The sequence below is a fragment of the Agelaius phoeniceus genome, chromosome 3 (genome assembly GCF_051311805.1).
Source record: "Agelaius phoeniceus isolate bAgePho1 chromosome 3, bAgePho1.hap1, whole genome shotgun sequence".
Lineage (NCBI taxonomy): Eukaryota > Metazoa > Chordata > Aves > Passeriformes > Icteridae > Agelaius > Agelaius phoeniceus.
This window is the reverse complement of record NC_135267.1, coordinates 12,168,778-12,240,576: the sequence shown is the minus strand read 5'-3', so window position 1 is coordinate 12,240,576 and position 71,799 is coordinate 12,168,778.

Here is a 71,799-nt window from a genome sequence, read left to right as displayed (position 1 = left end):
CCATATGCCAGTAAGTGAAGGCACGTGCAGCAAAGCTTGCCAAAATTGATCTCCGCTGAAGGCCAAAACAGAAAGGAAGGACTTACAAAGAGGCTGGAATGGAGATATCATCAAAGGAATTGCAATTGGAGGAGAAAAAAAAAAAAAGGGGGAAATTTGGGCAATTTAGTGACTAGAAGAAAATGGACCGGGATTCTATCAGAGCAGTGCAAAAACCCAAAAGATGCCAAAATTAAGCTCACACACCTTGCAAAAGCTAGGGAAAATGTCAAGGAGGACGACACAACCTGTTGGGGAAGGGAGAAAAGACATGGCATGGATGCTTAAAAAAATTAAAAAAAAAAATACAGGAATCTTTCCCATATGCCAGTAAGTGCAGGCACGTGCAGCAAAGCTTGCCAAAATTGATCTCTGCTGAAGGCCAAAACAGAAAGGAAGGACTTACAAAGAGGCTGGAATGGAGATATCATCAAAGGAATTGCAATTGGAGGAGAAAAAAAAAAAAAGAGGGAAATTTGGGCAATTTAGTGACTAGAAGAAAATGGACCGGGATTCTAGCAGAGCAGTGCAAAAACCCAAAAGATGCCAAAACTAAGCTCACAGACCTTGCAAAAGCTGGGGAAAATGTCAAGGAGGACGACACAACCTGTTGGGGAAGATAGAAAAGACGTGGCATGGATGCTGAAAAAAAGGAAAAAAAAAAAGAAAAAAATCTTTCCCAAAGTCAAAGGCATCAAAAGGCATGGCATGTCATCAAGTGCAGGGACATGCACCAAAGATTCCTCTCTTGGTCTCCATTGAAATCGCAAGATTCCGTTTCCCTTCCCGAAAGGAAATTTCATTTCCTTTCGGGAAGGGAAACGGAATCTTGCGACCCTGAAAAGAAAGGCTTAAAAAGACTCGGGAAAGGAGATAGGATCAAATGAAATGCGAGTGAAAAAAACGCCAAAAACCCAGAAAATCGGACTTGTAGTGTCTTCAAGAAGTGGTGTGTGAGGAATGGAGCTGCATTGCAAAGGACCAAAAGAGGCCAAAACTAAGCCCACAGATGTTGCAAAAGCCAGGGAAAAAGTCAAGGAGGAAGACACAACCTGTTGGGGAAGATAGAAAAGACATGGCATGGATGCTTAAACCAATTAAAAAAAAAATACAGGAATCTTTCCCATATGCCAGTAAGTGCAGGCACGTGCAGCAAAGCTTGCCAAAATTGATCTCCGCTGAAGGCCAAAACAGAAAGGAAGGACTTACAAAGAGGCTGGAATGGAGATATCATCAAAGGAATTGCAATTGGAGGAGAAAAAAAAAAAAGAGGGAAATTTGGGCAATTTAGTGACTAGAAGAAAATGGACCGGGATTCTATCAGAGCAGTGCAAAAACCCAAAAGATGCCAAAACTAAGCTCACACACCTTGCAAAAGCTGGGGAAAATGTCAAGGAGGACGACACAACCTGTTGGGGAAGATAGAAAAGACATGGCATGGATGCTTAAAAAAATTAAAAAAAAAAATACAGGAATCTTTCCCATATGCCAGTAAGTGCAGGCACGTGCAGCAAAGCTTGCCAAAATTGATCTCCGCTGAAGGCCAAAACAGAAAGGAAGGACTTACAAAGAGGCTGGAATGGAGATATCATCAAAGGAATTGCAATTGGAGGAGAAAAAAAAAAAAAGAGGGAAATTTGGGCAATTTAGTGACTAGAAGAAAATGGACCGGGATTCTAGCAGAGCAGTGCAAAAACCCAAAAGATGCCAAAACTAAGCTCACAGACCTTGCAAAAGCTGGGGAAAATGTCAAGGAGGACGACACAACCTGTTGGGGAAGATAGAAAAGACATGGCATGGATGCTGAAAAAAAGGAAAAAAAAAAAGAAAAAAATCTTTCCCAAAGTCAAAGGCATCAAAAGGCATGGCATGTCATCAAGTGCAGGGACATGCACCAAAGATTCCTCTCTTGGTCTCCATTGAAATCGCAAGATTCCGTTTCCCTTCCCGAAAGGAAATTTCATTTCCTTTCGGGAAGGGAAACGGAATCTTGCGACCCTGAAAAGAAAGGCTTCCAAAGACTCGGGAAAGGAGATAGGATCAAATGAAATGCGAGTGAAAAAAGCGGCAAAAAACCCAGAAAATCGGGACTTGTAGTGTCTTCAAGAAATGGTCCGTGATGAATGGAGCTGCATTGCAAAGGACCAAAAGAGGCCAAAAGGAAGCTCACAGATGTTGCAAAAGCCAGGGAAAAAGTCAAGGAGGAAGACACAACCTGTTGGGGAAGATAGAAAAGACATGGCATGGATGCTTAAAACAATTTAAAAAAAAAATACAGGAATCTTTCCCATATGCCAGTAAGTGCAGGCACGGGCCGCAAAGCTTGCCAAAATTGATCCCCGCTGAAGGCCAAAACAGAAAGGAAGGACTTACAAAGAGGCTGGAATGGAGATATCATCAAAGGAATTGCAATTGGAGGAGAAAAAAAAAAAAATGGGGAAATTTGGGCAATTTAGTGACTAGAAGAAAATGGACCGGGATTCTATCAGAGCAGTGCAAAAACCCAAAAGATGCCAAAACTAAGCTCACAGATGTTGCAAAAGCACGGGAAAAAGTCAAGGAGGAAAACACAACTTGTTGGGGAAGGTAGAAAAGACATGGCATGGATGCTTAAAACAATTTAAAAAAAAAATACAGGAATCTTTCCCATATGCCAGTAAGTGCAGGCACGGGCCGCAAAGCTTGCCAAAATTGATCCCCGCTGAAGGCCAAAACAGAAAGGAAGGACTTACAAAGAGGCTGGAATGGAGATATCATCAAAGGAATTGCAATTGGAGGAGAAAAAAAAAAAAAGAGGGAAATTTGGGCAATTTAGTGACTAGAAGAAAATGGACCGGGATTCTATCAGAGCAGTGCAAAAAACCAAAAGATGCCACAACTAAGCCCACAGATGTTGCAAAAGCTGGGGAAAATGTCAAGGAAGAAGAGAAATCTGGGCGAGGAAGATATGAGGGACATGGTATGAATACTTGAAAAACACTAAAATCAAAAAAGGAAATAGTCTTTCCCATATGCCAGTAAGTGCAGGCACGTGCAGCAAAGCTTGCCAAAATTGATCTCCGCTGAAGGCCAAAACAGAAAGGAAGGACTTACAAAGAGGCTGGAATGGAGATATCATCAAAGGAATTGCAATTGGAGGAGAAAAAAAAAAAAAAGAGGGAAATTTGGGCAATTTAGTGACTAGAAGAAAATGGACCGGGATTCTATCAGAGCAGTGCCAAAAAACCAAAAGATGCCAAAACTAAGCTCACAGATGTTGCAACAGCTGGGGAAAAAGTCAAGGAGGAAGACACAACTTGCCGGGCAAGATAGAAAAGACATGGCATGGATGCTGAAAAAAAAGGAAAAAAAAAAGAAAAAAATCTTTCCCAAAGTCAAAGGCATCAAAAGGCATGGCATGTCATCAAGTGCAGGGACATGCACCAAAGATTCCTCTCTTGGTCTCCATTGAAATCGCAAGATTCCGTTTCCCTTCCCGAAAGGAAATTTCATTTCCTTTCGGGAAGGGAAACGGAATCTTGCGACCCTGAAAAGAAAGGCTTCCAAAGACTCGGGAAAGGAGATAGGATCAAATGAAATGCGAGTGAAAAAAGCGGCAAAAAACCCAGAAAATCGGGACTTGTAGTGTCTTCAAGAAATGGTCCGTGATGAATGGAGCTGCATTGCAAAGGACCAAAAGAGGCCAAAAGGAAGCTCACAGATGTTGCAAAAGCCAGGGAAAAAGTCAAGGAGGAAGACACAACCTGTTGGGGAAGATAGAAAAGACATGGCATGGATGCTTAAAACAATTTAAAAAAAAAATACAGGAATCTTTCCCATATGCCAGTAAGTGCAGGCACGGGCCGCAAAGCTTGCCAAAATTGATCCCCGCTGAAGGCCAAAACAGAAAGGAAGGACTTACAAAGAGGCTGGAATGGAGATATCATCAAAGGAATTGCAATTGGAGGAGAAAAAAAAAAAAATGGGGAAATTTGGGCAATTTAGTGACTAGAAGAAAATGGACCGGGATTCTATCAGAGCAGTGCAAAAACCCAAAAGATGCCAAAACTAAGCTCACAGATGTTGCAAAAGCACGGGAAAAAGTCAAGGAGGAAAACACAACTTGTTGGGGAAGGTAGAAAAGACATGGCATGGATGCTTAAAACAATTTAAAAAAAAAATACAGGAATCTTTCCCATATGCCAGTAAGTGCAGGCACGGGCCGCAAAGCTTGCCAAAATTGATCCCCGCTGAAGGCCAAAACAGAAAGGAAGGACTTACAAAGAGGCTGGAATGGAGATATCATCAAAGGAATTGCAATTGGAGGAGAAAAAAAAAAAAAGAGGGAAATTTGGGCAATTTAGTGACTAGAAGAAAATGGACCGGGATTCTATCAGAGCAGTGCAAAAAACCAAAAGATGCCACAACTAAGCCCACAGATGTTGCAAAAGCCAGGGAAAATGTCAAGGAAGAAGAGAAATCTGGGCGAGGAAGATATGAGGGACATGGTATGAATACTTGAAAAACACTAAAATCAAAAAAGGAAATAGTCTTTCCCATATGCCAGTAAGTGCAGGCACGTGCAGCAAAGCTTGCCAAAATTGATCTCCGCTGAAGGCCAAAACAGAAAGGAAGGACTTACAAAGAGACTGGAATGGAGATATCATCAAAGCAATTGCAATTGGAGGAGAAAAAAAAAAAAAAGAGGGAAATTTGGGCAATTTAGTGACTAGAAGAAAATGGACCGGGATTCTATCAGAGCAGTGCCAAAAAACCAAAAGATGCCAAAACTAAGCTCACAGATGTTGCAACAGCTGGGGAAAAAGTCAAGGAGGAAGACACAACTTGCCGGGCAAGATAGAAAAGACATGGCATGGATGCTGAAAAAAAAGGAAAAAAAAAAGAAAAAAATCTTTCCCAAAGTCAAAGGCATCAAAAGGCATGGCATGTCATCAAGTGCAGGGACATGCACCAAAGATTCCTCTCTTGGTCTCCATTGAAATCGCAAGATTCCGTTTCCCTTCCCGAAAGGAAATGAAATTTCCTTTCGGGAAGGGAAACGGAATCTTGCGACCCTGAAAAGAAAGGCTTAAAAAGACTCGGGAAAGGAGATAGGATCAAATGAAATGCGAGTGAAAAAAGCGGCAAAAAACCCAGAAAATCGGGACTTGTAGTGTCTTCAAGAAATGGTCCGTGAGGAATGGAGCTGCATTGCAAAGGACCAAAAGAGGCCAAAAGGAAGCTCACAGATGTTGCAAAAGCCAGGGAAAAAGTCAAGGAGGAAGACACAACCTGTTGGGGAAGATAGAAAAGACATGGCATGGATGCTTAAACCAATTAAATAAAAAATACAGGAATCTTTCCCATATGCCAGTAAGTGCAGGCACGTGCAGCAAAGCTTGCCAAAATTGATCCCCGCTGAAGGCCAAAACAGAAAGGAAGGACTTACAAAGAGGCTGGAATGGAGATATCATCAAAGGAATTGCAATTGGAGGAGAAAAAAAAAAAAGAGGGAAATTTGGGCAATTTAGTGACTAGAAGAAAATGGACCGGGATTCTAGCGGAGCAGTGCAAAAACCCAAAAGATGCCAAAACTAAGCTCACAGATGTTGCAAAAGCACGGGAAAAAGTCAAGGAGGAAGACACAACTTGTTGGGGAAGGTAGAAAAGACATGGCATGGATGCTTAAAACAATTAAAAAAAAAAATACAGGAATCTTTCCCATATGCCAGTAAGTGCAGGCATGTGCAGCAAAGCTTGCCAAAATTGATCTCCGCTGAAGGCCAAAACAGAAAGGAAGGACTTACAAAGAGACTGGAATGGAGATATCATCAAAGGAATTGCAATTGGAGGAGAAAAAAAAAAAAAGAGGGAAATTTGGGCAATTTAGGGACTAGAAGAAAATGGACCGGGATTCTATCAGAGCAGTGCAAAAAACCAAAAGATGCCACAACTAAGCCCACAGATGTTGCAAAAGCCAGGGAAAATGTCAAGGAAGAAGAGAAATCTGGGCGAGGAAGATATGAGGGACATGGTATGAATACTTGAAAAACACTAAAATCAAAAAAGGAAATAGTCTTTCCCATATGCCAGTAAGTGCAGGCACGTGCAGCAAAGCTTGCCAAAATTGATCTCCGCTGAAGGCCAAAACAGAAAGGAAGGACTTACAAAGAGGCTGGAATGGAGATATCATCAAAGCAATTGCAATTGGAGGAGAAAAAAAAAAAAAGGGGGAAATTTGGGCAATTTAGTGACTAGAAGAAAATGGACCGGGATTCTAGCGGAGCAGTGCAAAAACCCAAAAGATACCAAAACTAAGCTTACAGACCTTGCAAAAACTGGGGAAAAGGTCAAGGAGGAAGTCACAACTTGCCGGGCAAGATAGAAAAGACATGGCATGGATGCTGAAAAAAAAGGAAAAAAAAAAAGAAAAAAATCTTTCCCAAAGTCAAAGGCATCAAAAGGCATGGCATGTCATCAAGTGCAGGGACATGCACCAAAGATTCCTCTCTTGGTCTCCATTGAAATCGCAAGATTCCGTTTCCCTTCCCGAAAGGAAATGAAATTTCCTTTCGGGAAGGGAAACGGAATCTTGCGACCCTGAAAAGAAAGGCTTAAAAAGACTCGGGAAAGGAGATAGGATCAAATGAAATGCGAGTGAAAAAAGCGGCAAAAAACCCAGAAAATCGGGACTTGTAGTGTCTTCAAGAAATGGTCCGTAAGGAATGGAGCTGCATTGCAAAGGACCAAAAGAGGCCAAAAGGAAGCTCACAGATGTTGCAAAAGCCAGGGAAAAAGTCAAGGAGGAAGACACAACCTGTTGGGGAAGATAGAAAAGACATGGCATGGATGCTTAAAACAATTTAAAAAAAAAATACAGGAATCTTTCCCATATGCCAGTAAGTGCAGGCACGGGCAGCAAAGCTTGCCAAAATGGATCCCCGCTGAAGGCCAAAACAGAAAGGAAGGACTTACAAAGAGGCTGGAATGGAGATATCATCAAAGGAATTGCAATTGGAGGAGAAAAAAAAAAAAAAGGGGAAATTTGGGCAATTTAGTGACTAGAAGAAAATGGACCGGGATTCTATCAGAGCAGTGCAAAAAACCAAAAGATGCCAAAACTAAGCTCACAGACCTTGCAAAAGCTGGGGAAAATGTCAAGGAAGAAGAGAAATCTGGGCGAGGAAGATATGAGGGACATGGTATGAATACTTGAAAAACACGAAAATCAAAAAAGGAAATAGTCTTTCCCATATGCCAGTAAGTGCAGGCACGTGCAGCAAAGCTTGCCAAAATTGATCTCCGCTGAAGGCCAAAACAGAAAGGAAGGACTTACAAAGAGGCTGGAATGGAGATATCATCAAAGGAATTGCAATTGGAGGAGAAAAAAAAAAAAAGAGGGAAATTTGGGCAATTTAGTGACTAGAAGAAAATGGACCGGGATTCTATCAGAGCAGTGCAAAAAACCAAAAGATGCCACAACTAAGCCCACAGATGTTGCAAAAGCCAGGGAAAATGTCAAGGAAGAAGAGAAATCTGGGCGAGGAAGATATGAGGGACATGGTATGAATACTTGAAAAACACTAAAATCAAAAAAGGAAATAGTCTTTCCCATATGCCAGTAAGTGCAGGCACGTGCAGCAAAGCTTGCCAAAATTGATCTCCGCTGAAGGCCAAAACAGAAAGGAAGGACTTACAAAGAGGCTGGAATGGAGATATCATCAAAGGAATTGCAATTGGAGGAGAAAAAAAAAAAAAAGAGGGAAATTTGGGCAATTTAGTGACTAGAAGAAAATGGACCGGGATTCTATCAGAGCAGTGCCAAAAAACCAAAAGATGCCAAAACTAAGCTCACAGATGTTGCAACAGCTGGGGAAAAAGTCAAGGAGGAAGACACAACTTGCCGGGCAAGATAGAAAAGACATGGCATGGATGCTGAAAAAAAAGGAAAAAAAAAAGAAAAAAATCTTTCCCAAAGTCAAAGGCATCAAAAGGCATGGCATGTCATCAAGTGCAGGGACATGCACCAAAGATTCCTCTCTTGGTCTCCATTGAAATCGCAAGATTCCGTTTCCCTTCCCGAAAGGAAATGAAATTTCCTTTCGGGAAGGGAAACGGAATCTTGCGACCCTGAAAAGAAAGGCTTACAAAGACTCGGGAAAGGAGATAGGATCAAATGAAATGCGAGTGAAAAAAGCGGCAAAAAACCCAGAAAATCGGGACTTGTAGTGTCTTCAAGAAATGGTCCGTGAGGAATGGAGCTGCATTGCAAAGGACCAAAAGAGGCCAAAAGGAAGCTCACAGATGTTGCAAAAGCCAGGGAAAAAGTCAAGGAGGAAGACACAACCTGTTGGGGAAGATAGAAAAGACATGGCATGGATGCTTAAAACAATTTAAAAAAAAAATACAGGAATCTTTCCCATATGCCAGTAAGTGCAGGCACGGGCCGCAAAGCTTGCCAAAATTGATCCCCGCTGAAGGCCAAAACAGAAAGGAAGGACTTACAAAGAGGCTGGAATGGAGATATCATCAAAGGAATTGCAATTGGAGGAGAAAAAAAAAAAAATGGGGAAATTTGGGCAATTTAGTGACTAGAAGAAAATGGACCGGGATTCTATCAGAGCAGTGCAAAAACCCAAAAGATGCCAAAACTAAGCTCACAGATGTTGCAAAAGCACGGGAAAAAGTCAAGGAGGAAAACACAACTTGTTGGGGAAGGTAGAAAAGACATGGCATGGATGCTTAAAACAATTTAAAAAAAAAATACAGGAATCTTTCCCATATGCCAGTAAGTGCAGGCACGGGCCGCAAAGCTTGCCAAAATTGATCCCCGCTGAAGGCCAAAACAGAAAGGAAGGACTTACAAAGAGGCTGGAATGGAGATATCATCAAAGGAATTGCAATTGGAGGAGAAAAAAAAAAAAAGAGGGAAATTTGGGCAATTTAGTGACTAGAAGAAAATGGACCGGGATTCTATCAGAGCAGTGCAAAAAACCAAAAGATGCCACAACTAAGCCCACAGATGTTGCAAAAGCCAGGGAAAATGTCAAGGAAGAAGAGAAATCTGGGCGAGGAAGATATGAGGGACATGGTATGAATACTTGAAAAACACTAAAATCAAAAAAGGAAATAGTCTTTCCCATATGCCAGTAAGTGCAGGCACGTGCAGCAAAGCTTGCCAAAATTGATCTCCGCTGAAGGCCAAAACAGAAAGGAAGGACTTACAAAGAGGCTGGAATGGAGATATCATCAAAGGAATTGCAATTGGAGGAGAAAAAAAAAAAAAGAGGGAAATTTGGGCAATTTAGTGACTAGAAGAAAATGGACCGGGATTCTATCAGAGCAGTGCAAAAAACCAAAAGATGCCACAACTAAGCCCACAGATGTTGCAAAAGCCAGGGAAAATGTCAAGGAAGAAGAGAAATCTGGGCGAGGAAGATATGAGGGACATGGTATGAATACTTGAAAAACACTAAAATCAAAAAAGGAAATAGTCTTTCCCATATGCCAGTAAGTGCAGGCACGTGCAGCAAAGCTTGCCAAAATTGATCTCCGCTGAAGGCCAAAACAGAAAGGAAGGACTTACAAAGAGGCTGGAATGGAGATATCATCAAAGGAATTGCAATTGGAGGAGAAAAAAAAAAAAAAGAGGGAAATTTGGGCAATTTAGTGACTAGAAGAAAATGGACCGGGATTCTATCAGAGCAGTGCCAAAAAACCAAAAGATGCCAAAACTAAGCTCACAGATGGTGCAACAGCTGGGGAAAAAGTCAAGGAGGAAGACACAACTTGCCGGGCAAGATAGAAAAGACATGGCATGGATGCTGAAAAAAAAGGAAAAAAAAAAGAAAAAAATCTTTCCCAAAGTCAAAGGCATCAAAAGGCATGGCATGTCATCAAGTGCAGGGACATGCACCAAAGATTCCTCTCTTGGTCTCCATTGAAATCGCAAGATTCCGTTTCCCTTCCCGAAAGGAAATGAAATTTCCTTTCGGGAAGGGAAACGGAATCTTGCGACCCTGAAAAGAAAGGCTTACAAAGACTCGGGAAAGGAGATAGGATCAAATGAAATGCGAGTGAAAAAAGCGGCAAAAAACCCAGAAAATCGGGACTTGTAGTGTCTTCAAGAAATGGTCCGTGAGGAATGGAGCTGCATTGCAAAGGACCAAAAGAGGCCAAAAGGAAGCTCACAGATGTTGCAAAAGCCAGGGAAAAAGTCAAGGAGGAAGACACAACCTGTTGGGGAAGATAGAAAAGACATGGCATGGATGCTTAAAACAATTTAAAAAAAAAATACAGGAATCTTTCCCATATGCCAGTAAGTGCAGGCACGGGCCGCAAAGCTTGCCAAAATTGATCCCCGCTGAAGGCCAAAACAGAAAGGAAGGACTTACAAAGAGGCTGGAATGGAGATATCATCAAAGGAATTGCAATTGGAGGAGAAAAAAAAAAAAATGGGGAAATTTGGGCAATTTAGTGACTAGAAGAAAATGGACCGGGATTCTATCAGAGCAGTGCAAAAACCCAAAAGATGCCAAAACTAAGCTCACAGATGTTGCAAAAGCACGGGAAAAAGTCAAGGAGGAAAACACAACTTGTTGGGGAAGGTAGAAAAGACATGGCATGGATGCTTAAAACAATTTAAAAAAAAAATACAGGAATCTTTCCCATATGCCAGTAAGTGCAGGCACGGGCCGCAAAGCTTGCCAAAATTGATCCCCGCTGAAGGCCAAAACAGAAAGGAAGGACTTACAAAGAGGCTGGAATGGAGATATCATCAAAGGAATTGCAATTGGAGGAGAAAAAAAAAAAAAGAGGGAAATTTGGGCAATTTAGTGACTAGAAGAAAATGGACCGGGATTCTATCAGAGCAGTGCAAAAAACCAAAAGATGCCACAACTAAGCCCACAGATGTTGCAAAAGCCAGGGAAAATGTCAAGGAAGAAGAGAAATCTGGGCGAGGAAGATATGAGGGACATGGTATGAATACTTGAAAAACACTAAAATCAAAAAAGGAAATAGTCTTTCCCATATGCCAGTAAGTGCAGGCACGTGCAGCAAAGCTTGCCAAAATTGATCTCCGCTGAAGGCCAAAACAGAAAGGAAGGACTTACAAAGAGGCTGGAATGGAGATATCATCAAAGGAATTGCAATTGGAGGAGAAAAAAAAAAAAAGAGGGAAATTTGGGCAATTTAGTGACTAGAAGAAAATGGACCGGGATTCTATCAGAGCAGTGCAAAAAACCAAAAGATGCCACAACTAAGCCCACAGATGTTGCAAAAGCCAGGGAAAATGTCAAGGAAGAAGAGAAATCTGGGCGAGGAAGATATGAGGGACATGGTATGAATACTTGAAAAACACTAAAATCAAAAAAGGAAATAGTCTTTCCCATATGCCAGTAAGTGCAGGCACGTGCAGCAAAGCTTGCCAAAATTGATCTCCGCTGAAGGCCAAAACAGAAAGGAAGGACTTACAAAGAGGCTGGAATGGAGATATCATCAAAGGAATTGCAATTGGAGGAGAAAAAAAAAAAAAAGAGGGAAATTTGGGCAATTTAGTGACTAGAAGAAAATGGACCGGGATTCTATCAGAGCAGTGCCAAAAAACCAAAAGATGCCAAAACTAAGCTCACAGATGGTGCAACAGCTGGGGAAAAAGTCAAGGAGGAAGACACAACTTGCCGGGCAAGATAGAAAAGACATGGCATGGATGCTGAAAAAAAAGGAAAAAAAAAAGAAAAAAATCTTTCCCAAAGTCAAAGGCATCAAAAGGCATGGCATGTCATCAAGTGCAGGGACATGCACCAAAGATTCCTCTCTTGGTCTCCATTGAAATCGCAAGATTCCGTTTCCCTTCCCGAAAGGAAATGAAATTTCCTTTCGGGAAGGGAAACGGAATCTTGCGACCCTGAAAAGAAAGGCTTACAAAGACTCGGGAAAGGAGATAGGATCAAATGAAATGCGAGTGAAAAAAGCGGCAAAAAACCCAGAAAATCGGGACTTGTAGTGTCTTCAAGAAATGGTCCGTGAGGAATGGAGCTGCATTGCAAAGGACCAAAAGAGGCCAAAAGGAAGCTCACAGATGTTGCAAAAGCCAGGGAAAAAGTCAAGGAGGAAGACACAACCTGTTGGGGAAGATAGAAAAGACATGGCATGGATGCTTAAAACAATTTAAAAAAAAAATACAGGAATCTTTCCCATATGCCAGTAAGTGCAGGCACGGGCCGCAAAGCTTGCCAAAATTGATCCCCGCTGAAGGCCAAAACAGAAAGGAAGGACTTACAAAGAGGCTGGAATGGAGATATCATCAAAGGAATTGCAATTGGAGGAGAAAAAAAAAAAAAATGGGGAAATTTGGGCAATTTAGTGACTAGAAGAAAATGGACCGGGATTCTATCAGAGCAGTGCAAAAACCCAAAAGATGCCAAAACTAAACTTACAGACCTTGCAAAAGCTGGGGAAAAAGTCAAGGAGGAAGACACAACTTGCAGGGCAAGATAGAAAAGACATGGCATGGATGCTGAAAAAAAAGGAAAAAAAAAAGAAAAAAATCTTTCCCAAAGTCAAAGGCATCAAAAGGCATGGCATGTCATCAAGTGCAGGGACATGCACCAAAGATTCCTCTCTTGGTCTCCATTGAAATCGCAAGATTCCGTTTCCCTTCCCGAAAGGAAATGAAATTTCCTTTCGGGAAGGGAAACGGAATCTTGCGACCCTGAAAAGAAAGGCTTAAAAAGACTCGGGAAAGGAGATAGGATCAAATGAAATGCGAGTGAAAAAAGCGGCAAAAAACCCAGAAAATCGGGACTTGTAGTGTCTTCAAGAAATGGTCCGTGAGGAATGGAGCTGCATTGCAAAGGACCAAAAGAGGCCAAAAGGAAGCTCACAGATGTTGCAAAAGCCAGGGAAAAAGTCAAGGAGGAAGACACAACCTGTTGGGGAAGATAGAAAAGACATGGCATGGATGCTTAAAACAATTTAAAAAAAAAATACAGGAATCTTTCCCATATGCCAGTAAGTGCAGGCACGGGCAGCAAAGCTTGCCAAAATTGATCTCCGCTGAAGGCCAAAACAGAAAGGAAGGACTTACAAAGAGGCTGGAATGGAGATATCATCAAAGGAATTGCAATTGGAGGAGAAAAAAAAAAAATGGGGAAATTTGGGCAATTTAGTGACTAGAAGAAAATGGACCGGGATTCTATCAGAGCAGTGCAAAAAACCAAAAGATGCCAAAACTAAGCTCACAGATGTTGCAAAAGCTGGGGAAAATGTCAAGGACAAAGAGAAATCTGGGAGAGGAAGATATGAGGGACATGGTATGAATACTTGAAAAACACTAAAATCAAAAAAGGAAATAGTCTTTCCCATATGCCAGTAAGTGCAGGCACGTGCAGCAAAGCTTGCCAAAATTGATCCCCGCTGAAGGCCAAAACAGAAAGGAAGGACTTACAAAGAGGCTGGAATGGAGATATCATCAAAGGAATTGCAATTGGAGGAGAAAAAAAAAAAAAGAGGGAAATTTGGGCAATTTAGTGACTAGAAGAAAATGGACCGGGATTCTATCAGAGCAGTGCCAAAAAACCAAAAGATGCCAAAACTAAGCTCACAGATGTTGCAACAGCTGGGGAAAAAGTCAAGGAGGAAGACACAACTTGCCGGGCAAGATAGAAAAGACATGGCATGGATGCTGAAAAAAAAGGAAAAAAAAAAGAAAAAAATCTTTCCCAAAGTCAAAGGCATCAAAAGGCATGGCATGTCATCAAGTGCAGGGACATGCACCAAAGATTCCTCTCTTGGTCTCCATTGAAATCGCAAGATTCCGTTTCCCTTCCCGAAAGGAAATGAAATTTCCTTTCGGGAAGGGAAACGGAATCTTGCGACCCTGAAAAGAAAGGCTTAAAAAGACTCGGGAAAGGAGATAGGATCAAATGAAATGCGAGTGAAAAAAGCGGCAAAAAACCCAGAAAATCGGGACTTGTAGTGTCTTCAAGAAATGGTCCGTGAGGAATGGAGCTGCATTGCAAAGGACCAAAAGAGGCCAAAAGGAAGCTCACAGATGTTGCAAAAGCCAGGGAAAAAGTCAAGGAGGAAGACACAACCTGTTGGGGAAGATAGAAAAGACATGGCATGGATGCTTAAACCAATTAAAAAAAAAATACAGGAATCTTTCCCATATGCCAGTAAGTGCAGGCACGTGCAGCAAAGCTTGCCAAAATTGATCCCCGCTGAAGGCCAAAACAGAAAGGAAGGACTTACAAAGAGGCTGGAATGGAGATATCATCAAAGGAATTGCAATTGGAGGAGAAAAAAAAAAAAGAGGGAAATTTGGGCAATTTAGTGACTAGAAGAAAATGGACCGGGATTCTAGCGGAGCAGTGCAAAAACCCAAAAGATGCCAAAACTAAGCTCACAGATGTTGCAAAAGCCAGGGAAAAAGTCAAGGAGGAAGACACAACTTGTTGGGGAAGGTAGAAAAGACATGGCATGGATGCTTAAAACAATTAAAAAAAAAAATACAGGAATCTTTCCCATATGCCAGTAAGTGCAGGCATGTGCAGCAAAGCTTGCCAAAATTGATCTCCGCTGAAGGCCAAAACAGAAAGGAAGGACTTACAAAGAGACTGGAATGGAGATATCATCAAAGGAATTGCAATTGGAGGAGAAAAAAAAAAAAAGAGGGAAATTTGGGCAATTTAGTGACTAGAAGAAAATGGACCGGGATTCTATCAGAGCAGTGCAAAAAACCAAAAGATGCCACAACTAAGCCCACAGATGTTGCAAAAGCCAGGGAAAATGTCAAGGAAGAAGAGAAATCTGGGCGAGGAAGATATGAGGGACATGGTATGAATACTTGAAAAACACTAAAATCAAAAAAGGAAATAGTCTTTCCCATATGCCAGTAAGTGCAGGCACGTGCAGCAAAGCTTGCCAAAATTGATCTCCGCTGAAGGCCAAAACAGAAAGGAAGGACTTACAAAGAGGCTGGAATGGAGATATCATCAAAGCAATTGCAATTGGAGGAGAAAAAAAAAAAAAGGGGGAAATTTGGGCAATTTAGTGACTAGAAGAAAATGGACCGGGATTCTAGCGGAGCAGTGCAAAAACCCAAAAGATACCAAAACAAAGCTTACAGACCTTGCAAAAACTGGGGAAAAGGTCAAGGAGGAAGTCACAACTTGCCGGGCAAGATAGAAAAGACATGGCATGGATGCTGAAAAAAAAGGAAAAAAAAAAAGAAAAAAATCTTTCCCAAAGTCAAAGGCATCAAAAGGCATGGCATGTCATCAAGTGCAGGGACATGCACCAAAGATTCCTCTCTTGGTCTCCATTGAAATCGCAAGATTCCGTTTCCCTTCCCGAAAGGAAATGAAATTTCCTTTCGGGAAGGGAAACGGAATCTTGCGACCCTGAAAAGAAAGGCTTAAAAAGACTCGGGAAAGGAGATAGGATCAAATGAAATGCGAGTGAAAAAAGCGGCAAAAAACCCAGAAAATCGGGACTTGTAGTGTCTTCAAGAAATGGTCCGTAAGGAATGGAGCTGCATTGCAAAGGACCAAAAGAGGCCAAAAGGAAGCTCACAGATGTTGCAAAAGCCAGGGAAAAAGTCAAGGAGGAAGACACAACCTGTTGGGGAAGATAGAAAAGACATGGCATGGATGCTTAAAACAATTTAAAAAAAAAATACAGGAATCTTTCCCATATGCCAGTAAGTGCAGGCACGGGCAGCAAAGCTTGCCAAAATGGATCCCCGCTGAAGGCCAAAACAGAAAGGAAGGACTTACAAAGAGGCTGGAATGGAGATATCATCAAAGGAATTGCAATTGGAGGAGAAAAAAAAAAAAAAGGGGAAATTTGGGCAAATTAGTGACTAGAAGAAAATGGACCGGGATTCTATCAGAGCAGTGCAAAAACCCAAAAGATGCCAAAACTAAGCTCACAGACCTTGCAAACCTGGGGAAAATGTCAAGGACAAAGAGAAATCTGGGAGAGGAAGATTTGAGGGACATGGTATGAATACTTGAAAAACACGAAAATCAAAAAAGGAAATAGTCTTTCCCATATGCCAGTAAGTGCAGGCACGTGCAGCAAAGCTTGCCAAAATTGATCTCCGCTGAAGGCCAAAACAGAAAGGAAGGACTTACAAAGAGACTGGAATGGAGATATCATCAAAGGAATTGCAATTGGAGGAGAAAAAAAAAAAAAGAGGGAAATTTGGGCAATTTAGTGACTAGAAGAAAATGGACCGGGATTCTATCAGAGCAGTGCAAAAAACCAAAAGATGCCACAACTAAGCCCACAGATGTTGCAAAAGCCAGGGAAAATGTCAAGGAAGAAGAGAAATCTGGGCGAGGAAGATATGAGGGACATGGTATGAATACTTGAAAAACACTAAAATCAAAAAAGGAAATAGTCTTTCCCATATGCCAGTAAGTGCAGGCACGTGCAGCAAAGCTTGCCAAAATTGATCTCCGCTGAAGGCCAAAACAGAAAGGAAGGACTTACAAAGAGGCTGGAATGGAGATATCATCAAAGCAATTGCAATTGGAGGAGAAAAAAAAAAAAAAGAGGGAAATTTGGGCAATTTAGTGACTAGAAGAAAATGGACCGGGATTCTATCAGAGCAGTGCCAAAAAACCAAAAGATGCCAAAACTAAGCTCACAGATGTTGCAACAGCTGGGGAAAAAGTCAAGGAGGAAGACACAACTTGCCGGGCAAGATAGAAAAGACATGGCATGGATGCTGAAAAAAAAGGAAAAAAAAAAGAAAAAAATCTTTCCCAAAGTCAAAGGCATCAAAAGGCATGGCATGTCATCAAGTGCAGGGACATGCACCAAAGATTCCTCTCTTGGTCTCCATTGAAATCGCAAGATTCCGTTTCCCTTCCCGAAAGGAAATTTCATTTCCTTTCGGGAAGGGAAACGGAATCTTGCGACCCTGAAAAGAAAGGCTTAAAAAGACTCGGGAAAGGAGATAGGATCAAATGAAATGCGAGTGAAAAAAGCGGCAAAAAACCCAGAAAATCGGGACTTGTAGTGTCTTCAAGAAATGGTCCGTGAGGAATGGAGCTGCATTGCAAAGGACCAAAAGAGGCCAAAAGGAAGCTCACAGATGTTGCAAAAGCCAGGGAAAAAGTCAAGGAGGAAGACACAACCTGTTGGGGAAGATAGAAAAGACATGGCATGGATGCTTAAACCAATTAAAAAAAAAATACAGGAATCTTTCCCATATGCCAGTAAGTGCAGGCACGTGCAGCAAAGCTTGCCAAAATTGATCCCCGCTGAAGGCCAAAACAGAAAGGAAGGACTTACAAAGAGGCTGGAATGGAGATATCATCAAAGGAATTGCAATTGGAGGAGAAAAAAAAAAAAGAGGGAAATTTGGGCAATTTAGTGACTAGAAGAAAATGGACCGGGATTCTAGCGGAGCAGTGCAAAAACCCAAAAGATGCCAAAACTAAGCTCACAGATGTTGCAAAAGCCAGGGAAAAAGTCAAGGAGGAAGACACAACTTGTTGGGGAAGGTAGAAAAGACATGGCATGGATGCTTAAAAAAATTTAAAAAAAAAATACAGGAATCTTTCCCATATGCCAGTAAGTGCAGGCATGTGCAGCAAAGCTTGCCAAAATTGATCTCCGCTGAAGGCCAAAACAGAAAGGAAGGACTTACAAAGAGACTGGAATGGAGATATCATCAAAGGAATTGCAATTGGAGGAGAAAAAAAAAAAAAGAGGGAAATTTGGGCAATTTAGTGACTAGAAGAAAATGGACCGGGATTCTATCAGAGCAGTGCAAAAAACCAAAAGATGCCACAACTAAGCCCACAGATGTTGCAAAAGCCAGGGAAAATGTCAAGGAAGAAGAGAAATCTGGGCGAGGAAGATATGAGGGACATGGTATGAATACTTGAAAAACACTAAAATCAAAAAAGGAAATAGTCTTTCCCATATGCCAGTAAGTGCAGGCACGTGCAGCAAAGCTTGCCAAAATTGATCTCCGCTGAAGGCCAAAACAGAAAGGAAGGACTTACAAAGAGGCTGGAATGGAGATATCATCAAAGCAATTGCAATTGGAGGAGAAAAAAAAAAAAAGGGGGAAATTTGGGCAATTTAGTGACTAGAAGAAAATGGACCGGGATTCTAGCGGAGCAGTGCAAAAACCCAAAAGATACCAAAACAAAGCTTACAGACCTTGCAAAAACTGGGGAAAAGGTCAAGGAGGAAGTCACAACTTGCCGGGCAAGATAGAAAAGACATGGCATGGATGCTGAAAAAAAAGGAAAAAAAAAAAGAAAAAAATCTTTCCCAAAGTCAAAGGCATCAAAAGGCATGGCATGTCATCAAGTGCAGGGACATGCACCAAAGATTCCTCTCTTGGTCTCCATTGAAATCGCAAGATTCCGTTTCCCTTCCCGAAAGGAAATGAAATTTCCTTTCGGGAAGGGAAACGGAATCTTGCGACCCTGAAAAGAAAGGCTTAAAAAGACTCGGGAAAGGAGATAGGATCAAATGAAATGCGAGTGAAAAAAGCGGCAAAAAACCCAGAAAATCGGGACTTGTAGTGTCTTCAAGAAATGGTCCGTAAGGAATGGAGCTGCATTGCAAAGGACCAAAAGAGGCCAAAAGGAAGCTCACAGATGTTGCAAAAGCCAGGGAAAAAGTCAAGGAGGAAGACACAACCTGTTGGGGAAGATAGAAAAGACATGGCATGGATGCTTAAAACAATTTAAAAAAAAAATACAGGAATCTTTCCCATATGCCAGTAAGTGCAGGCACGGGCAGCAAAGCTTGCCAAAATGGATCCCCGCTGAAGGCCAAAACAGAAAGGAAGGACTTACAAAGAGGCTGGAATGGAGATATCATCAAAGGAATTGCAATTGGAGGAGAAAAAAAAAAAAAAGGGGAAATTTGGGCAAATTAGTGACTAGAAGAAAATGGACCGGGATTCTATCAGAGCAGTGCAAAAACCCAAAAGATGCCAAAACTAAGCTCACAGACCTTGCAAACCTGGGGAAAATGTCAAGGACAAAGAGAAATCTGGGAGAGGAAGATTTGAGGGACATGGTATGAATACTTGAAAAACACGAAAATCAAAAAAGGAAATAGTCTTTCCCATATGCCAGTAAGTGCAGGCACGTGCAGCAAAGCTTGCCAAAATTGATCTCCGCTGAAGGCCAAAACAGAAAGGAAGGACTTACAAAGAGACTGGAATGGAGATATCATCAAAGGAATTGCAATTGGAGGAGAAAAAAAAAAAAAGAGGGAAATTTGGGCAATTTAGTGACTAGAAGAAAATGGACCGGGATTCTATCAGAGCAGTGCAAAAAACCAAAAGATGCCACAACTAAGCCCACAGATGTTGCAAAAGCCAGGGAAAATGTCAAGGAAGAAGAGAAATCTGGGCGAGGAAGATATGAGGGACATGGTATGAATACTTGAAAAACACTAAAATCAAAAAAGGAAATAGTCTTTCCCATATGCCAGTAAGTGCAGGCACGTGCAGCAAAGCTTGCCAAAATTGATCTCCGCTGAAGGCCAAAACAGAAAGGAAGGACTTACAAAGAGGCTGGAATGGAGATATCATCAAAGCAATTGCAATTGGAGGAGAAAAAAAAAAAAAAGAGGGAAATTTGGGCAATTTAGTGACTAGAAGAAAATGGACCGGGATTCTATCAGAGCAGTGCCAAAAAACCAAAAGATGCCAAAACTAAGCTCACAGATGTTGCAACAGCTGGGGAAAAAGTCAAGGAGGAAGACACAACTTGCCGGGCAAGATAGAAAAGACATGGCATGGATGCTGAAAAAAAAGGAAAAAAAAAAGAAAAAAATCTTTCCCAAAGTCAAAGGCATCAAAAGGCATGGCATGTCATCAAGTGCAGGGACATGCACCAAAGATTCCTCTCTTGGTCTCCATTGAAATCGCAAGATTCCGTTTCCCTTCCCGAAAGGAAATTTCATTTCCTTTCGGGAAGGGAAACGGAATCTTGCGACCCTGAAAAGAAAGGCTTAAAAAGACTCGGGAAAGGAGATAGGATCAAATGAAATGCGAGTGAAAAAAGCGGCAAAAAACCCAGAAAATCGGGACTTGTAGTGTCTTCAAGAAATGGTCCGTGAGGAATGGAGCTGCATTGCAAAGGACCAAAAGAGGCCAAAAGGAAGCTCACAGATGTTGCAAAAGCCAGGGAAAAAGTCAAGGAGGAAGACACAACCTGTTGGGGAAGATAGAAAAGACATGGCATGGATGCTTAAACCAATTAAAAAAAAAATACAGGAATCTTTCCCATATGCCAGTAAGTGCAGGCACGTGCAGCAAAGCTTGCCAAAATGGATCCCCGCTGAAGGCCAAAACAGAAAGGAAGGACTTACAAAGAGGCTGGAATGGAGATATCATCAAAGGAATTGCAATTGGAGGAGAAAAAAAAAAAAGAGGGAAATTTGGGCAATTTAGTGACTAGAAGAAAATGGACCGGGATTCTAGCGGAGCAGTGCAAAAACCCAAAAGATGCCAAAACTAAGCTCACAGATGTTGCAAAAGCACGGGAAAAAGTCAAGGAGGAAGACACAACTTGTTGGGGAAGGTAGAAAAGACATGGCATGGATGCTTAAAACAATTAAAAAAAAAAATACAGGAATCTTTCCCATATGCCAGTAAGTGCAGGCATGTGCAGCAAAGCTTGCCAAAATTGATCTCCGCTGAAGGCCAAAACAGAAAGGAAGGACTTACAAAGAGACTGGAATGGAGATATCATCAAAGGAATTGCAATTGGAGGAGAAAAAAAAAAAAAGAGGGAAATTTGGGCAATTTAGTGACTAGAAGAAAATGGACCGGGATTCTATCAGAGCAGTGCAAAAAACCAAAAGATGCCACAACTAAGCCCACAGATGTTGCAAAAGCCAGGGAAAATGTCAAGGAAGAAGAGAAATCTGGGCGAGGAAGATATGAGGGACATGGTATGAATACTTGAAAAACACTAAAATCAAAAAAGGAAATAGTCTTTCCCATATGCCAGTAAGTGCAGGCACGTGCAGCAAAGCTTGCCAAAATTGATCTCCGCTGAAGGCCAAAACAGAAAGGAAGGACTTACAAAGAGGCTGGAATGGAGATATCATCAAAGCAATTGCAATTGGAGGAGAAAAAAAAAAAAAGAGGGAAATTTGGGCAATTTAGTGACTAGAAGAAAATGGACCGGGATTCTAGCGGAGCAGTGCAAAAACCCAAAAGATGCCAAAACTAAGCTCACAGATGTTGCAAAAGCACGGGAAAAAGTCAAGGAGGAAGACACAACTTGTTGGGGAAGGTAGAAAAGAATTGGCATGGAGGCTTAAAAAATTAAAAAAAAAAATACAGGAATCTTTCCCATATGCCAGTAAGTGCAGGCACGTGCAGCAAAGCTTGCCAAAATTGATCTCCGCTGAAGGCCAAAACAGAAAGGAAGGACTTACAAAGAGGCTGGAATGGAGATATCATCAAAGGAATTGCAATTGGAGGAGAAAAAAAAAAAAAAGGGGAAATTTGGGCAATTTAGTGACTAGAAGAAAATGGACCGGGATTCTATCAGAGCAGTGCAAAAAACCAAAAGATGCCAAAACTAAGCTCACAGACCTTGCAAAAGCTGGGGAAAATGTCAAGGACAAAGAGAAATCTGGGAGAGGAAGATATGAGGGACATGGTATGAATACTTGAAAAACACGAAAATCAAAAAAGGAAATAGTCTTTCCCATATGCCAGTAAGTGCAGGCACGTGCAGCAAAGCTTGCCAAAATTGATCTCCGCTGAAGGCCAAAACAGAAAGGAAGGACTTACAAAGAGGCTGGAATGGAGATATCATCAAAGGAATTGCAATTGGAGGAGAAAAAAAAAAAAAGAGGGAAATTTGGGCAATTTAGTGACTAGAAGAAAATGGACCGGGATTCTATCAGAGCAGTGCAAAAAACCAAAAGATGCCACAACTAAGCCCACAGATGTTGCAAAAGCCAGGGAAAATGTCAAGGAAGAAGAGAAATCTGGGCGAGGAAGATATGAGGGACATGGTATGAATACTTGAAAAACACTAAAATCAAAAAAGGAAATAGTCTTTCCCATATGCCAGCAAGTGCAGGCACGTGCAGCAAAGCTTGCCAAAATTGATCTCCGCTGAAGGCCAAAACAGAAAGGAAGGACTTACAAAGAGGCTGGAATGGAGATATCATCAAAGGAATAACAATTGGAGGAGAAAAAAAAAAAAAAGAGGGAAATTTGGGCAATTTAGTGACTAGAAGAAAAAGGACCGGGATTCTATCAGAGCAGTGCCAAAAAACCAAAAGATGCCAAAACTAAGCTCACAGATGTTGCAACAGCTGGGGAAAAAGTCAAGGAGGAAGACACAACTTGCCGGGCAAGATAGAAAAGACATGGCATGGATGCTGAAAAAAAAGGAAAAAAAAAAGAAAAAAATCTTTCCCAAAGTCAAAGGCATCAAAAGGCATGGCATGTCATCAAGTGCAGGGACATGCACCAAAGATTCCTCTCTTGGTCTCCATTGAAATCGCAAGATTCCGTTTCCCTTCCCGAAAGGAAATTTCATTTCCTTTCGGGAAGGGAAACGGAATCTTGCGACCCTGAAAAGAAAGGCTTAAAAAGACTCGGGAAAGGAGATAGGATCAAATGAAATGCGAGTGAAAAAAGCGGCAAAAAACCCAGAAAATCGGGACTTGTAGTGTCTTCAAGAAATGGTCCGTGAGGAATGGAGCTGCATTGCAAAGGACCAAAAGAGGCCAAAAGGAAGCTCACAGATGTTGCAAAAGCACGGGAAAAAGTCAAGGAGGAAGACACAACCTGTTGGGGAAGATAGAAAAGACATGGCATGGATGCTTAAAACAATTAAAAAAAAAATACAGGAATCTTTCCCATATGCCAGTAAGTGCAGGCACGTGCAGCAAAGCTTGCCAAAATTGATCCCCGCTGAAGGCCAAAACAGAAAGGAAGGACTTACAAAGAGGCTGGAATGGAGATATCATCAAAGGAATTGCAATTGGAGGAGAAAAAAAAAAAAGAGGGAAATTTGGGCAATTTAGTGACTAGAAGAAAATGGACCGGGATTCTAGCGGAGCAGTGCAAAAACCCAAAAGATGCCAAAACTAAGCTCACAGACGTTGCAAAAGCACGGGAAAAAGTCAAGGAGGAAGACACAACTTGTTGGGGAAGGTAGAAAAGAATTGGCATGGAGGCTTAAAAAATTAAAAAAAAAAATACAGGAATCTTTCCCATATGCCAGTAAGTGCAGGCACGTGCAGCAAAGCTTGCCAAAATTGATCTCCGCTGAAGGCCAAAACAGAAAGGAAGGACTTACAAAGAGGCTGGAATGGAGATATCATCAAAGGAATTGCAATTGGAGGAGAAAAAAAAAAAAAGAGGGAAATTTGGGCAATTTAGTGACTAGAAGAAAATGGACCGGGATTCTATCAGAGCAGTGCAAAAAACCAAAAGATGCCACAACTAAGCCCACAGATGTTGCAAAAGCCAGGGAAAATGTCAAGGAAGAAGAGAAATCTGGGCAAGGAAGATATGAGGGACATGGTATGAATACTTGAAAAACACTAAAATCAAAAAAGGAAATAGTCTTTCCCATATGCCAGTAAGTGCAGGCACGTGCAGCAAAGCTTGCCAAAATTGATCTCCGCTGAAGGCCAAAACAGAAAGGAAGGACTTACAAAGAGGCTGGAATGGAGATATCATCAAAGGAATTGCAATTGGAGGAGAAAAAAAAAAAAAAAGGGGAAATTTGGGCAATTTAGTGACTAGAAGAAAATGGACCGGGATTCTATCAGAGCAGTGCAAAAAACCAAAAGATGCCAAAACTAAGCTCACAGATGTTGCAAAAGCTGGGGAAAATGTCAAGGACAAAGAGAAATCTGGGAGAGGAAGATATGAGGGACATGGTATGAATACTTGAAAACCACGAAAATCAAAAAAGGAAATAGTCTTTCCCATATGCCAGTAAGTGCAGGCACGTGCAGCAAAGCTTGCCAAAATTGATCTCCGCTGAAGGCCAAAACAGAAAGGAAGGACTTACAAAGAGACTGGAATGGAGATATCATCAAAGGAATTGCAATTGGAGGAGAAAAAAAAAAAAAGAGGGAAATTTGGGCAATTTAGTGACTAGAAGAAAATGGACCGGGATTCTATCAGAGCAGTGCAAAAAACCAAAAGATGCCACAACTAAGCCCACAGATGTTGCAAAAGCCAGGGAAAATGTCAAGGAAGAAGAGAAATCTGGGCAAGGAAGATATGAGGGACATGGTATGAATACTTGAAAAACACTAAAATCAAAAAAGGAAATAGTCTTTCCCATATGCCAGTAAGTGCAGGCACGTGCAGCAAAGCTTGCCAAAATTATCTCCGCTGAAGGCCAAAACAGAAAGGAAGGACTTACAAAGAGGCTGGAATGGAGATATCATCAAAGGAATTGCAATTGGAGGAGAAAAAAAAAAAAAAGAGGGAAATTTGGGCAATTTAGTGACTAGAAGAAAAAGGACCGGGATTCTATCAGAGCAGTGCCAAAAAACCAAAAGATGCCAAAACTAAGCTCACAGATGTTGCAACAGCTGGGGAAAAAGTCAAGGAGGAAGACACAACTTGCCGGGCAAGATAGAAAAGACATGGCATGGATGCTGAAAAAAAAGGAAAAAAAAAAGAAAAAAATCTTTCCCAAAGTCAAAGGCATCAAAAGGCATGGCATGTCATCAAGTGCAGGGACATGCACCAAAGATTCCTCTCTTGGTCTCCATTGAAATCGCAAGATTCCGTTTCCCTTCCCGAAAGGAAATTTCATTTCCTTTCGGGAAGGGAAACGGAATCTTGCGACCCTGAAAAGAAAGGCTTAAAAAGACTCGGGAAAGGAGATAGGATCAAATGAAATGCGAGTGAAAAAAGCGGCAAAAAACCCAGAAAATCGGGACTTGTAGTGTCTTCAAGAAATGGTCCGTGAGGAATGGAGCTGCATTGCAAAGGACCAAAAGAGGCCAAAAGGAAGCTCACAGATGTTGCAAAAGCCAGGGAAAAAGTCAAGGAGGAAGACACAACCTGTTGGGGAAGATAGAAAAGACATGGCATGGATGCTTAAAACAATTAAAAAAAAAATACAGGAATCTTTCCCATATGCCAGTAAGTGCAGGCACGTGCAGCAAAGCTTGCCAAAATTGATCCCCGCTGAAGGCCAAAACAGAAAGGAAGGACTTACAAAGAGGCTGGAATGGAGATATCATCAAAGGAATTGCAATTGGAGGAGAAAAAAAAAAAAGAGGGAAATTTGGGCAATTTAGTGACTAGAAGAAAATGGACCGGGATTCTAGCGGAGCAGTGCAAAAACCCAAAAGATGCCAAAACTAAGCTCACAGATGTTGCAAAAGCACGGGAAAAAGTCAAGGAGGAAGACACAACTTGTTGGGGAAGGTAGAAAAGAATTGGCATGGAGGCTTAAAAAATTAAAAAAAAAAATACAGGAATCTTTCCCATATGCCAGTAAGTGCAGGCACGGGCAGCAAAGCTTGCCAAAATTGATCTCCGCTGAAGGCCAAAACAGAAAGGAAGGACTTACAAAGAGGCTGGAATGGAGATATCATCAAAGGAATTGCAATTGGAGGAGAAAAAAAAAAAAAGAGGGAAATTTGGGCAATTTAGTGACTAGAAGAAAATGGACCGGGATTCTATCAGAGCAGTGCAAAAAACCAAAAGATGCCACAACTAAGCCCACAGATGTTGCAAAAGCCAGGGAAAATGTCAAGGAAGAAGAGAAATCTGGGCAAGGAAGATATGAGGGACATGGTATGAATACTTGAAAAACACTAAAATCAAAAAAGGAAATAGTCTTTCCCATATGCCAGTAAGTGCAGGCACGTGCAGCAAAGCTTGCCAAAATTGATCTCCGCTGAAGGCCAAAACAGAAAGGAAGGACTTACAAAGAGGCTGGAATGGAGATATCATCAAAGGAATTGCAATTGGAGGAGAAAAAAAAAAAAAGGGGGAAATTTGGGCAATTTAGTGACTAGAAGAAAATGGACCGGGATTCTAGCGGAGCAGTGCAAAAACCCAAAAGATACCAAAACTAAGCTTACAGACCTTGCAAAAGCTGGGGAAAAAGTCAAGGAGGAAGTCACAACTTGCCGGGCAAGATAGAAAAGATGGCATGGATGCTGAAAAAAAAGGAAAAAAAAAAAGAAAAAAATCTTTCCCAAAGTCACAGGCATCAAAAGGCATGGCATGTCATCAAGTGCAGGGACATGCACCAAAGATTCCTCTCTTGGTCTCCATTGAAATCGCAAGATTCCGTTTCCCTTCCCGAAAGGAAATGAAATTTCCTTTCGGGAAGGGAAACGGAATCTTGCGACCCTGAAAAGAAAGGCTTACAAAGACTCGGGAAAGGAGATAGGATCAAATGAAATGCGAGTGAAAAAAGCGGCAAAAAACCCAGAAAATCGGGACTTGTAGTGTCTTCAAGAAATGGTCCGTGAGGAATGGAGCTGCATTGCAAAGGACCAAAAGAGGCCAAAAGGAAGCTCACAGATGTTGCAAAAGCCAGGGAAAAAGTCAAGGAGGAAGACACAACCTGTTGGGGAAGATAGAAAAGACATGGCATGGATGCTTAAAACAATTTAAAAAAAAAATACAGGAATCTTTCCCATATGCCAGTAAGTGCAGGCACGGGCAGCAAAGCTTGCCAAAATGGATCTCCGCTGAAGGCCAAAACAGAAAGGAAGGACTTACAAAGAGGCTGGAATGGAGATATCATCAAAGGAATTGCAATTGGAGGAGAAAAAAAAAAAAATGGGGAAATTTGGGCAATTTAGTGACTAGAAGAAAATGGACCGGGATTCTATCAGAGCAGTGCAAAAAACCAAAAGATGCCACAACTAAGCCCACAGATGTTGCAAAAGCCAGGGAAAATGTCAAGGAAGAAGAGAAATCTGGGCGAGGAAGATATGAGGGACATGGTATGAATACTTGAAAAACACTAAAATCAAAAAAGGAAATAGTCTTTCCCATATGCCAGTAAGTGCAGGCACGTGCAGCAAAGCTTGCCAAAATTGATCTCCGCTGAAGGCCAAAACAGAAAGGAAGGACTTACAAAGAGGCTGGAATGGAGATATCATCAAAGGAATTGCAATTGGAGGAGAAAAAAAAAAAAAAGAGGGAAATTTGGGCAATTTAGTGACTAGAAGAAAAAGGACCGGGATTCTATCAGAGCAGTGCCAAAAAACCAAAAGATGCCAAAACTAAGCTCACAGATGTTGCAACAGCTGGGGAAAAAGTCAAGGAGGAAGACACAACTTGCCGGGCAAGATAGAAAAGACATGGCATGGATGCTGAAAAAAAAGGAAAAAAAAAAGAAAAAAATCTTTCCCAAAGTCAAAGGCATCAAAAGGCATGGCATGTCATCAAGTGCAGGGACATGCACCAAAGATTCCTCTCTTGGTCTCCATTGAAATCGCAAGATTCCGTTTCCCTTCCCGAAAGGAAATTTCATTTCCTTTCGGGAAGGGAAACGGAATCTTGCGACCCTGAAAAGAAAGGCTTAAAAAGACTCGGGAAAGGAGATAGGATCAAATGAAATGCGAGTGAAAAAAGCGGCAAAAAACCCAGAAAATCGGGACTTGTAGTGTCTTCAAGAAATGGTCCGTGAGGAATGGAGCTGCATTGCAAAGGACCAAAAGAGGCCAAAAGGAAGCTCACAGATGTTGCAAAAGCCAGGGAAAAAGTCAAGGAGAAAGACACAACCTGTTGGGGAAGATAGAAAAGACATGGCATGGATGCTTAAACCAATTAAAAAAAAAATACAGGAATCTTTCCCATATGCCAGTAAGTGCAGGCACGTGCAGCAAAGCTTGCCAAAATTGATCCCCGCTGAAGGCCAAAACAGAAAGGAAGGACTTACAAAGAGGCTGGAATGGAGATATCATCAAAGGAATTGCAATTGGAGGAGAAAAAAAAAAAAGAGGGAAATTTGGGCAATTTAGTGACTAGAAGAAAATGGACCGGGATTCTAGCGGAGCAGTGCAAAAACCCAAAAGATGCCAAAACTAAGCTCACAGATGTTGCAAAAGCACGGGAAAAAGTCAAGGAGGAAGACACAACTTGTTGGGGAAGGTAGAAAAGAATTGGCATGGAGGCTTAAAAAATTAAAAAAAAAATACAGGAATCTTTCCCATATGCCAGTAAGTGCAGGCACGTGCAGCAAAGCTTGCCAAAATTGATCTCCGCTGAAGGCCAAAACAGAAAGGAAGGACTTACAAAGAGACTGGAATGGAGATATCATCAAAGGAATTGCAATTGGAGGAGAAAAAAAAAAAAAGAGGGAAATTTGGGCAATTTAGTGACTAGAAGAAAATGGACCGGGATTCTATCAGAGCAGTGCAAAAAACCAAAAGATGCCACAACTAAGCCCACAGATGTTGCAAAAGCCAGGGAAAATGTCAAGGAAGAAGAGAAATCTGGGCGAGGAAGATATGAGGGACATGGTATGAATACTTGAAAAACACTAAAATTAAAAAAGGAAATAGTCTTTCCCATATGCCAGTAAGTGCAGGCACGTGCAGCAAAGCTTGCCAAAATTGATCTCCGCTGAAGGCCAAAACAGAAAGGAAGGACTTACAAAGAGGCTGGAATGGAGATATCATCAAAGGAATTGCAATTGGAGGAGAAAAAAAAAAAAAAGAGGGAAATTTGGGCAATTTAGTGACTAGAAGAAAAAGGACCGGGATTCTATCAGAGCAGTGCCAAAAAACCAAAAGATGCCAAAACTAAGCTCACAGACGTTGCAACAGCTGGGGAAAAAGTCAAGGAGGAAGACACAACTTGCCGGGCAAGATAGAAAAGACATGGCATGGATGCTGAAAAAAAAGGAAAAAAAAAAGAAAAAAATCTTTCCCAAAGTCAAAGGCATCAAAAGGCATGGCATGTCATCAAGTGCAGGGACATGCACCAAAGATTCCTCTCTTGGTCTCCATTGAAATCGCAAGATTCCGTTTCCCTTCCCGAAAGGAAATTTCATTTCCTTTCGGGAAGGGAAACGGAATCTTGCGACCCTGAAAAGAAAGGCTTAAAAAGACTCGGGAAAGGAGATAGGATCAAATGAAATGCGAGTGAAAAAAGCGGCAAAAAACCCAGAAAATCGGGACTTGTAGTGTCTTCAAGAAATGGTCCGTGAGGAATGGAGCTGCATTGCAAAGGACCAAAAGAGGCCAAAAGGAAGCTCACAGATGTTGCAAAAGCCAGGGAAAAAGTCAAGGAGGAAGACACAACCTGTTGGGGAAGATAGAAAAGACATGGCATGGATGCTTAAACCAATTAAAAAAAAAATACAGGAATCTTTCCCATATGCCAGTAAGTGCAGGCACGTGCAGCAAAGCTTGCCAAAATTGATCCCCGCTGAAGGCCAAAACAGAAAGGAAGGACTTACAAAGAGGCTGGAATGGAGATATCATCAAAGGAATTGCAATTGGAGGAGAAAAAAAAAAAAGAGGGAAATTTGGGCAATTTAGTGACTAGAAGAAAATGGACCGGCATTCTAGCGGAGCAGTGCAAAAACCCAAAAGATGCCAAAACTAAGCTCACAGATGTTGCAAAAGCCAGGGAAAAAGTCAAGGAGGAAGACACAACTTGTTGGGGAAGGTAGAAAAGAATTGGCATGGAGGCTTAAAAAAATAAAAAAAAAAATACAGGAATCTTTCCCATATGCCAGTAAGTGCAGGCACGTGCAGCAAAGCTTGCCAAAATTGATCTCCGCTGAAGGCCAAAACAGAAAGGAAGGACTTACAAAGAGACTGGAATGGAGATATCATCAAAGGAATTGCAATTGGAGGAGAAAAAAAAAAAAAGAGGGAAATTTGGGCAATTTAGTGACTAGAAGAAAATGGACCGGGATTCTAGCGGAGCAGTGCAAAAACCCAAAAGATGCCAAAACTAAGCTCACAGATGTTGCAAAAGCACGGGAAAAAGTCAAGGAGGAAGACACAACCTGTTGGGGAAGGTAGAAAAGAATTGGCATGGAGGCTTAAAAAATTAAAAAAAAAAATACAGGAATCTTTCCCATATGCCAGTAAGTGCAGGCACGTGCAGCAAAGCTTGCCAAAATTGATCTCCGCTGAAGGCCAAAACAGAAAGGAAGGACTTACAAAGAGACTGGAATGGAGATATCATCAAAGGAATTGCAATTGGAGGAGAAAAAAAAAAAAAGAGGGAAATTTGGGCAATTTAGTGACTAGAAGAAAATGGACCGGGATTCTATCAGAGCAGTGCAAAAAACCAAAAGATGCCACAACTAAGCCCACAGATGTTGCAAAAGCCAGGGAAAATGTCAAGGAAGAAGAGAAATCTGGGCGAGGAAGATATGAGGGACATGGTATGAATACTTGAAAAACACTAAAATCAAAAAAGGAAATAGTCTTTCCCATATGCCAGTAAGTGCAGGCACGTGCAGCAAAGCTTGCCAAAATTGATCTCCGCTGAAGGCCAAAACAGAAAGGAAGGACTTACAAAGAGGCTGGAATGGAGATATCATCAAAGGAATTGCAATTGGAGGAGAAAAAAAAAAAAAAGAGGGAAATTTGGGCAATTTAGTGACTAGAAGAAAATGGACCGGGATTCTATCAGAGCAGTGCCAAAAAACCAAAAGATGCCAAAACTAAGCTCACAGATGTTGCAACAGCTGGGGAAAAAGTCAAGGAGGAAGACACAACTTGCCGGGCAAGATAGAAAAGACATGGCATGGATGCTGAAAAAAAAGGACAAAAAAAAGAAAAAAATCTTTCCCAAAGTCAAAGGCATCAAAAGGCATGGCATGTCATCAAGTGCAGGGACATGCACCAAAGATTCCTCTCTTGGTCTCCATTGAAATCGCAAGATTCCGTTTCCCTTCCCGAAAGGAAATTTCATTTCCTTTCGGGAAGGGAAACGGAATCTTGCGACCCTGAAAAGAAAGGCTTAAAAAGACTCGGGAAAGGAGATAGGATCAAATGAAATGCGAGTGAAAAAAGCGGCAAAAAACCCAGAAAATCGGGACTTGTAGTGTCTTCAAGAAATGGTCCGTGAGGAATGGAGCTGCATTGCAAAGGACCAAAAGAGGCCAAAAGGAAGCTCACAGATGTTGCAAAAGCCAGGGAAAAAGTCAAGGAGGAAGACACAACCTGTTGGGGAAGATAGAAAAGACATGGCATGGATGCTTAAACCAATTAAAAAAAAAATACAGGAATCTTTCCCATATGCCAGTAAGTGCAGGCACGTGCAGCAAAGCTTGCCAAAATTGATCCCCGCTGAAGGCCAAAACAGAAAGGAAGGACTTACAAAGAGGCTGGAATGGAGATATCATCAAAGGAATTGCAATTGGAGGAGAAAAAAAAAAAAGAGGGAAATTTGGGCAATTTAGTGACTAGAAGAAAATGGACCGGCATTCTAGCGGAGCAGTGCAAAAACCCAAAAGATGCCAAAACTAAGCTCACAGATGTTGCAAAAGCACGGGAAAAAGTCAAGGAGGAAGACACAACTTGTTGGGGAAGGTAGAAAAGACATGGCATGGAGGCTTAAAAAATTAAAAAAAAAAATACAGGAATCTTTCCCATATGCCAGTAAGTGCAGGCACGTGCAGCAAAGCTTGCCAAAATTGATCTCCGCTGAAGGCCAAAACAGAAAGGAAGGACTTACAAAGAGACTGGAATGGAGATATCATCAAAGGAATTGCAATTGGAGGAGAAAAAAAAAAAAAGAGGGAAATTTGGGCAATTTAGTGACTAGAAGAAAATGGACCGGGATTCTATCAGAGCAGTGCAAAAAACCAAAAGATGCCACAACTAAGCCCACAGATGTTGCAAAAGCCAGGGAAAATGTCAAGGAAGAAGAGAAATCTGGGCAAGGAAGATATGAGGGACATGGTATGAATACTTGAAAAACACTAAAATCAAAAAAGGAAATAGTCTTTCCCATATGCCAGTAAGTGCAGGCACGTGCAGCAAAGCTTGCCAAAATTGATCTCCGCTGAAGGCCAAAACAGAAAGGAAGGACTTACAAAGAGGCTGGAATGGAGATATCATCAAAGGAATTGCAATTGGAGGAGAAAAAAAAAAAAATGGGGAAATTTGGGCAATTTAGTGACTAGAAGAAAATGGACCGGGATTCTAGCGGAGCAGTGCAAAAACCCAAAAGATACCAAAACTAAGCTTACAGACCTTGCAAAAGCTGGGGAAAAAGTCAAGGAGGAAGTCACAACTTGCCGGGCAAGATAGAAAAGACATGGCATGGATGCTGAAAAAAAAGGAAAAAAAAAAAGAAAAAAATCTTTCCCAAAGTCAAAGGCATCAAAAGGCATGGCATGTCATCAAGTGCAGGGACATGCACCAAAGATTCCTCTCTTGGTCTCCATTGAAATCGCAAGATTCCGTTTCCCTTCCCGAAAGGAAATTTCATTTCCTTTCGGGAAGGGAAACGGAATCTTGCGACCCTGAAAAGAAAGGCTTAAAAAGACTCGGGAAAGGAGATAGGATCAAATGAAATGCGAGTGAAAAAAGCGGCAAAAAACCCAGAAAATCGGGACTTGTAGTGTCTTCAAGAAATGGTCCGTGAGGAATGGAGCTGCATTGCAAAGGACCAAAAGAGGCCAAAAGGAAGCTCACAGATGTTGCAAAAGCCAGGGAAAAAGTCAAGGAGGAAGACACAACCTGTTGGGGAAGATAGAAAAGACATGGCATGGATGCTTAAAACAATTAAAAAAAAAATACAGGAATCTTTCCCATATGCCAGTAAGTGCAGGCACGTGCAGCAAAGCTTGCCAAAATTGATCCCCGCTGAAGGCCAAAACAGAAAGGAAGGACTTACAAAGAGGCTGGAATGGAGATATCATCAAAGGAATTGCAATTGGAGGAGAAAAAAAAAAAAGAGGGAAATTTGGGCAATTTAGTGACTAGAAGAAAATGGACCGGGATTCTAGCGGAGCAGTGCAAAAACCCAAAAGATGCCAAAACTAAGCTCACAGATGTTGCAAAAGCTGGGGAAAAAGTCAAGGAGGAAGACACAACCTGTTGGGGAAGATAGAAAAGACATGGCATGGATGCTTAAAACAATTAAAAAAAAAATACAGGAATCTTTCCCATATGCCAGTAAGTGCAGGCATGTGCAGCAAAGCTTGCCAAAATTGATCTCCGCTGAAGGCCAAAACAGAAAGGAAGGACTTACAAAGAGGCTGGAATGGAGATATCATCAAAGGAATTGCAATTGGAGGAGAAAAAAAAAAAAAAAGGGGAAATTTGGGCAATTTAGTGACTAGAAGAAAATGGACCGGGATTCTAGCGGAGCAGTGCAAAAACCCAAAAGATACCAAAACTAAGCTTACAGACCTTGCAAAAGCTGGGGAAAAAGTCAAGGAGGAAGTCACAACTTGCCGGGCAAGATAGAAAAGACATGGCATGGATGCTGAAAAAAAAGGAAAAAAAAAAAGAAAAAAATCTTTCCCAAAGTCAAAGGCATCAAAAGGCATGGCATGTCATCAAGTGCAGGGACATGCACCAAAGATTCCTCTCTTGGTCTCCATTGAAATCGCAAGATTCCGTTTCCCTTCCCGAAAGGAAATTTCATTTCCTTTCGGGAAGGGAAACGGAATCTTGCGACCCTGAAAAGAAAGGCTTAAAAAGACTCGGGAAAGGAGATAGGATCAAATGAAATGCGAGTGAAAAAAGCGGCAAAAAACCCAGAAAATCGGGACTTGTAGTGTCTTCAAGAAATGGTCCGTGAGGAATGGAGCTGCATTGCAAAGGACCAAAAGAGGCCAAAAGGAAGCTCACAGATGTTGCAAAAGCCAGGGAAAAAGTCAAGGAGGAAGACACAACCTGTTGGGGAAGATAGAAAAGACATGGCATGGATGCTTAAAACAATTTAAAAAAAAAATACAGGAATCTTTCCCATATGCCAGTAAGTGCAGGCACGTGCAGCAAAGCTTGCCAAAATGGATCCCCGCTGAAGGCCAAAACAGAAAGGAAGGACTTACAAAGAGGCTGGAATGGAGATATCATCAAAGGAATTGCAATTGGAGGAGAAAAAAAAAAAAAAGAGGGAAATTTGGGCAATTTAGTGACTAGAAGAAAATGGACCGGGATTCTAGCGGAGCAGTGCAAAAACCCAAAAGATGCCACAACTAAGCTCACAGACCTTGCAAAAGCTGGGGAAAAAGTCAAGGAGGAAGACACAACTTGTTGGGGAAGGTAGAAAAGACATGGCATGGATGCTTAAAAAATTAAAAAAAAAAATACAGGAATCTTTCCCATATGCCAGTAAGTGCAGGCACGTGCAGCAAAGCTTGCCAAAATTGATCTCCGCTGAAGGCCAAAACAGAAAGGAAGGACTTACAAAGAGGCTGGAATGGAGATATCATCAAAGGAATTGCAATTGGAGGAGAAAAAAAAAAAAAAGAGGGAAATTTGGGCAATTTAGTGACTAGAAGAAAATGGACCGGGATTCTAGCGGAGCAGTGCAAAAACCCAAAAGATACCAAAACTAAGCTCACAGATGTTGCAAAAGCACGGGAAAAAGTCAAGGAGGAAGACACAACTTGCAGGGCAAGATAGAAAAGACATGGCATGGATGCTGAAAAAAAAGGAAAAAAAAAAGAAAAAAATCTTTCCCAAAGTCAAAGGCATCAAAAGGCATGGCATGTCATCAAGTGCAGGGACATGCACCAAAGATTCCTCTCTTGGTCTCCATTGAAATCGCAAGATTCCGTTTCCCTTCCCGAAAGGAAATGAAATTTCCTTTCGGGAAGGGAAACGGAATCTTGCGACCCTGAAAAGATAGGCTTAAAAAGACTCAGGAAAGGAGATAGGATCAAATGAAATGCGAGTGAAAAAAGCGGCAAAAAACCCAGAAAATCGGGACTTGTAGTGTCTTCAAGAAATGGTCCGTGAGGAATGGAGCTGCATTGCAAAGGACCAAAAGAGGCCAAAAGGAAGCTCACAGATGTTGCAAAAGCACGGGAAAAACTCAAGGAGGAAGACACAACCTGTTGGGGAAGATAGAAAAGACATGGCATGGATGCTGAAAAAAAAGGAAAAAAAAAAGAAAAAAATCTTTCCCAAAGTCAAAGGCATCAAAAGGCATGGCATGTCATCAAGTGCAGGGACATGCACCAAAGATTCCTCTCTTGGTCTCCATTGAAATCGCAAGATTCCGTTTCCCTTCCCGAAAGGAAATGAAATTTCCTTTCGGGAAGGGAAACGGAATCTTGCGACCCTGAAAAGAAAGGCTTCCAAAGACTCGGGAAAGGAGATAGGATCAAATGAAATGCGAGTGAAAAAAGCGGCAAAAAACCCAGAAAATCGGGACTTGTAGTGTCTTCAAGAAATGGTCCGTGATGAATGGAGCTGCATTGCAAAGGACCAAAAGAGGCCAAAAGGAAGCTCACAGATGTTGCAAAAGCACGGGAAAAAGTCAAGGAGGAAGACACAACCTGTTGGGGAAGATAGAAAAGACATGGCATGGATGCTTAAACCAATTAAAAAAAAAATACAGGAATCTTTCCCATATGCCAGTAAGTGCAGGCACGTGCAGCAAAGCTTGCCAAAATTGATCCCCGCTGAAGGCCAAAACAGAAAGGAAGGACTTACAAAGAGGCTGGAATGGAGATATCATCAAAGGAATTGCAATTGGAGGAGAAAAAAAAAAAAGAGGGAAATTTGGGCAATTTAGTGACTAGAAGAAAATGGACCGGCATTCTAGCGGAGCAGTGCAAAAACCCAAAAGATGCCAAAACTAAGCTCACAGATGTTGCAAAAGCACGGGAAAAAGTCAAGGAGGAAGACACAACTTGTTGGGGAAGGTAGAAAAGACATGGCATGGATGCTTAAAAAATTAAAAAAAAAAATACAGGAATCTTTCCCATATGCCAGTAAGTGCAGGCACGTGCAGCAAAGCTTGCCAAAATTGATCTCCGCTGAAGGCCAAAACAGAAAGGAAGGACTTACAAAGAGACTGGAATGGAGATATCATCAAAGGAATTGCAATTGGAGGAGAAAAAAAAAAAAGAGGGAAATTTGGGCAATTTAGTGACTAGAAGAAAATGGACCGGGATTCTATCAGAGCAGTGCAAAAAACCAAAAGATGCCACAACTAAGCCCACAGATGTTGCAAAAGCCAGGGAAAATGTCAAGGAAGAAGAGAAATCTGGGCGAGGAAGATATGAGGGACATGGTATGAATACTTGAAAAACACTAAAATCAAAAAAGGAAATAGTCTTTCCCATATGCCAGTAAGTGCAGGCACGTGCAGCAAAGCTTGCCAAAATTGATCTCCGCTGAAGGCCAAAACAGAAAGGAAGGACTTACAAAGAGGCTGGAATGGAGATATCATCAAAGGAATTGCAATTGGAGGAGAAAAAAAAAAAAAAGAGGGAAATTTGGGCAATTTAGTGACTAGAAGAAAATGGACCGGGATTCTAGCGGAGCAGTGCCAAAAAACCAAAAGATGCCAAAACTAAGCTCACAGATGTTGCAACAGCTGGGGAAAAAGTCAAGGAGGAAGACACAACTTGCCGGGCAAGATAGAAAAGACATGGCATGGATGCTGAAAAAAAAGGACAAAAAAAAGAAAAAAATCTTTCCCAAAGTCAAAGGCATCAAAAGGCATGGCATGTCATCAAGTGCAGGGACATGCACCAAAGATTCCTCTCTTGGTCTCCATTGAAATCGCAAGATTCCGTTTCCCTTCCCGAAAGGAAATTTCATTTCCTTTCGGGAAGGGAAACGGAATCTTGCGACCCTGAAAAGAAAGGCTTAAAAAGACTCGGGAAAGGAGATAGGATCAAATGAAATGCGAGTGAAAAAAGCGGCAAAAAACCCAGAAAATCGGGACTTGTAGTGTCTTCAAGAAATGGTCCGTGAGGAATGGAGCTGCATTGCAAAGGACCAAAAGAGGCCAAAAGGAAGCTCACAGATGTTGCAAAAGCCAGGGAAAAAGTCAAGGAGGAAGACACAACCTGTTGGGGAAGATAGAAAAGACATGGCATGGATGCTTAAACCAATTAAAAAAAAAATACAGGAATCTTTCCCATATGCCAGTAAGTGCAGGCACGTGCAGCAAAGCTTGCCAAAATTGATCCCCGCTGAAGGCCAAAACAGAAAGGAAGGACTTACAAAGAGGCTGGAATGGAGATATCATCAAAGGAATTGCAATTGGAGGAGAAAAAAAAAAAAGAGGGAAATTTGGGCAATTTAGTGACTAGAAGAAAATGGACCGGCATTCTAGCGGAGCAGTGCAAAAACCCAAAAGATGCCAAAACTAAGCTCACAGATGTTGCAAAAGCACGGGAAAAAGTCAAGGAGGAAGACACAACTTGTTGGGGAAGGTAGAAAAGACATGGCATGGAGGCTTAAAAAATTAAAAAAAAAAATACAGGAATCTTTCCCATATGCCAGTAAGTGCAGGCACGTGCAGCAAAGCTTGCCAAAATTGATCTCCGCTGAAGGCCAAAACAGAAAGGAAGGACTTACAAAGAGACTGGAATGGAGATATCATCAAAGGAATTGCAATTGGAGGAGAAAAAAAAAAAAAGAGGGAAATTTGGGCAATTTAGTGACTAGAAGAAAATGGACCGGGATTCTATCAGAGCAGTGCAAAAAACCAAAAGATGCCACAACTAAGCCCACAGATGTTGCAAAAGCCAGGGAAAATGTCAAGGAAGAAGAGAAATCTGGGCAAGGAAGATATGAGGGACATGGTATGAATACTTGAAAAACACTAAAATCAAAAAAGGAAATAGTCTTTCCCATATGCCAGTAAGTGCAGGCACGTGCAGCAAAGCTTGCCAAAATTGATCTCCGCTGAAGGCCAAAACAGAAAGGAAGGACTTACAAAGAGGCTGGAATGGAGATATCATCAAAGGAATTGCAATTGGAGGAGAAAAAAAAAAAATGGGGAAATTTGGGCAATTTAGTGACTAGAAGAAAATGGACCGGGATTCTAGCGGAGCAGTGCAAAAACCCAAAAGATACCAAAACTAAGCTTACAGACCTTGCAAAAGCTGGGGAAAAAGTCAAGGAGGAAGTCACAACTTGCCGGGCAAGATAGAAAAGACATGGCATGGATGCTGAAAAAAAAGGAAAAAAAAAAAGAAAAAAATCTTTCCCAAAGTCAAAGGCATCAAAAGGCATGGCATGTCATCAAGTGCAGGGACATGCACCAAAGATTCCTCTCTTGGTCTCCATTGAAATCGCAAGATTCCGTTTCCCTTCCCGAAAGGAAATTTCATTTCCTTTCGGGAAGGGAAACGGAATCTTGCGACCCTGAAAAGAAAGGCTTAAAAAGACTCGGGAAAGGAGATAGGATCAAATGAAATGCGAGTGAAAAAAGCGGCAAAAAACCCAGAAAATCGGGACTTGTAGTGTCTTCAAGAAATGGTCCGTGAGGAATGGAGCTGCATTGCAAAGGACCAAAAGAGGCCAAAAGGAAGCTCACAGATGTTGCAAAAGCCAGGGAAAAAGTCAAGGAGGAAGACACAACCTGTTGGGGAAGATAGAAAAGACATGGCATGGATGCTTAAAACAATTAAAAAAAAAATACAGGAATCTTTCCCATATGCCAGTAAGTGCAGGCACGTGCAGCAAAGCTTGCCAAAATTGATCCCCGCTGAAGGCCAAAACAGAAAGGAAGGACTTACAAAGAGGCTGGAATGGAGATATCATCAAAGGAATTGCAATTGGAGGAGAAAAAAAAAAAAGAGGGAAATTTGGGCAATTTAGTGACTAGAAGAAAATGGACCGGGATTCTAGCGGAGCAGTGCAAAAACCCAAAAGATGCCAAAACTAAGCTCACAGATGTTGCAAAAGCTGGGGAAAAAGTCAAGGAGGAAGACACAACCTGTTGGGGAAGATAGAAAAGACATGGCATGGATGCTTAAAACAATTAAAAAAAAAATACAGGAATCTTTCCCATATGCCAGTAAGTGCAGGCATGTGCAGCAAAGCTTGCCAAAATTGATCTCCGCTGAAGGCCAAAACAGAAAGGAAGGACTTACAAAGAGGCTGGAATGGAGATATCATCAAAGGAATTGCAATTGGAGGAGAAAAAAAAAAAAAAAGGGGAAATTTGGGCAATTTAGTGACTAGAAGAAAATGGACCGGGATTCTAGCGGAGCAGTGCAAAAACCCAAAAGATACCAAAAGTAAGCTTACAGACCTTGCAAAAGCTGGGGAAAAAGTCAAGGAGGAAGTCACAACTTGCCGGGCAAGATAGAAAAGACATGGCATGGATGCTGAAAAAAAAGGAAAAAAAAAAAGAAAAAAATCTTTCCCAAAGTCAAAGGCATCAAAAGGCATGGCATGTCATCAAGTGCAGGGACATGCACCAAAGATTCCTCTCTTGGTCTCCATTGAAATCGCAAGATTCCGTTTCCCTTCCCGAAAGGAAATGAAATTTCCTTTCGGGAAGGGAAACGGAATCTTGCGACCCTGAAAAGAAAGGCTTAAAAAGACTCGGGAAAGGAGATAGGATCAAATGAAATGCGAGTGAAAAAAGCGGCAAAAAACCCAGAAAATCGGGACTTGTAGTGTCTTCAAGAAATGGTCCGTGAGGAATGGAGCTGCATTGCAAAGGACCAAAAGAGGCCAAAAGGAAGCTCACAGATGTTGCAAAAGCCAGGGAAAAAGTCAAGGAGGAAGACACAACCTGTTGGGGAAGATAGAAAAGACATGGCATGGATGCTTAAAACAATTTAAAAAAAAAATACAGGAATCTTTCCCATATGCCAGTAAGTGCAGGCACGTGCAGCAAAGCTTGCCAAAATGGATCCCCGCTGAAGGCCAAAACAGAAAGGAAGGACTTACAAAGAGGCTGGAATGGAGATATCATCAAAGGAATTGCAATTGGAGGAGAAAAAAAAAAAAAAGAGGGAAATTTGGGCAATTTAGTGACTAGAAGAAAATGGACCGGGATTCTAGCGGAGCAGTGCAAAAACCCAAAAGATGCCACAACTAAGCTCACAGACCTTGCAAAAGCTGGGGAAAAAGTCAAGGAGGAAGACACAACTTGTTGGGGAAGGTAGAAAAGACATGGCATGGATGCTTAAAAAATTAAAAAAAAAAATACAGGAATCTTTCCCATATGCCAGTAAGTGCAGGCACGTGCAGCAAAGCTTGCCAAAATTGATCTCCGCTGAAGGCCAAAACAGAAAGGAAGGACTTACAAAGAGGCTGGAATGGAGATATCATCAAAGGAATTGCAATTGGAGGAGAAAAAAAAAAAAAAGAGGGAAATTTGGGCAATTTAGTGACTAGAAGAAAATGGACCGGGATTCTAGCGGAGCAGTGCAAAAACCCAAAAGATGCCAAAACTAAGCTTACAGACCTTGCAAAAGCTGGGGAAAAAGTCAAGGAGGAAGACACAACTTGCAGGGCAAGATAGAAAAGACATGGCATGGATGCTGAAAAAAAAGGAAAAAAAAAAGAAAAAAATCTTTCCCAAAGTCAAAGGCATCAAAAGGCATGGCATGTCATCAAGTGCAGGGACATGCACCAAAGATTCCTCTCTTGGTCTCCATTGAAATCGCAAGATTCCGTTTCCCTTCCCGAAAGGAAATGAAATTTCCTTTCGGGAAGGGAAACGGAATCTTGCGACCCTGAAAAGATAGGCTTAAAAAGACTCGGGAAAGGAGATAGGATCAAATGAAATGCGAGTGAAAAAAGCGGCAAAAAACCCAGAAAATCGGGACTTGTAGTGTCTTCAAGACATGGTCCGTGAGGAATGGAGCTGCATTGCAAAGGACCAAAAGAGGCCAAAAGGAAGCTCACAGATGTTGCAAAAGCACGGGAAAAACTCAAGGAGGAAGACACAACCTGTTGGGGAAGATAGAAAAGACATGGCATGGATGCTGAAAAAAAAGGAAAAAAAAAAGAAAAAAATCTTTCCCAAAGTCAAAGGCATCAAAAGGCATGGCATGTCATCAAGTGCAGGGACATGCACCAAAGATTCCTCTCTTGGTCTCCATTGAAATCGCAAGATTCCGTTTCCCTTCCCGAAAGGAAATTTCATTTCCTTTCGGGAAGGGAAACGGAATCTTGCGACCCTGAAAAGAAAGGCTTCCAAAGACTCGGGAAAGGAGATAGGATCAAATGAAATGCGAGTGAAAAAAGCGGCAAAAAACCCAGAAAATCGGGACTTGTAGTGTCTTCAAGAAATGGTCCGTGATGAATGGAGCTGCATTGCAAAGGACCAAAAGAGGCCAAAAGGAAGCTCACAGATGTTGCAAAAGCACGGGAAAAAGTCAAGGAGGAAGACACAACCTGTTGGGGAAGATAGAAAAGACATGGCATGGATGCTTAAACCAATTAAAAAAAAAATACAGGAATCTTTCCCATATGCCAGTAAGTGCAGGCACGTGCAGCAAAGCTTGCCAAAATTGATCCCCGCTGAAGGCCAAAACAGAAAGGAAGGACTTACAAAGAGGCTGGAATGGAGATATCATCAAAGGAATTGCAATTGGAGGAGAAAAAAAAAAAAGAGGGAAATTTGGGCAATTTAGTGACTAGAAGAAAATGGACCAGGATTCTAGCGGAGCAGTGCAAAAAGCCAAAAGATGCCAAAACTAAGCTCACAGATGTTGCAAAAGCTGGGGAAAAAGTCAAGGAGGAAGACACAACTTGCCAGGCAAGATAGAAAAGACATGGCATGGATGCTTAAAAAATTAAAAAAAAAAATACAGGAATCTTTCCCATATGCCAGTAAGTGCAGGCACGTGCAGCAAAGCTTGCCAAAATTGATCTCCGCTTAAGGCCAAAACAGAAAGGAAGGACTTACAAAGAGACTGGAATGGAGATATCATCAAAGGAATTGCAATTGGAGGAGAAAAAAAAAAAAGAGGGAAATTTGGGCAATTTAGTGACTAGAAGAAAATGGACCGGGATTCTATCAGAGCAGTGCAAAAAACCAAAAGATGCCACAACTAAGCCCACAGATGTTGCAAAAGCCAGGGAAAATGTCAAGGAAGAAGAGAAATCTGGGCGAGGAAGATATGAGGGACATGGTATGAATACTTGAAAAACACTAAAATCAAAAAAGGAAATAGTCTTTCCCATATGCCAGTAAGTGCAGGCACGTGCAGCAAAGCTTGCCAAAATTGATCTCCGCTGAAGGCCAAAACAGAAAGGAAGGACTTACAAAGAGGCTGGAATGGAGATATCATCAAAGGAATTGCAATTGGAGGAGAAAAAAAAAAAAAAGAGGGAAATTTGGGCAATTTAGTGACTAGAAGAAAATGGACCGGGATTCTATCAGAGCAGTGCCAAAAAACCAAAAGATGCCAAAACTAAGCTCACAGATGTTGCAACAGCTGGGGAAAAAGTCAAGGAGGAAGACACAACTTGCCGGGCAAGATAGAAAAGACATGGCATGGATGCTGAAAAAAAAGGAAAAAAAAAAGAAAAAAATCTTTCCCAAAGTCAAAGGCATCAAAAGGCATGGCATGTCATCAAGTGCAGGGACATGCACCAAAGATTCCTCTCTTGGTCTCCATTGAAATCGCAAGATTCCGTTTCCCTTCCCGAAAGGAAATGAAATTTCCTTTCGGGAAGGGAAACGGAATCTTGCGACCCTGAAAAGAAAGGCTTAAAAAGACTCGGGAAAGGAGATAGGATCAAATGAAATGCGAGTGAAAAAAGCGGCAAAAAACCCAGAAAATCGGGACTTGTAGTGTCTTCAAGAAATGGTCCGTGAGGAATGGAGCTGCATTGCAAAGGACCAAAAGAGGCCAAAAGGAAGCTCACAGATGTTGCAAAAGCCAGGGAAAAAGTCAAGGAGGAAGACACAACCTGTTGGGGAAGATAGAAAAGACATGGCATGGATGCTTAAAACAATTTAAAAAAAAAATACAGGAATCTTTCCCATATGCCAGTAAGTGCAGGCACGTGCAGCAAAGCTTGCCAAAATTGATCCCCGCTGAAGGCCAAAACAGAAAGGAAGGACTTACAAAGAGGCTGGAATGGAGATATCATCAAAGGAATTGCAATTGGAGGAGAAAAAAAAAAAAAAGAGGGAAATTTGGGCAATTTAGTGACTAGAAGAAAATGGACCGGGATTCTAGCGGAGCAGTGCAAAAACCCAAAAGATGCCACAACTAAGCTCACAGACCTTGCAAAAGCTGGGGAAAAAGTCAAGGAGGAAGACACAACTTGTTGGGGAAGGTAGAAAAGACATGGCATGGATGCTTAAAAAATTAAAAAAAAAAATACAGGAATCTTTCCCATATGCCAGTAAGTGCAGGCACGTGCAGCAAAGCTTGCCAAAATTGATCTCCGCTGAAGGCCAAAACAGAAAGGAAGGACTTACAAAGAGGCTGGAATGGAGATATCATCAAAGGAATTGCAATTGGAGGAGAAAAAAAAAAAAAAGAGGGAAATTTGGGCAATTTAGTGACTAGAAGAAAATGGACCGGGATTCTAGCGGAGCAGTGCAAAAACCCAAAAGATGCCAAAACTAAGCTTACAGACCTTGCAAAAGCTGGGGAAAAAGTCAAGGAGGAAGACACAACTTGCAGGGCAAGATAGAAAAGACATGGCATGGATGCTGAAAAAAAAGGAAAAAAAAAAGAAAAAAATCTTTCCCAAAGTCAAAGGCATCAAAAGGCATGGCATGTCATCAAGTGCAGGGACATGCACCAAAGATTCCTCTCTTGGTCTCCATTGAAATCGCAAGATTCCGTTTCCCTTCCCGAAAGGAAATGAAATTTCCTTTCGGGAAGGGAAACGGAATCTTGCGACCCTGAAAAGATAGGCTTAAAAAGACTCGGGAAAGGAGATAGGATCAAATGAAATGCGAGTGAAAAAAGCGGCAAAAAACCCAGAAAATCGGGACTTGTAGTGTCTTCAAGAAATGGTCCGTGAGGAATGGAGCTGCATTGCAAAGGACCAAAAGAGGCCAAAAGGAAGCTCACAGATGTTGCAAAAGCACGGGAAAAACTCAAGGAGGAAGACACAACCTGTTGGGGAAGATAGAAAAGACATGGCATGGATGCTGAAAAAAAAGGAAAAAAAAAAGAAAAAAATCTTTCCCAAAGTCAAAGGCATCAAAAGGCATGGCATGTCATCAAGTGCAGGGACATGCACCAAAGATTCCTCTCTTGGTCTCCATTGAAATCGCAAGATTCCGTTTCCCTTCCCGAAAGGAAATGAAATTTCCTTTCGGGAAGGGAAACGGAATCTTGCGACCCTGAAAAGAAAGGCTTCCAAAGACTCGGGAAAGGAGATAGGATCAAATGAAATGCGAGTGAAAAAAGCGGCAAAAAACCCAGAAAATCGGGACTTGTAGTGTCTTCAAGAAATGGTCCGTGATGAATGGAGCTGCATTGCAAAGGACCAAAAGAGGCCAAAAGGAAGCTCACAGATGTTGCAAAAGCACGGGAAAAAGTCAAGGAGGAAGACACAACCTGTTGGGGAAGATAGAAAAGACATAGCATGGATGCTTAAACCAATTAAAAAAAAAATACAGGAATCTTTCCCATATGCCAGTAAGTGCAGGCACGTGCAGCAAAGCTTGCCAAAATTGATCCCCGCTGAAGGCCAAAACAGAAAGGAAGGACTTACAAAGAGGCTGGAATGGAGATATCATCAAAGGAATTGCAATTGGAGGAGAAAAAAAAAAAAGAGGGAAATTTGGGCAATTTAGTGACTAGAAGAAAATGGACCAGGATTCTAGCGGAGCAGTGCAAAAAGCCAAAAGATGCCAAAACTAAGCTCACAGATGTTGCAAAAGCTGGGGAAAAAGTCAAGGAGGAAGACACAACTTGTTGGGGAAGGTAGAAAAGACATGGCATGGATGCTTAAAAAATTAAAAAAAAAAATACAGGAATCTTTCCCATATGCCAGTAAGTGCAGGCACGTGCAGCAAAGCTTGCCAAAATTGATCTCCGCTGAAGGCCAAAACAGAAAGGAAGGACTTACAAAGAGACTGGAATGGAGATATCATCAAAGGAATTGCAATTGGAGGAGAAAAAAAAAAAAGAGGGAAATTTGGGCAATTTAGTGACTAGAAGAAAATGGACCGGGATTCTATCAGAGCAGTGCAAAAAACCAAAAGATGCCACAACTAAGCCCACAGATGTTGCAAAAGCCAGGGAAAATGTCAAGGAAGAAGAGAAATCTGGGCGAGGAAGATATGAGGGACATGGTATGAATACTTGAAAAACACTAAAATCAAAAAAGGAAATAGTCTTTCCCATATGCCAGTAAGTGCAGGCACGTGCAGCAAAGCTTGCCAAAATTGATCTCCGCTGAAGGCCAAAACAGAAAGGAAGGACTTACAAAGAGGCTGGAATGGAGATATCATCAAAGGAATTGCAATTGGAGGAGAAAAAAAAAAAAAAGAGGGAAATTTGGGCAATTTAGTGACTAGAAGAAAATGGACCGGGATTCTATCAGAGCAGTGCCAAAAAACCAAAAGATGCCAAAACTAAGCTCACAGATGTTGCAACAGCTGGGGAAAAAGTCAAGGAGGAAGACACAACTTGCCGGGCAAGATAGAAAAGACATGGCATGGATGCTGAAAAAAAAGGAAAAAAAAAAGAAAAAAATCTTTCCCAAAGTCAAAGGCATCAAAAGGCATGGCATGTCATCAAGTGCAGGGACATGCACCAAAGATTCCTCTCTTGGTCTCCATTGAAATCGCAAGATTCCGTTTCCCTTCCCGAAAGGAAATGAAATTTCCTTTCGGGAAGGGAAACGGAATCTTGCGACCCTGAAAAGATAGGCTTAAAAAGACTCGGGAAAGGAGATAGGATCAAATGAAATGCGAGTGAAAAAAGCGGCAAAAAACCCAGAAAATCGGGACTTGTAGTGTCTTCAAGACATGGTCCGTGAGGAATGGAGCTGCATTGCAAAGGACCAAAAGAGGCCAAAAGGAAGCTCACAGATGTTGCAAAAGCACGGGAAAAACTCAAGGAGGAAGACACAACCTGTTGGGGAAGATAGAAAAGACATGGCATGGATGCTGAAAAAAAAGGAAAAAAAAAAGAAAAAAATCTTTCCCAAAGTCAAAGGCATCAAAAGGCATGGCATGTCATCAAGTGCAGGGACATGCACCAAAGATTCCTCTCTTGGTCTCCATTGAAATCGCAAGATTCCGTTTCCCTTCCCGAAAGGAAATTTCATTTCCTTTCGGGAAGGGAAACGGAATCTTGCGACCCTGAAAAGAAAGGCTTCCAAAGACTCGGGAAAGGAGATAGGATCAAATGAAATGCGAGTGAAAAAAGCGGCAAAAAACCCAGAAAATCGGGACTTGTAGTGTCTTCAAGAAATGGTCCGTGATGAATGGAGCTGCATTGCAAAGGACCAAAAGAGGCCAAAAGGAAGCTCACAGATGTTGCAAAAGCACGGGAAAAAGTCAAGGAGGAAGACACAACCTGTTGGGGAAGATAGAAAAGACATGGCATGGATGCTTAAACCAATTAAAAAAAAAATACAGGAATCTTTCCCATATGCCAGTAAGTGCAGGCACGTGCAGCAAAGCTTGCCAAAATTGATCCCCGCTGAAGGCCAAAACAGAAAGGAAGGACTTACAAAGAGGCTGGAATGGAGATATCATCAAAGGAATTGCAATTGGAGGAGAAAAAAAAAAAAGAGGGAAATTTGGGCAATTTAGTGACTAGAAGAAAATGGACCAGGATTCTAGCGGAGCAGTGCAAAAAGCCAAAAGATGCCAAAACTAAGCTCACAGATGTTGCAAAAGCTGGGGAAAAAGTCAAGGAGGAAGACACAACTTGCCAGGCAAGATAGAAAAGACATGGCATGGATGCTTAAAAAATTAAAAAAAAAAATACAGGAATCTTTCCCATATGCCAGTAAGTGCAGGCACGTGCAGCAAAGCTTGCCAAAATTGATCTCCGCTTAAGGCCAAAACAGAAAGGAAGGACTTACAAAGAGACTGGAATGGAGATATCATCAAAGGAATTGCAATTGGAGGAGAAAAAAAAAAAAGAGGGAAATTTGGGCAATTTAGTGACTAGAAGAAAATGGACCGGGATTCTATCAGAGCAGTGCAAAAAACCAAAAGATGCCACAACTAAGCCCACAGATGTTGCAAAAGCCAGGGAAAATGTCAAGGAAGAAGAGAAATCTGGGCGAGGAAGATATGAGGGACATGGTATGAATACTTGAAAAACACTAAAATCAAAAAAGGAAATAGTCTTTCCCATATGCCAGTAAGTGCAGGCACGTGCAGCAAAGCTTGCCAAAATTGATCTCCGCTGAAGGCCAAAACAGAAAGGAAGGACTTACAAAGAGGCTGGAATGGAGATATCATCAAAGGAATTGCAATTGGAGGAGAAAAAAAAAAAAAAGAGGGAAATTTGGGCAATTTAGTGACTAGAAGAAAATGGACCGGGATTCTATCAGAGCAGTGCCAAAAAACCAAAAGATGCCAAAACTAAGCTCACAGATGTTGCAACAGCTGGGGAAAAAGTCAAGGAGGAAGACACAACTTGCCGGGCAAGATAGAAAAGACATGGCATGGATGCTGAAAAAAAAGGAAAAAAAAAAGAAAAAAATCTTTCCCAAAGTCAAAGGCATCAAAAGGCATGGCATGTCATCAAGTGCAGGGACATGCACCAAAGATTCCTCTCTTGGTCTCCACTGAAATCGCAAGATTCCGTTTCCCTTCCCGAAAGGAAATGAAATTTCCTTTCGGGAAGGGAAACGGAATCTTGCGACCCTGAAAAGAAAGGCTTAAAAAGACTCGGGAAAGGAGATAGGATCAAATGAAATGCGAGTGAAAAAAGCGGCAAAAAACCCAGAAAATCGGGACTTGTAGTGTCTTCAAGAAATGGTCCGTGAGGAATGGAGCTGCATTGCAAAGGACCAAAAGAGGCCAAAAGGAAGCTCACAGATGTTGCAAAAGCCAGGGAAAAAGTCAAGGAGGAAGACACAACCTGTTGGGGAAGATAGAAAAGACATGGCATGGATGCTTAAAACAATTAAAAAAAAAATACAGGAATCTTTCCCATATGCCAGTAAGTGCAGGCACGTGCAGCAAAGCTTGCCAAAATGGATCCCCGCTGAAGGCCAAAACAGAAAGGAAGGACTTACAAAGAGGCTGGAATGGAGATATCATCAAAGGAATTGCAATTGGAGGAGAAAAAAAAAAAAAAGAGGGAAATTTGGGCAATTTAGTGACTAGAAGAAAATGGACCGGGATTCTAGCGGAGCAGTGCAAAAACCCAAAAGATGCCACAACTAAGCTCACAGACCTTGCAAAAGCTGGGGAAAAAGTCAAGGAGGAAGACACAACTTGTTGGGGAAGGTAGAAAAGACATGGCATGGATGCTTAAAAAATTAAAAAAAAAAATACAGGAATCTTTCCCATATGCCAGTAAGTGCAGGCACGTGCAGCAAAGCTTGCCAAAATTGATCTCCGCTGAAGGCCAAAACAGAAAGGAAGGACTTACAAAGAGGCTGGAATGGAGATATCATCAAAGGAATTGCAATTGGAGGAGAAAAAAAAAAAAAAGAGGGAAATTTGGGCAATTTAGTGACTAGAAGAAAATGGACCGGGATTCTAGCGGAGCAGTGCAAAAACCCAAAAGATGCCAAAACTAAGCTTACAGACCTTGCAAAAGCTGGGGAAAAAGTCAAGGAGGAAGACACAACTTGCAGGGCAAGATAGAAAAGACATGGCATGGATGCTGAAAAAAAAGGAAAAAAAAAAGAAAAAAATCTTTCCCAAAGTCAAAGGCATCAAAAGGCATGGCATGTCATCAAGTGCAGGGACATGCACCAAAGATTCCTCTCTTGGTCTCCATTGAAATCGCAAGATTCCGTTTCCCTTCCCGAAAGGAAATGAAATTTCCTTTCGGGAAGGGAAACGGAATCTTGCGACCCTGAAAAGAAAGGCTTAAAAAGACTCGGGAAAGGAGATAGGATCAAATGAAATGCGAGTGAAAAAAGCGGCAAAAAACCCAGAAAATCGGGACTTGTAGTGTCTTCAAGAAATGGTCCGTGAGGAATGGAGCTGCATTGCAAAGGACCAAAAGAGGCCAAAAGGAAGCTCACAGATGTTGCAAAAGCACGGGAAAAACTCAAGGAGGAAGACACAACCTGTTGGGGAAGATAGAAAAGACATGGCATGGATGCTGAAAAAAAAGGAAAAAAAAAAGAAAAAAATCTTTCCCAAAGTCAAAGGCATCAAAAGGCATGGCATGTCATCAAGTGCAGGGACATGCACCAAAGATTCCTCTCTTGGTCTCCATTGAAATCGCAAGATTCCGTTTCCCTTCCCGAAAGGAAATTTCATTTCCTTTCGGGAAGGGAAACGGAATCTTGCGACCCTGAAAAGAAAGGCTTCCAAAGACTCGGGAAAGGAGATAGGATCAAATGAAATGCGAGTGAAAAAAGCGGCAAAAAACCCAGAAAATCGGGACTTGTAGTGTCTTCAAGAAATGGTCCGTGATGAATGGAGCTGCATTGCAAAGGACCAAAAGAGGCCAAAAGGAAGCTCACAGATGTTGCAAAAGCACGGGAAAAAGTCAAGGAGGAAGACACAACCTGTTGGGGAAGATAGAAAAGACATAGCATGGATGCTTAAACCAATTAAAAAAAAAATACAGGAATCTTTCCCATATGCCAGTAAGTGCAGGCACGTGCAGCAAAGCTTGCCAAAATTGATCCCCGCTGAAGGCCAAAACAGAAAGGAAGGACTTACAAAGAGGCTGGAATGGAGATATCATCAAAGGAATTGCAATTGGAGGAGAAAAAAAAAAAAGAGGGAAATTTGGGCAATTTAGTGACTAGAAGAAAATGGACCAGGATTCTAGCGGAGCAGTGCAAAAAGCCAAAAGATGCCAAAACTAAGCTCACAGATGTTGCAAAAGCTGGGGAAAAAGTCAAGGAGGAAGACACAACTTGTTGGGGAAGGTAGAAAAGACATGGCATGGATGCTTAAAAAATTAAAAAAAAAAATACAGGAATCTTTCCCATATGCCAGTAAGTGCAGGCACGTGCAGCAAAGCTTGCCAAAATTGATCTCCGCTGAAGGCCAAAACAGAAAGGAAGGACTTACAAAGAGACTGGAATGGAGATATCATCAAAGGAATTGCAATTGGAGGAGAAAAAAAAAAAAGAGGGAAATTTGGGCAATTTAGTGACTAGAAGAAAATGGACCGGGATTCTATCAGAGCAGTGCAAAAAACCAAAAGATGCCACAACTAAGCCCACAGATGTTGCAAAAGCCAGGGAAAATGTCAAGGAAGAAGAGAAATCTGGGCGAGGAAGATATGAGGGACATGGTATGAATACTTGAAAAACACTAAAATCAAAAAAGGAAATAGTCTTTCCCATATGCCAGTAAGTGCAGGCACGTGCAGCAAAGCTTGCCAAAATTGATCTCCGCTGAAGGCCAAAACAGAAAGGAAGGACTTACAAAGAGGCTGGAATGGAGATATCATCAAAGGAATTGCAATTGGAGGAGAAAAAAAAAAAAAAGAGGGAAATTTGGGCAATTTAGTGACTAGAAGAAAATGGACCGGGATTCTATCAGAGCAGTGCCAAAAAACCAAAAGATGCCAAAACTAAGCTCACAGATGTTGCAACAGCTGGGGAAAAAGTCAAGGAGGAAGACACAACTTGCCGGGCAAGATAGAAAAGACATGGCATGGATGCTGAAAAAAAAGGAAAAAAAAAAGAAAAAAATCTTTCCCAAAGTCAAAGGCATCAAAAGGCATGGCATGTCATCAAGTGCAGGGACATGCACCAAAGATTCCTCTCTTGGTCTCCATTGAAATCGCAAGATTCCGTTTCCCTTCCCGAAAGGAAATGAAATTTCCTTTCGGGAAGGGAAACGGAATCTTGCGACCCTGAAAAGAAAGGCTTAAAAAGACTCGGGAAAGGAGATAGGATCAAATGAAATGCGAGTGAAAAAAGCGGCAAAAAACCCAGAAAATCGGGACTTGTAGTGTCTTCAAGAAATGGTCCGTGAGGAATGGAGCTGCATTGCAAAGGACCAAAAGAGGCCAAAAGGAAGCTCACAGATGTTGCAAAAGCCAGGGAAAAAGTCAAGGAGGAAGACACAACCTGTTGGGGAAGATAGAAAAGACATGGCATGGATGCTTAAAACAATTAAAAAAAAAATACAGGAATCTTTCCCATATGCCAGTAAGTGCAGGCACGTGCAGCAAAGCTTGCCAAAATGGATCCCCGCTGAAGGCCAAAACAGAAAGGAAGGACTTATAAAGAGGCTGGAATGGAGATATCATCAAAGGAATTGCAATTGGAGGAGAAAAAAAAAAAAGAGGGAAATTTGGGCAATTTAGTGACTAGAAGAAAATGGACCGGGATTCTAGCGGAGCAGTGCAAAAACCCAAAAGATGCCAAAACTAAGCTCACAGACGTTGCAAAAGCACGGGAAAAAGTCAAGGAGGAAGACACAACTTGTTGGGGAAGGTAGAAAAGAATTGGCATGGAGGCTTAAAAAATTAAAAAAAAAAATACAGGAATCTTTCCCATATGCCAGTAAGTGCAGGCACGTGCAGCAAAGCTTGCCAAAATGGATCCCCGCTGAAGGCCAAAACAGAAAGGAAGGACTTACAAAGAGGCTGGAATGGAGATATCATCAAAGGAATTGCAATTGGAGGAGAAAAAAAAAAAAGAGGGAAATTTGGGCAATTTAGTGACTAGAAGAAAATGGACCGGGATTCTAGCGGAGCAGTGCAAAAACCCAAAAGATGCCAAAACTAAGCTCACAGATGTTGCAAAAGCCAGGGAAAATGTCAAGGAAGAAGAGAAATCTGGGCGAGGAAGATATGAGGGACATGGTATGAATACTTGAAAAACACTAAAATCAAAAAAGGAAATAGTCTTTCCCATATGCCAGTAAGTGCAGGCACGTGCAGCAAAGCTTGCCAAAATTGATCTCCGCTGAAGGCCAAAACAGAAAGGAAGGACTTACAAAGAGGCTGGAATGGAGATATCATCAAAGGAATTGCAATTGGAGGAGAAAAAAAAAAAAAAGAGGGAAATTTGGGCAATTTAGTGACTAGAAGAAAATGGACCGGGATTCTATCAGAGCAGTGCCAAAAAACCAAAAGATGCCAAAACTAAGCTCACAGATGTTGCAACAGCTGGGGAAAATGTCAAGGAGGAAGACACAACTTGCCGGGCAAGATAGAAAAGACATGGCATGGATGCTGAAAAAAAAGGAAAAAAAAAAGAAAAAAATCTTTCCCAAAGTCAAAGGCATCAAAAGGCATGGCATGTCATCAAGTGCAGGGACATGCACCAAAGATTCCTCTCTTGGTCTCCATTGAAATCGCAAGATTCCGTTTCCCTTCCCGAAAGGAAATGAAATTTCCTTTCGGGAAGGGAAACGGAATCTTGCGACCCTGAAAAGAAAGGCTTAAAAAGACTCGGGAAAGGAGATAGGATCAAATGAAATGCGAGTGAAAAAAGCGGCAAAAAACCCAGAAAATCGGGACTTGTAGTGTCTTCAAGAAATGGTCCGTGAGGAATGGAGCTGCATTGCAAAGGACCAAAAGAGGCCAAAAGGAAGCTCACAGATGTTGCAAAAGCCAGGGAAAAAGTCAAGGAGGAAGACACAACCTGTTGGGGAAGATAGAAAAGACATGGCATGGATGCTTAAACCAATTAAAAAAAAAATACAGGAATCTTTCCCATATGCCAGTAAGTGCAGGCACGTGCAGCAAAGCTTGCCAAAATTGATCTCCGCTGAAGGCCAAAACAGAAAGGAAGGACTTACAAAGAGGCTGGAATGGAGATATCATCAAAGGAATTGCAATTGGAGGAGAAAAAAAAAAAAAAAGAGGGAAATTTGGGCAATTTAGTGACTAGAAGAAAATGGACCGGGATTCTATCAGAGCAGTGCCAAAAAACCAAAAGATGCCAAAACTAAGCTCACAGATGTTGCAACAGCTGGGGAAAAAGTCAAGGAGGAAGACACAACTTGCCGGGCAAGATAGAAAAGACATGGCATGGATGCTGAAAAAAAAGGAAAAAAAAAAGAAAAAAATCTTTCCCAAAGTCAAAGGCATCAAAAGGCATGGCATGTCATCAAGTGCAGGGACATGCACCAAAGATTCCTCTCTTGGTCTCCATTGAAATCGCAAGATTCCGTTTCCCTTCCCGAAAGGAAATGAAATTTCCTTTCGGGAAGGGAAACGGAATCTTGCGACCCTGAAAAGAAAGGCTTAAAAAGACTCGGGAAAGGAGATAGGATCAAATGAAATGCGAGTGAAAAAAGCGGCAAAAAACCCAGAAAATCGGGACTTGTAGTGTCTTCAAGAAATGGTCCGTGAGGAATGGAGCTGCATTGCAAAGGACCAAAAGAGGCCAAAAGGAAGCTCACAGATGTTGCAAAAGCCAGGGAAAAAGTCAAGGAGGAAGACACAACCTGTTGGGGAAGATAGAAAAGACATGGCATGGATGCTTAAAACAATTTAAAAAAAAAATACAGGAATCTTTCCCATATGCCAGTAAGTGCAGGCACGTGCAGCAAAGCTTGCCAAAATGGATCCCCGCTGAAGGCCAAAACAGAAAGGAAGGACTTACAAAGAGGCTGGAATGGAGATATCATCAAAGGAATTGCAATTGGAGGAGAAAAAAAAAAAAAAGAGGGAAATTTGGGCAATTTAGTGACTAGAAGAAAATGGACCGGGATTCTAGCGGAGCAGTGCAAAAACCCAAAAGATGCCACAACTAAGCTCACAGACCTTGCAAAAGCTGGGGAAAAAGTCAAGGAGGAAGACACAACTTGTTGGGGAAGGTAGAAAAGACATGGCATGGATGCTTAAAAAATTAAAAAAAAAAATACAGGAATCTTTCCCATATGCCAGTAAGTGCAGGCACGTGCAGCAAAGCTTGCCAAAATTGATCTCCGCTGAAGGCCAAAACAGAAAGGAAGGACTTACAAAGAGGCTGGAATGGAGATATCATCAAAGGAATTGCAATTGGAGGAGAAAAAAAAAAAAAAGAGGGAAATTTGGGCAATTTAGTGACTAGAAGAAAATGGACCGGGATTCTAGCGGAGCAGTGCAAAAACCCAAAAGATGCCAAAACTAAGCTTACAGACCTTGCAAAAGCTGGGGAAAAAGTCAAGGAGGAAGACACAACTTGCAGGGCAAGATAGAAAAGACATGGCATGGATGCTGAAAAAAAAGGAAAAAAAAAAGAAAAAAATCTTTCCCAAAGTCAAAGGCATCAAAAGGCATGGCATGTCATCAAGTGCAGGGACATGCACCAAAGATTCCTCTCTTGGTCTCCATTGAAATCGCAAGATTCCGTTTCCCTTCCCGAAAGGAAATGAAATTTCCTTTCGGGAAGGGAAACGGAATCTTGCGACCCTGAAAAGATAGGCTTAAAAAGACTCGGGAAAGGAGATAGGATCAAATGAAATGCGAGTGAAAAAAGCGGCAAAAAACCCAGAAAATCGGGACTTGTAGTGTCTTCAAGAAATGGTCCGTGAGGAATGGAGCTGCATTGCAAAGGACCAAAAGAGGCCAAAAGGAAGCTCACAGATGTTGCAAAAGCACGGGAAAAAGTCAAGGAGGAAGACACAACCTGTTGGGGAAGATAGAAAAGACATGGCATGGATGCTTAAACCAATTAAAAAAAAAATACAGGAATCTTTCCCATATGCCAGTAAGTGCAGGCACGTGCAGCAAAGCTTGCCAAAATTGATCCCCGCTGAAGGCCAAAACAGAAAGGAAGGACTTACAAAGAGGCTGGAATGGAGATATCATCAAAGGAATTGCAATTGGAGGAGAAAAAAAAAAAAGAGGGAAATTTGGGCAATTTAGTGACTAGAAGAAAATGGACCGGGATTCTAGCGGAGCAGTGCAAAAACCCAAAAGATGCCAAAACTAAGCTCACAGATGTTGCAAAAGCCAGGGAAAAAGTCAAGGAGGAAGACACAACTTGTTGGGGAAGGTAGAAAAGAATTGGCATGGAGGCTTAAAAAAATAAAAAAAAAAATACAGGAATCTTTCCCATATGCCAGTAAGTGCAGGCACGTGCAGCAAAGCTTGCCAAAATTGATCTCCGCTGAAGGCCAAAACAGAAAGGAAGGACTTACAAAGAGACTGGAATGGAGATATCATCAAAGGAATTGCAATTGGAGGAGAAAAAAAAAAAAAGAGGGAAATTTGGGCAATTTAGTGACTAGAAGAAAATGGACCGGGATTCTAGCGGAGCAGTGCAAAAACCCAAAAGATGCCAAAACTAAGCTCACAGATGGTGCAACAGCTGGGGAAAAAGTCAAGGAGGAAGACACAACTTGCCGGGCAAGATAGAAAAGACATGGCATGGATGCTGAAAAAAAAGGAAAAAAAAAAGAAAAAAATCTTTCCCAAAGTCAAAGGCATCAAAAGGCATGGCATGTCATCAAGTGCAGGGACATGCACCAAAGATTCCTCTCTTGGTCTCCATTGAAATCGCAAGATTCCGTTTCCCTTCCCGAAAGGAAATGAAATTTCCTTTCGGGAAGGGAAACGGAATCTTGCGACCCTGAAAAGAAAGGCTTAAAAAGACTCGGGAAAGGAGATAGGATCAAATGAAATGCGAGTGAAAAAAGCGGCAAAAAACCCAGAAAATCGGGACTTGTAGTGTCTTCAAGAAATGGTCCGTGAGGAATGGAGCTGCATTGCAAAGGACCAAAAGAGGCCAAAAGGAAGCTCACAGATGTTGCAAAAGCCAGGGAAAAAGTCAAGGAGGAAGACACAACCTGTTGGGGAAGATAGAAAAGACATGGCATGGATGCTTAAACCAATTAAAAAAAAAATACAGGAATCTTTCCCATATGCCAGTAAGTGCAGGCACGTGCAGCAAAGCTTGCCAAAATTGATCTCCGCTGAAGGCCAAAACAGAAAGGAAGGACTTACAAAGAGGCTGGAATGGAGATATCATCAAAGGAATTGCAATTGGAGGAGAAAAAAAAAAAAAAAGAGGGAAATTTGGGCAATTTAGTGACTAGAAGAAAATGGACCGGGATTCTATCAGAGCAGTGCCAAAAAACCAAAAGATGCCAAAACTAAGCTCACAGATGTTGCAACAGCTGGGGAAAAAGTCAAGGAGGAAGACACAACTTGCCGGGCAAGATAGAAAAGACATGGCATGGATGCTGAAAAAAAAGGAAAAAAAAAAGAAAAAAATCTTTCCCAAAGTCAAAGGCATCAAAAGGCATGGCATGTCATCAAGTGCAGGGACATGCACCAAAGATTCCTCTCTTGGTCTCCATTGAAATCGCAAGATTCCGTTTCCCTTCCCGAAAGGAAATTTCATTTCCTTTCGGGAAGGGAAACGGAATCTTGCGACCCTGAAAAGAAAGGCTTAAAAAGACTCGGGAAAGGAGATAGGATCAAATGAAATGCGAGTGAAAAAAGCGGCAAAAAACCCAGAAAATCGGGACTTGTAGTGTCTTCAAGAAATGGTCCGTGAGGAATGGAGCTGCATTGCAAAGGACCAAAAGAGGCCAAAAGGAAGCTCACAGATGTTGCAAAAGCCAGGGAAAAAGTCAAGGAGGAAGACACAACCTGTTGGGGAAGATAGAAAAGACATGGCATGGATGCTTAAAACAATTTAAAAAAAAAATACAGGAATCTTTCCCATATGCCAGTAAGTGCAGGCACGTGCAGCAAAGCTTGCCAAAATGGATCCCCGCTGAAGGCCAAAACAGAAAGGAAGGACTTACAAAGAGGCTGGAATGGAGATATCATCAAAGGAATTGCAATTGGAGGAGAAAAAAAAAAAAAAGAGGGAAATTTGGGCAATTTAGTGACTAGAAGAAAATGGACCGGGATTCTAGCGGAGCAGTGCAAAAACCCAAAAGATGCCACAACTAAGCTCACAGACCTTGCAAAAGCTGGGGAAAAAGTCAAGGAGGAAGACACAACTTGTTGGGGAAGGTAGAAAAGACATGGCATGGATGCTTAAAAAATTAAAAAAAAAAATACAGGAATCTTTCCCATATGCCAGTAAGTGCAGGCACGTGCAGCAAAGCTTGCCAAAATTGATCTCCGCTGAAGGCCAAAACAGAAAGGAAGGACTTACAAAGAGACTGGAATGGAGATATCATCAAAGGAATTGCAATTGGAGGAGAAAAAAAAAAAAAGGGGGAAATTTGGGCAATTTAGTGACTAGAAGAAAATGGACCGGGATTCTATCAGAGCAGTGCAAAAAACCAAAAGATGCCACAACTAAGCCCACAGATGTTGCAAAAGCCAGGGAAAATGTCAAGGAAGAAGAGAAATCTGGGCGAGGAAGATATGAGGGACATGGTATGAATACTTGAAAAACACTAAAATCAAAAAAGGAAATAGTCTTTCCCATATGCCAGTAAGTGCAGGCACGTGCAGCAAAGCTTGCCAAAATTGATCTCCGCTGAAGGCCAAAACAGAAAGGAAGGACTTACAAAGAGGCTGGAATGGAGATATCATCAAAGGAATTGCAATTGGAGGAGAAAAAAAAAAAAAAAAGAGGGAAATTTGGGCAATTTAGTGACTAGAAGAAAATGGACCGGGATTCTATCAGAGCAGTGCCAAAAAACCAAAAGATGCCAAAACTAAGCTCACAGATGTTGCAACAGCTGGGGAAAAAGTCAAGGAGGAAGACACAACTTGCCGGGCAAGATAGAAAAGACATGGCATGGATGCTGAAAAAAAAGGAAAAAAAAAAGAAAAAAATCTTTCCCAAAGTCAAAGGCATCAAAAGGCATGGCATGTCATCAAGTGCAGGGACATGCACCAAAGATTCCTCTCTTGGTCTCCATTGAAATCGCAAGATTCCGTTTCCCTTCCCGAAAGGAAATGAAATTTCCTTTCGGGAAGGGAAACGGAATCTTGCGACCCTGAAAAGAAAGGCTTAAAAAGACTCGGGAAAGGAGATAGGATCAAATGAAATGCGAGTGAAAAAAGCGGCAAAAAACCCAGAAAATCGGGACTTGTAGTGTCTTCAAGAAATGGTCCGTGAGGAATGGAGCTGCATTGCAAAGGACCAAAAGAGGCCAAAAGGAAGCTCACAGATGTTGCAAAAGCCAGGGAAAAAGTCAAGGAGGAAGACACAACCTGTTGGGGAAGATAGAAAAGACATGGCATGGATGCTTAAACCAATTAAAAAAAAAATACAGGAATCTTTCCCATATGCCAGTAAGTGCAGGCACGTGCAGCAAAGCTTGCCAAAATTGATCCCCGCTGAAGGCCAAAACAGAAAGGAAGGACTTACAAAGAGGCTGGAATGGAGATATCATCAAAGGAATTGCAATTGGAGGAGAAAAAAAAAAAAGAGGGAAATTTGGGCAATTTAGTGACTAGAAGAAAATGGACCGGCATTCTAGCGGAGCAGTGCAAAAACCCAAAAGATGCCAAAACTAAGCTCACAGATGTTGCAAAAGCACGGGAAAAAGTCAAGGAGGAAGACACAACTTGTTGGGGAAGGTAGAAAAGACATGGCATGGAGGCTTAAAAAATTAAAAAAAAAAATACAGGAATCTTTCCCATATGCCAGTAAGTGCAGGCACGTGCAGCAAAGCTTGCCAAAATTGATCTCCGCTGAAGGCCAAAACAGAAAGGAAGGACTTACAAAGAGACTGGAATGGAGATATCATCAAAGGAATTGCAATTGGAGGAGAAAAAAAAAAAAAGAGGAAAATTTGGGCAATTTAGTGACTAGAAGAAAATGGACCGGGATTCTATCAGAGCAGTGCAAAAAACCAAAAGATGCCACAACTAAGCCCACAGATGTTGCAAAAGCCAGGGAAAATGTCAAGGAAGAAGAGAAATCTGGGCAAGGAAGATATGAGGGACATGGTATGAATACTTGAAAAACACTAAAATCAAAAAAGGAAATAGTCTTTCCCATATGCCAGTAAGTGCAGGCACGTGCAGCAAAGCTTGCCAAAATTGATCTCCGCTGAAGGCCAAAACAGAAAGGAAGGACTTACAAAGAGGCTGGAATGGAGATATCATCAAAGGAATTGCAATTGGAGGAGAAAAAAAAAAAAATGGGGAAATTTGGGCAATTTAGTGACTAGAAGAAAATGGACCGGGATTCTAGCGGAGCAGTGCAAAAACCCAAAAGATACCAAAACTAAGCTTACAGACCTTGCAAAAGCTGGGGAAAAAGTCAAGGAGGAAGTCACAACTTGCCGGGCAAGATAGAAAAGACATGGCATGGATGCTGAAAAAAAAGGAAAAAAAAAAAGAAAAAAATCTTTCCCAAAGTCAAAGGCATCAAAAGGCATGGCATGTCATCAAGTGCAGGGACATGCACCAAAGATTCCTCTCTTGGTCTCCATTGAAATCGCAAGATTCCGTTTCCCTTCCCGAAAGGAAATTTCATTTCCTTTCGGGAAGGGAAACGGAATCTTGCGACCCTGAAAAGAAAGGCTTAAAAAGACTCGGGAAAGGAGATAGGATCAAATGAAATGCGAGTGAAAAAAGCGGCAAAAAACCCAGAAAATCGGGACTTGTAGTGTCTTCAAGAAATGGTCCGTGAGGAATGGAGCTGCATTGCAAAGGACCAAAAGAGGCCAAAAGGAAGCTCACAGATGTTGCAAAAGCCAGGGAAAAAGTCAAGGAGGAAGACACAACCTGTTGGGGAAGATAGAAAAGACATGGCATGGATGCTTAAAACAATTAAAAAAAAAATACAGGAATCTTTCCCATATGCCAGTAAGTGCAGGCACGTGCAGCAAAGCTTGCCAAAATTGATCCCCGCTGAAGGCCAAAACAGAAAGGAAGGACTTACAAAGAGGCTGGAATGGAGATATCATCAAAGGAATTGCAATTGGAGGAGAAAAAAAAAAAAGAGGGAAATTTGGGCAATTTAGTGACTAGAAGAAAATGGACCGGGATTCTAGCGGAGCAGTGCAAAAACCCAAAAGATGCCAAAACTAAGCTCACAGATGTTGCAAAAGCTGGGGAAAAAGTCAAGGAGGAAGACACAACCTGTTGGGGAAGATAGAAAAGACATGGCATGGATGCTTAAAACAATTAAAAAAAAAATACAGGAATCTTTCCCATATGCCAGTAAGTGCAGGCATGTGCAGCAAAGCTTGCCAAAATTGATCTCCGCTGAAGGCCAAAACAGAAAGGAAGGACTTACAAAGAGGCTGGAATGGAGATATCATCAAAGGAATTGCAATTGGAGGAGAAAAAAAAAAAAAAAGGGGAAATTTGGGCAATTTAGTGACTAGAAGAAAATGGACCGGGATTCTAGCGGAGCAGTGCAAAAACCCAAAAGATACCAAAACTAAGCTTACAGACCTTGCAAAAGCTGGGGAAAAAGTCAAGGAGGAAGTCACAACTTGCCGGGCAAGATAGAAAAGACATGGCATGGATGCTGAAAAAAAAGGAAAAAAAAAAAGAAAAAAATCTTTCCCAAAGTCAAAGGCATCAAAAGGCATGGCATGTCATCAAGTGCAGGGACATGCACCAAAGATTCCTCTCTTGGTCTCCATTGAAATCGCAAGATTCCGTTTCCCTTCCCGAAAGGAAATGAAATTTCCTTTCGGGAAGGGAAACGGAATCTTGCGACCCTGAAAAGAAAGGCTTAAAAAGACTCGGGAAAGGAGATAGGATCAAATGAAATGCGAGTGAAAAAAGCGGCAAAAAACCCAGAAAATCGGGACTTGTAGTGTCTTCAAGAAATGGTCCGTGAGGAATGGAGCTGCATTGCAAAGGACCAAAAGAGGCCAAAAGGAAGCTCACAGATGTTGCAAAAGCACGGGAAAAAGTCAAGGAGGAAGACACAACCTGTTGGGGAAGATAGAAAAGACATGGCATGGATGCTTAAAACAATTTAAAAAAAAAATACAGGAATCTTTCCCATATGCCAGTAAGTGCAGGCACGTGCAGCAAAGCTTGCCAAAATGGATCCCCGCTGAAGGCCAAAACAGAAAGGAAGGACTTACAAAGAGGCTGGAATGGAGATATCATCAAAGGAATTGCAATTGGAGGAGAAAAAAAAAAAAAAGAGGGAAATTTGGGCAATTTAGTGACTAGAAGAAAATGGACCGGGATTCTAGCGGAGCAGTGCAAAAACCCAAAAGATGCCACAACTAAGCTCACAGACCTTGCAAAAGCTGGGGAAAAAGTCAAGGAGGAAGACACAACTTGTTGGGGAAGGTAGAAAAGAATTGGCATGGAGGCTTAAAAAATTAAAAAAAAAAATACAGGAATCTTTCCCATATGCCAGTAAGTGCAGGCACGTGCAGCAAAGCTTGCCAAAATGGATCCCCGCTGAAGGCCAAAACAGAAAGGAAGGACTTACAAAGAGGCTGGAATGGAGATATCATCAAAGGAATTGCAATTGGAGGAGAAAAAAAAAAAAGAGGGAAATTTGGGCAATTTAGTGACTAGAAGAAAATGGACCGGGATTCTAGCGGAGCAGTGCAAAAACCCAAAAGATGCCAAAACTAAGCTCACAGATGTTGCAAAAGCCAGGGAAAATGTCAAGGAAGAAGAGAAATCTGGGCGAGGAAGATATGAGGGACATGGTATGAATACTTGAAAAACACTAAAATCAAAAAAGGAAATAGTCTTTCCCATATGCCAGTAAGTGCAGGCACGTGCAGCAAAGCTTGCCAAAATTGATCTCCGCTGAAGGCCAAAACAGAAAGGAAGGACTTACAAAGAGGCTGGAATGGAGATATCATCAAAGGAATTGCAATTGGAGGAGAAAAAAAAAAAAGAGGGAAATTTGGGCAATTTAGTGACTAGAAGAAAATGGACCGGGATTCTAGCGGAGCAGTGCAAAAACCCAAAAGATACCAAAACTAAGCTCACAGATGTTGCAAAAGCACGGGAAAAAGTCAAGGAGGAAGACACAACTTGTTGGGGAAGGTAGAAAAGACATGGCATGGATGCTTAAAACAATTTAAAAAAAAAATACAGGAATCTTTCCCATATGCCAGTAAGTGCAGGCACGTGCAGCAAAGCTTGCCAAAATTGATCTCCGCTGAAGGCCAAAACAGAAAGGAAGGACTTACAAAGAGACTGGAATGGAGATATCATCAAAGGAATTGCAATTGGAGGAGAAAAAAAAAAAAAGAGGGAAATTTGGGCAATTTAGTGACTAGAAGAAAATGGACCGGGATTCTATCAGAGCAGTGCAAAAAACCAAAAGATGCCACAACTAAGCCCACAGATGTTGCAAAAGCCAGGGAAAATGTCAAGGAAGAAGACAAATCTGGGCGAGGAAGATATGAGGGACATGGTATGAATACTTGAAAAACACTAAAATCAAAAAAGGAAATAGTCTTTCCCATATGCCAGTAAGTGCAGGCACGTGCAGCAAAGCTTGCCAAAATTGATCTCCGCTGAAGGCCAAAACAGAAAGGAAGGACTTACAAAGAGGCTGGAATGGAGATATCATCAAAGGAATTGCAATTGGAGGAGAAAAAAAAAAAAAAGAGGGAAATTTGGGCAATTTAGTGACTAGAAGAAAATGGACCGGGATTCTATCAGAGCAGTGCCAAAAAACCAAAAGATGCCAAAACTAAGCTCACAGATGTTGCAACAGCTGGGGAAAAAGTCAAGGAGGAAGACACAACTTGCCGGGCAAGATAGAAAAGACATGGCATGGATGCTGAAAAAAAAGGAAAAAAAAAAGAAAAAAATCTTTCCCAAAGTCAAAGGCATCAAAAGGCATGGCATGTCATCAAGTGCAGGGACATGCACCAAAGATTCCTCTCTTGGTCTCCATTGAAATCGCAAGATTCCGTTTCCCTTCCCGAAAGGAAATTTCATTTCCTTTCGGGAAGGGAAACGGAATCTTGCGACCCTGAAAAGAAAGGCTTAAAAAGACTCGGGAAAGGAGATAGGATCAAATGAAATGCGAGTGAAAAAAGCGGCAAAAAACCCAGAAAATCGGGACTTGTAGTGTCTTCAAGAAATGGTCCGTGAGGAATGGAGCTGCATTGCAAAGGACCAAAAGAGGCCAAAAGGAAGCTCACAGATGTTGCAAAAGCCAGGGAAAAAGTCAAGGAGGAAGACACAACCTGTTGGGGAAGATAGAAAAGACATGGCATGGATGCTTAAACCAATTAAAAAAAAAATACAGGAATCTTTCCCATATGCCAGTAAGTGCAGGCACGTGCAGCAAAGCTTGCCAAAATTGATCCCCGCTGAAGGCCAAAACAGAAAGGAAGGACTTACAAAGAGGCTGGAATGGAGATATCATCAAAGGAATTGCAATTGGAGGAGAAAAAAAAAAAAAGAGGGAAATTTGGGCAATTTAGTGACTAGAAGAAAATGGACCAGGATTCTAGCGGAGCAGTGCAAAAAGCCAAAAGATGCCAAAACTAAGCTCACAGATGTTGCAAATCCTGGGGAAAAAGTCAAGGAGGAAGACACAACTTGTTGGGGAAGGTAGAAAAGACATGGCATGGATGCTTAAAAAATTAAAAAAAAAAATACAGGAATCTTTCCCATATGCCAGTAAGTGCAGGCACGTGCAGCAAAGCTTGCCAAAATTGATCTCCGCTGAAGGCCAAAACAGAAAGGAAGGACTTACAAAGAGGCTGGAATGGAGATATCATCAAAGGAATTGCAATTGGAGGAGAAAAAAAAAAAAAAGAGGGAAATTTGGGCAATTTAGTGACTAGAAGAAAATGGACCGGGATTCTATCAGAGCAGTGCCAAAAAACCAAAAGATGCCAAAACTAAGCTCACAGATGTTGCAACAGCTGGGGAAAAAGTCAAGGAGGAAGACACAACTTGCCGGGCAAGATAGAAAAGACATGGCATGGATGCTGAAAAAAAAGGAAAAAAAAAGAAAAAAATCTTTCCCAAAGTCAAAGGCATCAAAAGGCATGGCATGTCATCAAGTGCAGGGACATGCACCAAAGATTCCTCTCTTGGTCTCCATTGAAATCGCAAGATTCCGTTTCCCTTCCCGAAAGGAAATGAAATTTCCTTTCGGGAAGGGAAACGGAATCTTGCGACCCTGAAAAGAAAGGCTTACAAAGACTCGGGAAAGGAGATAGGATCAAATGAAATGCGAGTGAAAAAAGCGGCAAAAAACCCAGAAAATCGGGACTTGTAGTGTCTTCAAGAAATGGTCCGTGAGGAATGGAGCTGCATTGCAAAGGACCAAAAGAGGCCAAAAGGAAGCTCACAGATGTTGCAAAAGCCAGGGAAAAAGTCAAGGAGGAAGACACAACCTGTTGGGGAAGATAGAAAAGACATGGCATGGATGCTTAAAACAATTAAAAAAAAAATACAGGAATCTTTCCCATATGCCAGTAAGTGCAGGCACGTGCAGCAAAGCTTGCCAAAATGGATCCCCGCTGAAGGCCAAAACAGAAAGGAAGGACTTATAAAGAGGCTGGAATGGAGATATCATCAAAGGAATTGCAATTGGAGGAGAAAAAAAAAAAAGAGGGAAATTTGGGCAATTTAGTGACTAGAAGGAAATGGACCGGGATTCTAGCGGAGCAGTGCAAAAACCCAAAAGATGCCAAAACTAAGCTCACAGACGTTGCAAAAGCACGGGAAAAAGTCAAGGAGGAAGACACAACTTGTTGGGGAAGGTAGAAAAGAATTGGCATGGAGGCTTAAAAAATTAAAAAAAAAAATACAGGAATCTTTCCCATATGCCAGTAAGTGCAGGCACGTGCAGCAAAGCTTGCCAAAATGGATCCCCGCTGAAGGCCAAAACAGAAAGGAAGGACTTACAAAGAGGCTGGAATGGAGATATCATCAAAGGAATTGCAATTGGAGGAGAAAAAAAAAAAAGAGGGAAATTTGGGCAATTTAGTGACTAGAAGAAAATGGACCGGGATTCTAGCGGAGCAGTGCAAAAACCCAAAAGATGCCAAAACTAAGCTCACAGATGTTGCAAAAGCCAGGGAAAATGTCAAGGAAGAAGAGAAATCTGGGCGAGGAAGATATGAGGGACATGGTATGAATACTTGAAAAACACTAAAATCAAAAAAGGAAATAGTCTTTCCCATATGCCAGTAAGTGCAGGCACGTGCAGCAAAGCTTGCCAAAATTGATCTCCGCTGAAGGCCAAAACAGAAAGGAAGGACTTACAAAGAGGCTGGAATGGAGATATCATCAAAGGAATTGCAATTGGAGGAGAAAAAAAAAAAAAGAGGGAAATTTGGGCAATTTAGTGACTAGAAGAAAATGGACCGGGATTCTAGCGGAGCAGTGCAAAAACCCAAAAGATACCAAAACTAAGCTCACAGATGTTGCAAAAGCACGGGAAAAAGTCAAGGAGGAAGACACAACTTGTTGGGGAAGGTAGAAAAGACATGGCATGGATGCTTAAAACAATTTAAAAAAAAAATACAGGAATCTTTCCCATATGCCAGTAAGTGCAGGCACGTGCAGCAAAGCTTGCCAAAATTGATCTCCGCTGAAGGCCAAAACAGAAAGGAAGGACTTACAAAGAGACTGGAATGGAGATATCATCAAAGGAATTGCAATTGGAGGAGAAAAAAAAAAAAAGAGGGAAATTTGGGCAATTTAGTGACTAGAAGAAAATGGACCGGGATTCTATCAGAGCAGTGCAAAAAACCAAAAGATGCCACAACTAAGCCCACAGATGTTGCAAAAGCCAGGGAAAATGTCAAGGAAGAAGACAAATCTGGGCGAGGAAGATATGAGGGACATGGTATGAATACTTGAAAAACACTAAAATCAAAAAAGGAAATAGTCTTTCCCATATGCCAGTAAGTGCAGGCACGTGCAGCAAAGCTTGCCAAAATTGATCTCCGCTGAAGGCCAAAACAGAAAGGAAGGACTTACAAAGAGGCTGGAATGGAGATATCATCAAAGGAATTGCAATTGGAGGAGAAAAAAAAAAAAAAGAGGGAAATTTGGGCAATTTAGTGACTAGAAGAAAATGGACCGGGATTCTATCAGAGCAGTGCCAAAAAACCAAAAGATGCCAAAACTAAGCTCACAGATGTTGCAACAGCTGGGGAAAAAGTCAAGGAGGAAGACACAACTTGCCGGGCAAGATAGAAAAGACATGGCATGGATGCTGAAAAAAAAGGAAAAAAAAAAGAAAAAAATCTTTCCCAAAGTCAAAGGCATCAAAAGGCATGGCATGTCATCAAGTGCAGGGACATGCACCAAAGATTCCTCTCTTGGTCTCCATTGAAATCGCAAGATTCCGTTTCCCTTCCCGAAAGGAAATTTCATTTCCTTTCGGGAAGGGAAACGGAATCTTGCGACCCTGAAAAGAAAGGCTTAAAAAGACTCGGGAAAGGAGATAGGATCAAATGAAATGCGAGTGAAAAAAGCGGCAAAAAACCCAGAAAATCGGGACTTGTAGTGTCTTCAAGAAATGGTCCGTGAGGAATGGAGCTGCATTGCAAAGGACCAAAAGAGGCCAAAAGGAAGCTCACAGATGTTGCAAAAGCACGGGAAAAAGTCAAGGAGGAAGACACAACCTGTTGGGGAAGATAGAAAAGACATGGCATGGATGCTTAAACCAATTAAAAAAAAAATACAGGAATCTTTCCCATATGCCAGTAAGTGCAGGCACGTGCAGCAAAGCTTGCCAAAATTGATCTCCGCTGAAGGCCAAAACAGAAAGGAAGGACTTACAAAGAGGCTGGAATGGAGATATCATCAAAGGAATTGCAATTGGAGGAGAAAAAAAAAAAAAAAGAGGGAAATTTGGGCAATTTAGTGACTAGAAGAAAATGGACCGGGATTCTATCAGAGCAGTGCCAAAAAACCAAAAGATGCCAAAACTAAGCTCACAGATGTTGCAACAGCTGGGGAAAAAGTCAAGGAGGAAGACACAACTTGTTGGGGAAGGTAGAAAAGACATGGCATGGATGCTGAAAAAAAAGGAAAAAAAAAAGAAAAAAATCTTTCCCAAAGTCAAAGGCATCAAAAGGCATGGCATGTCATCAAGTGCAGGGACATGCACCAAAGATTCCTCTCTTGGTCTCCATTGAAATCGCAAGATTCCGTTTCCCTTCCCGAAAGGAAATTTCATTTCCTTTCGGGAAGGGAAACGGAATCTTGCGACCCTGAAAAGAAAGGCTTAAAAAGACTCGGGAAAGGAGATAGGATCAAATGAAATGCGAGTGAAAAAAGCGGCAAAAAACCCAGAAAATCGGGACTTGTAGTGTCTTCAAGAAATGGTCCGTGAGGAATGGAGCTGCATTGCAAAGGACCAAAAGAGGCCAAAAGGAAGCTCACAGATGTTGCAAAAGCCAGGGAAAAAGTCAAGGAGGAAGACACAACCTGTTGGGGAAGATAGAAAAGACATGGCATGGATGCTTAAAACAATTTAAAAAAAAAATACAGGAATCTTTCCCATATGCCAGTAAGTGCAGGCACGGGCAGCAAAGCTTGCCAAAATGGATCCCCGCTGAAGGCCAAAACAGAAAGGAAGGACTTACAAAGAGGCTGGAATGGAGATATCATCAAAGGAATTGCAATTGGAGGAGAAAAAAAAAAAAAAGAGGGAAATTTGGGCAATTTAGTGACTAGAAGAAAATGGACCGGGATTCTAGCGGAGCAGTGCAAAAACCCAAAAGATGCCACAACTAAGCTCACAGACCTTGCAAAAGCTGGGGAAAAAGTCAAGGAGGAAGACACAACTTGTTGGGGAAGGTAGAAAAGACATGGCATGGATGCTTAAAAAATTAAAAAAAAAAATACAGGAATCTTTCCCATATGCCAGTAAGTGCAGGCACGTGCAGCAAAGCTTGCCAAAATTGATCTCCGCTGAAGGCCAAAACAGAAAGGAAGGACTTACAAAGAGGCTGGAATGGAGATATCATCAAAGGAATTGCAATTGGAGGAGAAAAAAAAAAAAAAGAGGGAAATTTGGGCAATTTAGTGACTAGAAGAAAATGGACCGGGATTCTAGCGGAGCAGTGCAAAAACCCAAAAGATGCCAAAACTAAGCTTACAGACCTTGCAAAAGCTGGGGAAAAAGTCAAGGAGGAAGACACAACTTGCAGGGCAAGATAGAAAAGACATGGCATGGATGCTGAAAAAAAAGGAAAAAAAAAAGAAAAAAATCTTTCCCAAAGTCAAAGGCATCAAAAGGCATGGCATGTCATCAAGTGCAGGGACATGCACCAAAGATTCCTCTCTTGGTCTCCATTGAAATCGCAAGATTCCGTTTCCCTTCCCGAAAGGAAATGAAATTTCCTTTCGGGAAGGGAAACGGAATCTTGCGACCCTGAAAAGATAGGCTTAAAAAGACTCGGGAAAGGAGATAGGATCAAATGAAATGCGAGTGAAAAAAGCGGCAAAAAACCCAGAAAATCGGGACTTGTAGTGTCTTCAAGAAATGGTCCGTGAGGAATGGAGCTGCATTGCAAAGGACCAAAAGAGGCCAAAAGGAAGCTCACAGATGTTGCAAAAGCACGGGAAAAAGTCAAGGAGGAAGACACAACCTGTTGGGGAAGATAGAAAAGACATGTCATGGATGCTGAAAAAAGGAAAAAAAAAAGGAAAAAATCTTTCCCAAAGTCAAAGGCATCAAAAGGCATGGCATGTCATCAAGTGCAGGGACATGCACCAAAGATTCCTCTCTTGGTCTCCATTGAAATCGCAAGATTCCGTTTCCCTTCCCGAAAGGAAATGAAATTTCCTTTCGGGAAGGGAAACGGAATCTTGCGACCCTGAAAAGAAAGGCTTCCAAAGACTCGGGAAAGGAGATAGGATCAAATGAAATGCGAGTGAAAAAAGCGGCAAAAAACCCAGAAAATCGGGACTTGTAGTGTCTTCAAGAAATGGTCCGTGAGGAATGGAGCTGCATTGCAAAGGACCAAAAGAGGCCAAAAGGAAGCTCACAGATGTTGCAAAAGCACGGGAAAAAGTCAAGGAGGAAGACACAACCTGTTGGGGAAGATAGAAAAGACATGGCATGGATGCTTAAACCAATTAAAAAAAAAATACAGGAATCTTTCCCATATGCCAGTAAGTGCAGGCACGTGCAGCAAAGCTTGCCAAAATTGATCCCCGCTGAAGGCCAAAACAGAAAGGAAGGACTTACAAAGAGGCTGGAATGGAGATATCATCAAAGGAATTGCAATTGGAGGAGAAAAAAAAAAAAGAGGGAAATTTGGGCAATTTAGTGACTAGAAGAAAATGGACCGGGATTCTAGCGGAGCAGTGCAAAAACCCAAAAGATGCCAAAACTAAGCTCACAGACGTTGCAAAAGCACGGGAAAAAGTCAAGGAGGAAGACACAACTTGTTGGGGAAGGTAGAAAAGAATTGGCATGGAGGCTTAAAAAATTAAAAAAAAAAATACAGGAATCTTTCCCATATGCCAGTAAGTGCAGGCACGTGCAGCAAAGCTTGCCAAAATGGATCCCCGCTGAAGGCCAAAACAGAAAGGAAGGACTTACAAAGAGGCTGGAATGGAGATATCATCAAAGGAATTGCAATTGGAGGAGAAAAAAAAAAAAGAGGGAAATTTGGGCAATTTAGTGACTAGAAGAAAATGGACCGGGATTCTAGCGGAGCAGTGCAAAAACCCAAAAGATGCCAAAACTAAGCTCACAGATGTTGCAAAAGCCAGGGAAAATGTCAAGGAAGAAGAGAAATCTGGGCGAGGAAGATATGAGGGACATGGTATGAATACTTGAAAAACACTAAAATCAAAAAAGGAAATAGTCTTTCCCATATGCCAGTAAGTGCAGGCACGTGCAGCAAAGCTTGCCAAAATTGATCTCCGCTGAAGGCCAAAACAGAAAGGAAGGACTTACAAAGAGGCTGGAATGGAGATATCATCAAAGGAATTGCAATTGGAGGAGAAAAAAAAAAAAAAGAGGGAAATTTGGGCAATTTAGTGACTAGAAGAAAATGGACCGGGATTCTATCAGAGCAGTGCCAAAAAACCAAAAGATGCCAAAACTAAGCTCACAGATGTTGCAACAGCTGGGGAAAAAGTCAAGGAGGAAGACACAACTTGCCGGGCAAGATAGAAAAGACATGGCATGGATGCAGAAAAAAAAGGAAAAAAAAAAGAAAAAAATCTTTCCCAAAGTCAAAGGCATCAAAAGGCATGGCATGTCATCAAGTGCAGGGACATGCACCAAAGATTCCTCTCTTGGTCTCCATTGAAATCGCAAGATTCCGTTTCCCTTCCCGAAAGGAAATGAAATTTCCTTTCGGGAAGGGAAACGGAATCTTGCGACCCTGAAAAGAAAGGCTTAAAAAGACTCGGGAAAGGAGATAGGATCAAATGAAATGCGAGTGAAAAAAGCGGCAAAAAACCCAGAAAATCGGGACTTGTAGTGTCTTCAAGAAATGGTCCGTGAGGAATGGAGCTGCATTGCAAAGGACCAAAAGAGGCCAAAAGGAAGCTCACAGATGTTGCAAAAGCCAGGGAAAAAGTCAAGGAGGAAGACACAACCTGTTGGGGAAGATAGAAAAGACATGGCATGGATGCTTAAACCAATTAAAAAAAAAATACAGGAATCTTTCCCATATGCCAGTAAGTGCAGGCACGTGCAGCAAAGCTTGCCAAAATTGATCTCCGCTGAAGGCCAAAACAGAAAGGAAGGACTTACAAAGAGGCTGGAATGGAGATATCATCAAAGGAATTGCAATTGGAGGAGAAAAAAAAAAAAAAAGAGGGAAATTTGGGCAATTTAGTGACTAGAAGAAAATGGACCGGGATTCTATCAGAGCAGTGCCAAAAAACCAAAAGATGCCAAAACTAAGCTCACAGATGTTGCAACAGCTGGGGAAAAAGTCAAGGAGGAAGACACAACTTGCCGGGCAAGATAGAAAAGACATGGCATGGATGCTGAAAAAAAAGGAAAAAAAAAAGAAAAAAATCTTTCCCAAAGTCAAAGGCATCAAAAGGCATGGCATGTCATCAAGTGCAGGGACATGCACCAAAGATTCCTCTCTTGGTCTCCATTGAAATCGCAAGATTCCGTTTCCCTTCCCGAAAGGAAATATTTCCTTTCGGGAAGGGAAACGGAATCTTGCGACCCTGAAAAGAAAGGCTTAAAAAGACTCGGGAAAGGAGATAGGATCAAATGAAATGCGAGTGAAAAAAGCGGCAAAAAACCCAGAAAATCGGGACTTGTAGTGTCTTCAAGAAATGGTCCGTGAGGAATGGAGCTGCATTGCAAAGGACCAAAAGAGGCCAAAAGGAAGCTCACAGATGTTGCAAAAGCCAGGGAAAAAGTCAAGGAGGAAGACACAACCTGTTGGGGAAGATAGAAAAGACATGGCATGGATGCTTAAAACAATTTAAAAAAAAAATACAGGAATCTTTCCCATATGCCAGTAAGTGCAGGCACGTGCAGCAAAGCTTGCCAAAATGGATCCCCGCTGAAGGCCAAAACAGAAAGGAAGGACTTACAAAGAGGCTGGAATGGAGATATCATCAAAGGAATTGCAATTGGAGGAGAAAAAAAAAAAAAAGAGGGAAATTTGGGCAATTTAGTGACTAGAAGAAAATGGACCGGGATTCTAGCGGAGCAGTGCAAAAACCCAAAAGATGCCACAACTAAGCTCACAGACCTTGCAAAAGCTGGGGAAAAAGTCAAGGAGGAAGACACAACTTGTTGGGGAAGGTAGAAAAGACATGGCATGGATGCTTAAAAAATTAAAAAAAAAAATACAGGAATCTTTCCCATATGCCAGTAAGTGCAGGCACGTGCAGCAAAGCTTGCCAAAATTGATCTCCGCTGAAGGCCAAAACAGAAAGGAAGGACTTACAAAGAGGCTGGAATGGAGATATCATCAAAGGAATTGCAATTGGAGGAGAAAAAAAAAAAAAAGAGGGAAATTTGGGCAATTTAGTGACTAGAAGAAAATGGACCGGGATTCTAGCGGAGCAGTGC